The 72,089-nt window shown below is 36.2% G+C and overlaps 1 protein-coding gene across 2 annotated transcripts; it reads left to right on the forward strand.

Moving 5' to 3' along the window:
• Window positions 1-26,762: 26,762 nt before the first annotated feature.
• On the forward strand, window positions 26,763-54,074 carry LOC126968470 (cytochrome P450 4V2-like). Of its 2 annotated transcripts, none has more exons than XM_050813532.1 (10): window positions 26,763-26,970; window positions 35,997-36,086; window positions 38,591-38,704; window positions 41,541-41,726; window positions 48,746-48,933; window positions 49,008-49,071; window positions 49,775-49,955; window positions 50,821-50,972; window positions 51,640-51,819; window positions 53,765-54,074. In XM_050813532.1, the coding sequence occupies exons 1-10, from the start codon at window positions 26,826-26,828 to the stop codon at window positions 53,926-53,928; spliced, it is 1,464 nt and encodes a 487-aa protein (XP_050669489.1). In that variant the 5' UTR covers window positions 26,763-26,825; the 3' UTR covers window positions 53,929-54,074. The 2 variants fall into 2 exon arrangements, with proteins under 2 accessions (XP_050669489.1, XP_050669490.1); XM_050813533.1 differs by lacking the exon at window positions 26,763-26,970 and adding an exon at window positions 27,295-27,464 and having other exon boundaries at window positions 53,765-54,064.
• Window positions 54,075-72,089: the final 18,015 nt, after the last annotated feature.

The following is a 72,089-nucleotide window of genomic DNA, read 5'->3' on the forward strand; positions in this document are numbered from 1 at the left end:
CAGATGGTGGGATATCCTAATTTGTGGCGTGTCGTGCGAAGGTTGAATTCGGCGGTCGTAATCAGGTGAAACAGCTCTTCAGCACACTCCCGGTGGTAAATGCGGTAGAAGACATCCAATAAAGTGACGTCTCTACTCAACGCCAAGTGATCCAGCCGTACACAGAACACTCGACAATTCGAGCTGCTCTGCGTTGCTTGCGGTCAAATGGATCAAGCTGATACTGGATTGCGCCAGACCAGAGATGACAGCAATACTCCATATGTCGCTGGACCTGCGCTTTGTAGAGCGACAGAATGTGAGCCATCTTGAAGTATTGCCGTGCTCTATTTATGACGCCCAGCTTCTTCGAAGCCAATTTGGATTGGCCCTCCAGATGACCGTGGAATTGGCAATCGCACCAAGTTTTGAAGTGTAGTCAAAGAGCGGAGATATGACAAATAGGGTTTTAGTTAGGATTAAATTGGACAAGGTTCAATTCACCCGATTTTGCGACATTCTCAAAAGAGGACTCGATCGAAGACACTAGTTTATTCCGGCACTGGTCGACGAGTTCCAGAGAATCACCTGCCAACCGACCCTGGCGAAAGCCATACTGACGGTCATTGATCAATTAGTGACCTTCTAGGTATGCCAAGAGCTTGCGGTTAATTATGCTCTCCATGATTTTGGGGAGCAGGGAGGTAATAGCTGTGGGGCTGTAGTTTATCGGATCTGAACTTTCTTCTTTTTTTTTTGGATTGGATGGACAAGGGCTGACTTCCATGAGTCAGGGAATACGCCTTTTGTATACGAGTGACCGAATAAACGCTTATATTATATTATATTATATTATATTATATTATATTATATTATATTATATTATATTATATTATATTATATTATATTATATTATATTATATTATATTATATTATATTATATTATATTATATTATATTATATTATATTATATTATATTATATTATATTATATTATATTATATTATATTATATTATATTATATTATATTATATTATATTATATTATATTATATTATATTATATTATATTATATTATATTATATTATATTATATTATATTATATTATTTGATTTTTTCACGACTGTGTCGGTTACTTATCTAATCATCCCGTCCCAAGACCCTCAGGAAAAAGGATATCTAGAGTTATGATCCTGTTCTATCCCCCCATTTAAAATATTGTGTGATCGAACGGTCGATCCTTGGAGTTGAGTGTCAGATGTGGATGAATGGTATGAAGACGTTGACTGTGTGTTTGAGTTTGCTGTGTGTTGTTGATGTGCCTGCGATGATTGTGAAACGAAAACGGTATCTCCAAGCACCTTACTAATTATGGTGGAAGAATGAAGTGCTGCTTGTTTTTGTAGTATGTGTATGTTAATATTTGCATCTAATTTGTCACAATACCGCTTAAGGCTCTTCGTTACTGCACCCGTGGCTCCTACTACAATCGGAATAATTGAGACGGTGGTGTTCCATAGCCTGGAGAGTTCCACTTTTAGCGGGTGATATTTGCTAATTTTTTCTATTTCCTTAGCTCCAATGTTATAGTCCGATGGTACCGAGATATCTATAAGGTAAGTATGGTTGTTTTGTTTATCTATGTGAATAAGATCTGGTCTATTGTGAGTAATTGTAATGTCAGTTTGGACAGGGATTTCCCACATTAGTTTGGCTATACTATTTTCTTTTAACATCGGTTGCTTCAGTTCTTCCTGCCACCATAACTTGTTTACATCGATTTCGTTCTTCTTAGCCAAGCACCAAAATACATATTGAACTAAATTATTGTGTCTTTTTACAAAATATGTTCCAGCGAGTTTTTCGCATCCTGCTAAAATATGTTGTACGGTTTCGTCTTTATTTGCACACAAGCGGCATTTGCATCTGTATTTCTTTTCAATATATCGCGTTCGTGCTGTCGCGTTAGCACTGCCTGATCTTGTATAGCAAATAGAGACGACTCCAATGTTGGCGAAATAGGTTGTTTCTTCAGCCATTTAAATGTAAGCTCTTTGTCCACATTGGCAAGGTCGAGGACCTTTTTAGGGAATTGCCCATGCAGGCTCTTGTTTCTCCAGGCTTCATTCTGTTTCTTTATTATGCTATTTTTAATTTCAATTTTGGTGTGATCTTTGCCCGTTGTTAGCTTCAGTTCTTTTTCTATTTCATACGAGTCCTTATAAATTGAATGTGTTTCTCTGTTCTTATCGTGTTGTGTTATTGCTTCTATGAGTTTATCATTTTTCTGTTCTAAATATTGTTTATATTTCAAAATATGAGCTTTGTATAAGTTTTCTAAATTAATCAATCCTCTGCCACCCATTGCTATGGGTAAATAAATTCTATCCACATCTGCCTTTTGCTGGTGAGCCTTCTTGATCGCTAACAACTTACGCGTCTTCATATCGATCCGTTTTAAGTCGCTATTTTTATAATTTATGACTCCAAATGAGTACATCAGAACAGGTACAGCGTATGTATTAATCCCTTTTATTAGATTTCGCGCATTTAAATAAGAATTTGTAATCTTTTTAACTCTCCTAAAATATTCTTTCGTTAGTTGGTCCCTTATGTCGCTATGATTTATTTTCCCAGATTCGTTAATTCCTAAATATTTGTATGTTTGGTCTAATTTTAATTGCTTAAAGGTATTTCCGTTCAGTAGTATATGTTCATTGCCATCAGTATGGTTTCTATAGCCAGCGGTTATATGAAGTATATTACATTTATCCAGGCCGAACGACATGCCTATATCTGTAGTGAAAATTTCGACACTATCTAGTAAAATTTTTAGGTTAGTTTTATTGTTTGCATAAACTTTAAGGTCGTCCATATATATTAAGTGATTAATCCATACGCTGTCCTTAAGATGATATCCTTTGTTTTGATATTTCTCTAGAATAGTAGAAATCGGATTAATTGCTAAGCAGAATAACAATGGAGATAACGAATCTCCCTGAAAGATACCCCGCCTAACATAAATCGGCTCAGTAGTGTAAGAGTCTGCAGAGCCCTTTGCCGTCATTATAACCTTCCATTTGGGCATTGCCCTTTCAAGGAAACTTTTAATTACCGGCGGGCATCTATAAATGTCCAAGACGCGGAGCAACCACTCATGCGATACACTATCAAACGCCTTCTGATAGTCTATCCATCCCATGCTTAAGTTCTTTTGAGCCTCATGTGCATCCTCCAATATTGCCTTGTTTAGCATCAAATGATCTTTACATCCCCGAGCCCCGCGCCGACATCCTCTTTGCTCTGGGGCCATGATATTGTTTGTCAGGCAGTGAGTATACAATTGGTCGGATAATAGCGAAGTTAGGAGTTTGTACATGCTCGGTAAACATGCGATTGGGCGCCAGTTCTTTGGATTTTCGGTATCCTTATTCTTCGGTATTAAAATTACTTTGCCTGTTGTTAGCCAATCTTCTAATAATTCTTCCCCTTTCAGAACTCTCGTATATAGCATGGCGAGGCGGTCGTGCGTCTTGGTAAAATATTTAAGGTAGTAGTTCTGAACTTTATCCTGCCCTGGTGCCTTCCAATTTAACATTTTACTTAAAGAGTGTTTAATCTGTTCAGAAGTTATTACATCAGCTGAGCTCGTGATAATATTGTTATTAGATTGTTCCATGTCTAAAATCCATTTTGCTTGATGATTGTACTCAACCGGTTGTGATAAAATGTTTGTCCAAAACTCCTCGGTGATGTGTTTACTCGGTATCATAACATCTATATTTTCGTTATTACTGTCTAAACTTCTATATAACCTATGTTCGTCTTCTGTAAACATTTTATTTTGTCGTTTTCTGCTATTTATTTCTTCATAACGCTTTATTCTGCCTGCCAGAGCTTTTATTCTTTGTTTCATTATTTCTTCTGTACTTTTTAGTTCTATTTCATTCTTTATCTTATATTTTGCGTATAGTTTATCCCTGATCTTTATCATTTTCCTTGAATTAACTCCTCTTGAAATTTCCACCATCTGTCCTAATTCTTTCCTCAAACGTTCTATCTTTATCTTTATCCTATTTTTCCATGGTGGGTCTCTATGCGGTTTTATTGTGCTGCTAGGCGAGTAAGGGTGTTGGTTGTTGTTGACTATTAAAGTTCTCGCGGCGGAATAAATAATGTCATTAGTACCTCGGAGAGTGCAATTACTTGCTAAAATTGTTGGTTAATAGTTATCGATTATGGTTAAATTTTGCAAAAATTGTCTATTGATTTTAGCTTTCGGCAGGTAATCGCGCTCTTCGATAGGTATTTCTTTTGTTTCAGCTAAACATTGTAGGAATTTGATAACAAGAGGGTTCTGCTCTTCCTCATTATCACACGTTACGGGACATTGTGCTATCTCTGAATCAAATCTGTTTCTACTCTGAATATCTAAAGTGTCTTGTTCATTGGTTTCTTCTGTGGTATTATCTAAGACTAAAGTTGACGTTGTGTTTGTGTGTGTGTCTATATCGATGGGATGAGACTGGTGCATTTCGTTTTCAGCGTTGTGTTTGATTTGGTTCAGTAGTTCTTGCGAAATAAGGTTATGTTTTAAAATTCGACGTGCTTGATTAGATAACGTATTTCCATTGAATCGGTGTATTTTTGGATTGTCTGGGTTTCTCTGTTTAAATAATTGCTCTAGTTCACTGATATACTCCATTGCCTCATTTTTTGCTTTAAAATAACAAAACATTAGTTCCTCTTTCTCTTGTTGCGTCCATCTTCTTCTCCTATCACCGTAAAATATTTCAGTGTTGTGTGATGTGAGTACTTCATTGTTTTCTGTGATAGATGTTATAGAATTATGTGTTTGAAGTGGTTCATTTTCTATTGTTTTTTGTATTGTGTCTAGGGTGTTTTTCGGTAATACATTCTGTTTAATTATCCTACGTGCCTGATTCGAAAGTGTGTTGCCATTAAATTTATGGATTTTAGGATTATCTGGGTTTCTATTGCAAAAAAGTTGTAGAAGTCTCGCTATGTATCCTGGTCCTTCTAATTTGGCTTTAAAATAACAGTATATTAACTCCTCCATCTCCTCTGATGACCACTTTCTTTTCTTATCCTCGTTTATATTCGTGGTCGTTACAGATGAGCCGGCAGAGTGTTGTGTGGGAGTGAATTCCCCTCTCTGCAAAGCATCACCCGTTTCCCCCCCTCCCCGTTGTTCGGCTGTAATACGTTCAGGTTCCCCGACTTCTGCCCGCCTGCTCAGCAGAGAGTCACTGACGGTCCGTATGCTGTCACGCCCAGCGTCAGCTCCAGACGTGCCCCGGCGATCGATATTATATTATATTATATTATTTGATTTTTTGATTTTTTCACGACTGTGTCGGTAACTTATCTAAATATCCCGTCCCAAGACCCTCAGGAAAAAGGATATCTAGAGTTATGATCCTGTTCTATCCCCCCATTTAAAATATTGTGTGATCGAACGGTCGATCCTTGGAGTTGAATGTCAGATGTGGATGTATGATATGAAGACGTTGACTGTGTGTTTGAGTGTGCAGTGTGTTGTTGATGTGTCTGCGATGATTGTGAAACGAAAACGGTATCTCCAAGCACCTTACTAATTATGGTGGAAGAATGAAGTGCTGCTTGTTTTTGTAGTATGTGTATGTTAATGTTTGCATCTAATTTGTCACAATACCGCTTAAGGCTCTTCGTCACTGCACCCGTGGCTCCTACTACAATCGGAATAATTGAGACGGTGGTGTTCCATAGCCTGGAGAGTTCCACTTTTGCTAATTTTTTCTATTTCCTTAGCTCCAATGTTATAGTCCGATGGTACCGAGATATCTATAAGCTAAGTATGGTTATTTTGTTTATCTATGTGAATAAGATCTGGTCTATTGTGAGTAATTGTAATGTCAGTTTGGACAGGGATTTCCCACATTAGTTTGGCTATACTATTTTCTTTTAACATCGGTTGCTTCAGTTCTTCCTGCCACCATAACTTGTTTACATCGATTTCGTTCTTCTTAGCCAAGCACCAAAATACATATTGAACTAAATTATTGTGTCTTTTTACAAAATATGTTCCAGCGAGTTTTTCGCATCCTGCTAAAAGATGTTGTACGGTTTCGTCTTTATTTGCACACAAGCGGCATTTGCCATCTGTATTTCTTTTCAATATATCGCGTTCGTGCTGTCGCGTTAGCACTGCCTGATCTTGTATAGCAAATAGAGACGACTCCAATGTTGGCGAAATAGGTTGTTTCTTCAGCCATTTAAATGTTAGCTCTTTGTCCACATTGGCAAGGTCGAGGACCTTTTTAGGGAATTGCCTATGCAGGCTCTTGTTTCTCCAGGCTTCATTCTGTTTCTTTATTATGCTATTTTTAATTTCAATTTTGGTGTGATCTTTGCCCGTTGTTAGCTTCAGTTCTTTTTCTATTTCATACAAATCTTTAGAAATTGAATGTGTTTCTCTGTTCTTATCGTGTTGTGTTATTGCTTCTATGGGTTTATCATTTTTCTGTTCTAAATATTGTTTATATTTCAAAATATGAGCTTTGTATAAGTTTTCTAAATTAATCAATCCTCTGCCACCCATTGCTATGGGTAAATAAATTCTATCCACATCTGCCTTTTGCTGGTGAGCCTTCTTGATCGCTAACAACTTACGCGTCTTCATATCGATCCGTTTTAAGTCGCTATTTTTATAATTTATGACTCCAAATGAGTACATCAGAACAGGTACAGCGTATGTATTAATCCCTTTTATTAGATTTCGCGCATTTAAATAAGAATTTGTAATCTTTTTAACTCTCCTAAAATATTCTTTCGTTAGTTGGTCCCTTATGTCGCTATGATTTATTTTCCCAGATTCGTTGATTCCTAAATATTTGTATGTTTGGTCTAATTTTAATTGCTTAAAGGTATTTCCGTTCAGTAGTATATGTTCATTGCCATCAGTATGGTTTCTATAGCCAGCGGTTATATGAAGTATATTACATTTATCCAGGCCGAACGACATGCCTATATCTGCAGTGAAAATTTCGACACTATCTAGTAAAATCTTTAGGTTAGTTTTATTGTTTGCATAAACTTTAAGGTCGTCCATATATATTAAGTGATTAATCCATACGCTGTCCTTAAGATGATATCCTTTGTTTTGATATTTCTCTAGAATAGTAGAAATCGGATTAATTGCTAAGCAGAATAACAATGGAGATAACGAATCTCCCTGAAAGATACCCCGCCTAACATAAATCGGCTCAGTAGTGTAAAAGTCTGTAGAGCCCTTTGCCGTCATTATAACCTTCCATTTGGGCATTGCCCTTTCAAGGAAACTTTTAATTACCGGCGGGCATCTATAAATGTCCAAGACGCGGAGCAACCACTTATGCGATACACTATCAAACGCCTTCTGATAAAGTAAACATTGTAGGAATTGGATAACAAGAGGGTTCTGCTCTTCCTCATTATCACACGTTACGGGACATTGTGCTATCTCTGAATCAAATCTGTTTCTACTCTGAATATCTAAAGTGTCTTGTTCATTGGTTTCTTCTGCGGTATTATCTAAGACTAAAGTTGACGTTGTGTTTGTGTGTGTGTCTATATCGATGGGATGAGACTGGTGCATTTCGTTTTCAGCGTTGTGTTTGATTTGGTTCAGTAGTTTTTGCGAAATAAGGTTATGTTTTAAAATTTGACGTGCTTGATTATATAACGTATTTCCATTGAATCGGTGTATTTTTGGATTGTCTGGGTTTCTCTGTTTAAATAATTGCTCTAGTTCACTGATATACTCCATTGCCTCATTTTTTGCTTTAAAATAACAAAACATTAGTTCCTCTTTCTCTTGTTGCGTTCATCTTCTTCTCCTATCACCGTAAAATATTTCAGTCTTGTGTGATGTGAGTACTTCATTGTTTTCTGTGATAGGTGTTATAGAATTATGTGTTTGAAGTGGTTAATTTTCTATTGTTTTTTGTATTGTGTCTAGTGTGTTCTAGTCTAGTGTGTATAATACATTCTGTTTAATTATCCTACGTGCCTGATTCGAAAGTGTGTTGCCATTAAATTTATGAATTTTAGGGTTATCTGGGTTTCTATTGAAAAAAAGTTGTTGAAGTCTCGCTATGTATCCTGGTCCTCCTAATTTGGCTTTAAAATAACAGTATATTAACTCCTCCATCTCCTCTGTTGACCACTTTCTTTTCTTATTCTCGTTTATATTCGTGGTCGTAACAGATGAGCCGGCAGAGTGTTGTGTTGGAGTGAATTCCCCTCTCTGCAAAGCATCACCCGTTTCCCTCCCTCCCCGTTGTTCGGCTGTAATACGTTCAGGTTCCCCGACTTCTGCCCGCCTGCTCAGCAGAGAGTCACTGACGGTCCGTAAGCTGTCACGCCCAGCGTCAGCTCCAGACGTGCCCCGGCGATCACCCCCGGGAAGCGACCCATTACGTGTATTTCTTAATTGTCTCTTCATATTTCCTTTTAAAGGCTGCTTGCTATAGCTCCGTTCGCCATCGATTAAGTTACCGTCTGACACACAAACTTCGATGTTCCACCCCTCACGTGGCAAAGGTGTTGTAGTCGGATGTGGAGTTAGGCTTTGAGGGGCATATTATATTATATTATATTATATTATATTATATTATATTATATTATATTATATTATATTATATTATATTATATTATATTATATTATATTATATTATATTATATTATATTATATTATATTATATTATATTATATTATATTATATTATATTATATTATATTATATTATATTATATTATATTATATTATATTATATTATATTATATTATATTATATTATATTATATTATATTATATTATATTATATTATATTATATTATATTATATTATATTATATTATATTATATTATTTGATTTTTTCACGACTGTGTCGGTTACTTATCTAAATATCCCGTCCCAAGACCCTCAGGAAAAAGGATATCTAGAGTTATGATCCTGTTCTATCCCCCCATTTAAAATATTGTGTGATCGAACGGTCGATCCTTGGAGTTGAGTATCAGATGTGGATGAATGGTATGAAGACGTTGACTGTTTGTTTGAGTGTGCTGTGTGTTGTTGATGTGTCTGCGATGATTGTGAAACGAAAACGGTATTTCCAAGCACCTTACTAATTATGGTGGAAGAATGTAGTGTTGCTTGTTTTTGTAGTACGTGTATGTTAATGGTTGCATCTAATTTGTCACAATATATATATATATATTTGCACATTTAATTTTGATTTTGCTTACAATGTTATTGTTTTCTTAAATAATTATGCAATCTAAAATATTTCTTAAATTTAGTTTTCCGAAGTCTACACCAACATTACTTATTATTGGGTATTTTGGCTGGCGAACCAAAATCAGGGGCACTTCCTACCAACTCATTAAATAGGCATTGGGCTTGAGAAGCCCTGAAAATTTGATCTGATATTTTAAGAGAGTTTATAACATCCTCAGCCTCATATAGCTGGGTTTTTAGTTTTACCACCAGATCTTAGGTTCCCTCGTATTCTCCTCTATACTGCTCAAACCCATTGATCATTGCACGGAAGTTTTTGTATTCCTCTAATAACTTCGAGTTTTCTATGTGCAATTGACACAGATCAGTTTTTAAACTTTTATTTTTATTTATAATGCTTATTATATGATGCTGCTTTCTTTAAGAAGCTGTTCGTATTGTCCCTTGTTCTTTCTTAGCTCCACGAGGGTTAGTTGGAGCTGCTCCTCAGTTTGGCGGGCTTTTTTTCCTCGGGTCATCATTTTTAACAGGTTGTTTATATATTATATACTGAGTTTTTAATAGCATACTTTACTTAAATTGAACAAATTTTATGAAATTAAATGATTTAACAATTAAATTTAATAAAATTAATTGGGAAAAGTTCAATTTCGAACTATGCCTTAGGGTTGCCACAGCTAAAAAAAATCATAAAGATAACATGTTCCATATTGTATTCCAATTCTTCAATTACAGTCTCCCGCCAGGTTTAGTTTAGATAGTTGGATTTTCCTTGAGAGTTAAAATCTTAGTCTTGCATCGGTATATTGTTGATACTGCTTTGGAGAATGTGACCTATCCAGCTCCATCTGGATTATATTTATATACAACCTAAATGATATTGATTATTTGATATAATTAACGATTTGGTCAATTGAACATTATTTACTATCCCGATGTTTAGCTGATTAGGGTTAATTATGTAAGTAAGTATGTAATGAATTGGCGTGGTCAAGGGCGACTACGCTGTCCATTGTATTTAAATGTGATACATATTTACATATATCATGTTTCAATCTAATATATACGAGTATCTAAATTGTTGTATTACATTGTTGTTCTCTAATGGCATGTTTTGCTTTGTGTTCTGTAATAATTTCAATTACAACTACAATGAAGTTAAGAATATCGAGAGAGATTACAAATTTCAATAAAATCATTTTTGTGAGGTAATTTATAAACACATTTTATTTATTTTATTTATTTATTTATTGCTTTCTTTCCTTACATCTATACATTAAGATATTTACTTATAAATTTTATTTGTTAGTATGTGTTACTATTCACTATTTTGAATAAAAATATAAATTTTGTTATTATAATTAGTTATTAATGTCGACATAAGGACCGCCTTTAGCGGTAAAAGCCTCCTCCATTGATTTCCACTTGTTCCTGTCTCTTGCAATTCTTGTCCACATCTTTCCTGCTGTTTCTACTATGTCATCGCTCCATCTCTTATTAGGCCTGCCTCGATTTCGTTTCCTATTTGTAGGGTACCAATTCGTTACTACTTTGGACCATCTTTCGTCTTTTGTTCTTTGTATATGTCTACTTTTTTGATTTTGTTTTATTTCTTATTGTGACATTTTTAATTTTGTCTCTTATTCTTAGCCCCATATAACATCTCTCATTTCCTCTCTGACAAACTTTAATTTTTTCTAAGTTTCTATAGGTTAGAGGCCATGTCTGACAAACGTAAGTGAGGCATGGCATTAAACAGGTCTCCATAGCTTTTGTTTTAAGCTTCGTTGGCAAATTTGATTTGAAAATTTCCTTCATCGACCAGTATTTATTCCAAGTGCTTTTAGTTCTACGTTCTATTTCTTTCTCATTGCAGGATTTGAAGGATATTACATGCCATAGGTAAATGTAATCGTCAGCATATTCAATAAATTTGCATTAAGACTTATAGGTACCTGTTCTCTGTTAGTCATTATTTTTGTCTTGTCTTGATTTATTTCGAGGCCCACTTTCTTACTTTCTTGGCAGAGTGAGTTTATCATAAATTGCATTTCTATTGCATCTTCTGAGAATAATACAATATCATCTGCAAACCTGAGGTGTGAGAGAACTTTGCCGTGAAGTTGGAGCCCTTTATCTTCCCAGTTTAGTGCTCTGAAGACTTCCTTTAAAACAGATGTTAAAAGCTTCGGTGATAGCGGGTCTCCTTGTTTTACGAGGAGTAAAACAAGGAGACCCATTCCTATTTTGAATGATGGTCCTGGAGTATCTAATTTAATTTTGGAAGTACTTTTTTCATATATCTCTTTGACTATGTCAATGTAATTTGTATTATTGTAATTTGTATGCCTTGCATGGACAGAGCTTTCCAAATTGAGTTATGAGAGATTGAGTCAAAAGCTTTGCTGTAATCTATGAAGCATATGTATAGTGGTATATTGTATTCACAGTATTTCTCTATGATAATTTTCACTGTGTTGATATGGTCTAATGTCGAAAAACTTTGTAGAAATCCCGCCTGCTCCACTGACTGATTTTCGTCCAATATTTTAGTTAATCGTCTTAATATTGTTTTCGAGAATAATTTGTATATACACGAACTGAGGCTGATGGGTCTATAATTGGAGATGTCTTTTGAATCGCCTTTTTTGAATAGTAGTACTATATCCGTGCTTGTCCATTGTTTTGGTATCTTTTTCGTTATTAAAATAAGATTAAATAGCTTAGTTAATGGCCTAATCAGTGTATCTTTTCCAGCAGTGATCATCTCGTTAGTAATTCCATCTGGTCCGGGGCTTTTATCCAGTTTTAACGTTTTTATTGACATTTCTACTTCACTTTCGAGGAACAATGGAATTTCTTCGCATACATTTTGCTTCAATTCGAAATATTCCTCAGGAGATTCTGTCAGCATGTATAGTTTTTTGAAGAAATTTGTCGCAACTTGTACTAATTCTTTCCTATTTGTGACTACTGCTCCTGTTTCTGCCCGTAATTGATTCATCAGTTGTTTGTTATTACTTAAATGCTTGTTTGCCTTCTTGACTGCTCCTGTTTTTTTCAAATAATTTTCTATAATGCCACATCTATATTTTTTTCTATTTCTCTCTATTTTCTTTTTAATTCTTCTATGTATTTTACTTAGTTCATGTTTTTCTTCTTTTGTTTTGTTTTCTTTTTCCCTTAACATATGTTTTCGTTCATATAGTTCCATTACCTCTTGTGTCATTATTTCCTCCCTTCTATTTCGCACTTTCTGTGGGCGTGAAGTAATTTTTTTCACACTCTCTAGAATCATTTTTTAATATTGTCGTAGTAAGTTTGTACTGAAGTACTCTCTGTGTCTTAGAATTTAGAAAGATGTAAGCTGTAGTTTTTGCAGTCAAAGTTGTTTGAAAGTTTAGTATTGAATTTACATCTTGATTGCTTTCTAACATCTATGTTGGTAGTAATCCTTACTAAGCGGTGGTCACTTGGATGTTTTAAGTTACTGATGACATTGCAGTTTAGTATAATTTGCGGCTTGTTTGTAGCAATGAAATCTATCTCATTTTTAACTGTATTATCAGGTGATCTCCATGTCCATCGTAGCTTATGTGGTTTCTTAAACATTGTGTTCGCTATTTTCAGGTTGTTTTGAAGACAAAATTGGACAAACCTTTCACCTCTTTTGTTTCGCTTGCCATATCCGTATTCACCCATTATGTTCACTTCTCCATCTCTACATGATCCGATTTTTCATTCATATCACCTAAAAGTATTAGGTTTCTTTTGCTGTTTTCAATAATTGTTATTAGATCTTTATAAAATATTTCTATTTCTTGTTCGGTTGAGCTAGAGGTGGGTGCGTATACTTGTGCTATCGAATATACCTTTCCATGAATATCTACCTGAATTATTGCCGTTCTTTCGGATATTCCAATGAAGTTTACAACCTGAATATTGGTTCTCTTTTTAACCATAAATCCTACTCCGTTTTTGCCTTTTGTTTCTCCATAGCAATACAGTTGGTATTCTTTTCGATCTTCAATCGTATAACCTTGTCGTTTTGTTTCACAGATACCTATTATGCCCCATTTAATATTTTCTACTGCGTGTTCTAATTCTATTATTCGTATCTCGTTCACAAGTGACCTTACGTTAAAAGTAGCGATATACAGATTGTTGTGGCTTTTATAATATTTGTTGGTTAGATTGTCTTTATTGATGGAGGGTTTTGGTCTACTGACCCGCGGTGACCAGCCGTATTGGGGTCGCCTGTTTACATAAATTAGTTTCTGTCTGTTGTATGGAGGGGGCTTCTGACCTTCATGCTTCCTTAGTATTTGTTATGTATGAAAACATAGAGTTTTTGGTCGTTTTGTGTTTTTTCGGTGCTTGTTTTTTTGTCCCTCCCGTTTTGGGGTTGATCATTTTGTGGAGTGTCATTGTTTACTGTAGTTTTTTGCAAAGGAGATTCTGATAATTGTCTTTTTTTGAAGTTATTTTCTTTCTTGTTTTCTTTTATTACAATTTTATCGTATTGTATGTATGCCTTATTTCCTTTTTCTATTTCTTTTTGTAATTGTATCTTCAGCTCTTTTCTAACCTCCAAGATTTTGGGAGGGAATTCTTGCTTAATATAGATATTTGTTCCTTCCAGCATTTTTTTATTTTGTAAAATAGTTATTTTCCTTTTAAGAGTAGTGAATGCAACGGAAATCGGTCTTGGGTTAATTCCTTTCTTTCCTAATCTATAAACACATACATATCTTTTAATATACTAGTTTTATTACACAACTTCGTCCTCGTTAAAATCTTATCACGCTTCTTCGGGAACTCTTAAAAAAATTCCCAGCAACGGATCTATGCAATTTAAACAAAGAGGACATTGACAAGCCTTTTATGTTACGCGCTCTCTAATTGTTGAAAATCGCCCATTTACCCGCGCGAATTGAACGCGCGCGCGGGCGCACGCATCTATGCGTATTATTTTGCTTGTAGCAAAATAATGCATATAGTTGCGGGGATTTTACTGAATTTATCTGAAAGCTAGTGAAACACTGTATTGTAACAAATAAAATGGAAATTATTTGATTTGTAGCTTTATTTTATTTTACACAGACCTTTGTTTCGACAAATGTTGATAAACAGTTATATTTTGGAATAAACGAAGATTTTCAAGGAAAACAATTGGTTTTGTTTATAAGTTTTTATGGTTGTATAATCAACTTAATTTGTTCTTCTTAAAAGTGGTGATAGACAAGATATCAAAAACTATAGACATATATCAAAACTTTCTACTATTCCTAAATTGTTTGAGAAAATATTCTCCAGCTGTAAGAAATATTTTATCAATAAATCAACACGGTTTTCTTAACAAAAGATCTACTGAGACCAATCTTTGCGAATTAGTGGATATAGTAATTAGAGCTATGGACGATGGACATCAGGTTAATGCCATTTATACCGATTACTCAAAAGCTATTGATAAAATATCTCATTTTATATTAATTAAGAAAATAGCTGGCATCGGTTTTCATGGCCTTCTAAGAGATGGCTAGAAAGTTACCTTACACATAGAACCCATGCATTTACGATTAAATGCTTCCAACTTTGTCCCCATTTCTTCTGGCGTTCCCTAAGTATCTCATGTTGGCCCTTTATTATTCAATATTCAATATTTTCATCAACGATATAGACAATATATTTCGGAATACAAGCTCTCTTCTATATGCTGTTGATAATAAAATATTAACAAAAATTTAGAATTCAGATGATAGCGTCCTCCTCCAGCCTGACTTGAATAACCTTGGTAATTACTGCGTCAAAAATGGTCTCACTATAAATGTCGAAAAATGTAAAGTGTTGTTTTTAAGAAAATCTAATCCAATACTGTATAATTATCAAATATATGACACAAAATTAAAAAAAGTTCAAGAGGTTAGAGATTTGGGGGTAATCCTGGATAGTGAACTCAAATTTAGAACCCACTATGATCGTATCACTAATAAATAAAAGTAATAGTAATAAAAAGGCAGGGAAGTGAGTTTAAGAAATCGCATACATATTTATGCAACGCTTTTGTCAGGTCACATCTTGAGTATGCGTCATTGGTTTGGAACCCCTGCTATAATATTCATATAAACTGCTTGGAACGTATTCAAAATAAATTCATCAAGCATTTAGAATTCTGCAAACATTTAGATCCCACGTTTAATTTTCACTCCAACGATTTAAGTTCTTTGAAAGACCATCGCACCCATAGAGACAATATTTTTATATAAATTATTACATAATATAGCTGATTCTCCATGTCTAAGTAAAATAGGCCAAAGGCCTACATCCCGATGTAAAGATGTGTTATAGTAGTATAATTACTGTTTTTTTTAACCCCATTCTTATATTTTTTATTTGTATCCTTAACTCATTGTAACTATTTCATTATAGTATTGTATAATAGGCGTGTATAGTATTGTGTAACTTATAAAGCTTGTGATTAGTTGTTAATTTGTATAACTTTTGTTTTGTGATTTTTACCTTACCGTTGGTTACCTTTTAACTAAAAAGTGTCGTATAAATTGTTGAAAACCTCACTGGTGAAAGTGTGAGTTTTAAGATTTGTTAACATTTATCATAATACTGTTTGTTTCATAAACATGAATAAATAAATAAATATTATTCAAAGTTGTACATTTTTTTTAAATCACAATCGGAATTCAATATTTATTATTAGTTAATAAGTTATTATAAGCTTGATTTTGAATAATTATATTATTAGTAATACACATATTTATTACTTATTCATTATTTATAAAAGTATTAAATATAATATTAATTTTTAAACAGGCATCCGTAATTATTCGGGTATTTACAATTAAGATGTATATTATGTAATGTATTATAGATATCTATGTTTTTAGTTTTCACAATAACAAATAAGTTACAAATTGGTCCATATACTATTAGAGCAATAGCCCGGGAAACCCAGAACTTCGTTATTTTATAAAAGCTAAAAGTTTGTCAGCGCATGCTCCCAACACAGGTGAGAACGATGGACCATAGTGGAGTTTGTGTTAACCTGGCTTTGGCAAATAATAAAGTGTGATCTTCAGAATATTATTCAAAATCACTTCACCCCTTGCCAGATATCCCTTATTTTATGTTTTGGTTTTTCTATTAATCCTACCTTAGTATGTGGGCGCCGACATTCTTTGACTCCCGTACTATAGCCGCCACGAGGTGAGCGTGTGTGTCAAAAGCCGTGCTCAAAACCTTCCGTCACCTTCTTCCCACAAGCCACAGTTCAAGTCTCCTTAAGAGAAGGCCCGCGACTGTTGTTGCGGAGTATTTGCATGGCCTTTAGTGCTGACAGCATTGAGGTGGATTTTAGTCGGCAGGGAGAGCCCTACATATGGGCCCCGTTTCGGGGTCTTCAATACGTTAATGTACTTTCCTCCTCTCCAGAAAAAAACGGTCCGTTATGTATAATGTTAAGTACCTACGCTGTTCAAGACCCTCGCCACCAGACGCTAAATTGTAAAATAAGATAAAAATGCCAAACAACAATAGTAATGACCATAAGACATTCATTATCATGTAAAGCAATTATATTTTACAATATAAATAATAATTCTTATATTATAAGCTGAGCACAATAATTAATCGTTGTTGACAGAGATATTTATTACTTTACAAATGTATTATGTAATTTGCGTACATTATAAACATACGTTATCTATACTTCTAATAAAACTGTATAGATTGAATTTCTGTACAATGAAAAATAGAGAGAAATAGAACAATACCAGATTTTTTATTTTTTATTTTTGTTTCTCTGTTTGTACGGGTTAATCTCTGAAACTGTTTGACCCATTTAATTGAAATTTTGCGTGATGTTACCTTGCATCCCCATTCAACATCTTTTTTTTTCATCCCGATAAATCTAGGAGTGCCCGTGGAATAGCTAAAAAATTATAGCAACTTATATAACTTCGTACACAACAATTTATGCGCCTAATTTAGTAAAATTTGGCATGTAGATACCCTATGTTTCCGGTCAATATCTGAGATACTTTTCATCCCGGTAAATTAAATAGTTACCGTATTATAGGTTAAAAGATATAAAAACTTATATGGCTTAGTGCAGAACAACTTATGCATCTAATTTAGTAAATTTTAGCATGTTGATACCTTGTATTGCCGGTCATCATCTGAGATACTTTTCATCTCAGAAAATTAGAGAGTTCCCGCGGGTCAGTTAAAAACTATAGTAGCTTATACAGCTTAGTACACACCAACTTATACACCTAATTTAGTTGTCATGTTGAAACCTTAAATTGCCGATATAACAATGTGTTTTATAAAATTTACAAATCCCATAGAAGAAAAACATAGTCCAGCATAGCATCATTCATATTAAATCAATTGTGTGTGACGGACGTCATTTCCACGTGAGGCAAAGTGTGAGAACGACAAGTCTTTCAGGTCATACATAATAAATAGGTACATCGATACATTCTAAACTTAGTCTTACAGCCACATCTTAGACCAGCCTGTGAAAATCTCAACCCTACCTTCTGGCTCAAAAAAAAATTCAAATTCCAAATTTCTATATTTGATAGTAAAATATATATACAAAATTACTTATAATCTACTTATTAAAGCAATTTACAATTAAGCCTTTTATATGTAGGTATCAGAAAACATATTTCTACAACCCTATCTACGTGTTGGGGGATAAAACTTTATTATGCTTAAAAACTAATACATAAGGTTTAAAAAAAAAATGGGGGAAATCCAGGAAACTGGGAAAACCTGGCTATTTGCTATCAGTACCTTCTGGCTTTACAAAGTAATATATTATATATGTGTTAAGTGTTGGCATAGTTTTCAATTTCAAATAATATTATTCAAAGTAGGATTTTAGATTAATTATGAACGTCAAAAACTACCACACATTCGAAAATTTATGCGTCAGATCAGGGGGTCTACTCTCTTTCTCCGAAATGAAACTTCGTAAACGAACGAAATTTGAACGAAGTTTCGGTAGTGACCCTACTCTATTTTGTATTCGGACTCATTGACGAAGTTTGGAACCATTGACAATATTCGTGAACGAATGGTAAACGATTGAAATGAACATTATTTTTATCTGATTAATTTGAAGAGTTTTATTTCATGCCAACGTTGGGAAGTAACTAATGACAACCAAAGCTCAGCGGGCTTTTTTCTATCTTTTTCAAAAAAAATATCATTTAAATAACGTGAGGGCGGTCGCTTCATTCCCAATCTATGATCATTAAGAAAGTTATTTATGTTAGAGTAGCCTTTACCACATAAAAGTCTTCTTAACAGTTATTTTGTACTTCGTAACACATTAGTTTTCTATATTTTCTGGGACCATGTAAAAGCATATACATCCCATCAAAGGACTCATAGACTCAACGTAATGCTATATTAAACTATTAAGTTATAATCGAAAATTACTTATGTAAACCTACTTCAGACACCAGCTCCCAACGAATACCAGCTGTCATATCTGTAACACTCATATATCTAGTGTATTACTGTAGATCTGTTGTGGAGAGAATAGACATACTATTATTATTATTACTAAAGAATAAATAAAATAATGAAAGACACGCTGACCAATGGGTCAAATTTATTACAATAGTAATTGGCCATTGCCAATTTCAATACCAATGGGCCGATCATATAGTGCGACAGATAACTTAATAAGAGATGAGCGATACTTACATAAATTAGAGCTATGATAAAGAAAATGTAACCAATCATTCGTTAAAACTTCTTAAATAATATCTAATTTTTTCGTCAATAGCGGCAAATATAAACTTCATATTGGTGTTTGAATAATCAAATTTTATAAATAATTTTGGCAGTTATGGCCTTCCAAGAAAAAAACCTTTGAGAAATAATATTTCCATATATTTTTAATTTAACTATCCATATACATTTTCTATACTTACATATAATAAAATCATTAAAATGAAAAAACTGTACATTAAATATTTGAAGCCAAAAAAGTATATAGAATGTACGCGGACGACGTCGCGGGCAGCAGCTAATAAGCAATATTTATATAGTCGTCGAATACCACCAGACGCAGACAAATAATTAAGTAATTTGAAAGTTTAAAGAAGGTTACTAAGCTATTATACTTATATAAGTATAGTAATAATATAGTAGTAAATAGTGCATATAATAAATATACCTATATTCTGCACCATACTTTAGGATATATTGAAAACTAGTCGCTGCCCGACACGTTGTTAGGTATTTATTACGAATTTGTTAGTTATGGAAATGAAAATATGTATAATATGAATTTATTGTTAACAATAATTTATCTGTCTTATATTTATATCTACATTCTTCTTCTCAATCGGTCACTCTTGTCAGAGCTGTCGTGGTCGCTAAGATGATGCAACATTATATTAGCGGCACGCTATGATGGCCGTTTTGACATATTATAATAGTGATGTGACATGTCAAGTGTTTATTCTCGAAAGAAATATAATCAAATCTATTAGTTCTTGTTGCAAGTAGTACCTGATTAGAAAGGTTTAATAAAACAAAAATATAAATGTTTACTTTGTTCTATCTTTAGCGAATAGAGGAGTGTAAATTAAATTAAATTTGACCTTTTGATGATCAACTGGATTCGATACTTCAATTATAGCAGTAGATAATAACACCTGATTTGTATTGTGATTAGAATAGTTAACGATAATTTCATTTTCATCTTGTTCATCAATGAGAGCGAGGTGGCTTGAGGAGGATGATGGGCGATGGAGCAGACTATTGTGACGCTCGGTGCAGCCGAGTTCACGACATGGACCCATGCGACATTCGCTTTCAGGATGACCTTGTCTCAAACAATTAACACACAATTCATACTTCGTCACATCTATCATTCGCTCGTCAACTCCCTTCGCTTTAAACGTTGGACAATCATATATCCTATGACGCTCATTGCAAATAATACACATAAATGTAGTATTTCGTTTCTTGCTATAATTATTGCTGGTGCTTGCAAACGATTTTATGACATTGTTTTGATTTTGAATATAATTATTATTAGCTATAGAACGCACAGGGGCACTGGTCACCGTTGACACGCTAGTAACGTCAGATTAATTATTACGATTCAATGACTCGAGCACATCAGCACGGTTTATCATAAATTTATAAAATTGTTCGAGGGTAGGTACGTCGCCTTCCAAATTGTTGCGATATTCCTCCCATTTTAACAACGTATTGATATCTAACTTAGATGATAACATAAATATTATTAGTACATCCCATTTGTCAGTGGGTTGTCCTAGGCTTGTTAAGGCGCGCAAATTTTTGGTCACGTGGTCAAATAAAAATCGTAGTGATCGCTCTGATTCTCGTGGAAGCTGTTTAATATTAAATAATGATGTTAAATGATGATTAATCAATATTCTTTTGCTTTTGTATCTATTGCAAATCATCTTCCACACTTCAGCATAATTGTTGGTTGACACTTCTAAATTTTAAATGATCCTGGCCGCGTCGCCTTGCAAATAAGATACTAGGTAATGGAATTTATGGATGTCTGATATGCGATTATTCTTATGTATCAGATTTTCAAAAGTATCCCGAAACTCCAACCAACGGAAATATGCGCCATCGAATTTGGCTATTTGAATTTGAGAGAGTTTCAACCCTATTTCGTGGGGGTGATTAGGATCATCTACGCAACATGACGCGTTGTGACCCGAATTGCGCCTTTTTTCGCATTCTAATTTTTTGGAAAATTTTTCAACTAAAGTTTTGGCCTTTGCTTTATTCATAATTATATCTTGCTCAATTTTATCGCGTTCCTCAATTTCAGCCGAAATATTTTCATAATTTAAAACCTCTATTTCACTCTGCAAATCATCAACTAACTCCGTTAATTGAGCGTTGTTTAGTTCCATTAAACAGGCAATGCTATTTAAATAATTTTAAATTTTGTAATTTGTCCCTTGGCAGACGTTCTTCTAGTGATTAAATAAAAACGTAAACTTTGTTAATTCATTTCTTCTGTCATTAAATATAACACTTTCGAACAAACAACAACAAAACAATATAATTTAAAATTTTCTTTTTTGTCAGTTAACTAAATATTGATTATCTTTATTTAAATAACAATGCAATTCCTCCGTAATTCAATTAAAATGGCTCACGTTGCTCGTTCTGGTGGTACTTGCCGCTCAGGGAACCCGGCTGCGCACGCTCAAGAGTTCGCTCCCGGCTGGTGCAGGAGCCGCGGCCGGCCAATGTAATCCAACAGGATAAGTATGTTCTTGCAAACGGCGCAAGGCGATGAATAATTAACCTGGAATAATCGGCAAATTCGCCAAATATTGTATGCATAAACAATACGAAACAAGAAAACCTAAAATACGAAACGTTACTTCGTAAAATAATTTAACTTTATATCAATTGAGTGACCTTTAATTGCTTAATATACTTCCAAAGACCTATTTTACGGAATAGTGAACATACAATTGAATGATTTATGTATTAATTTAGATAATATTGCGATAAATAGCTAAAAGTTAAGTCCTTTGTTCACTTTTTTATACATGTGGGTAGGTAAAAAAGATGATGAAATTTTGCACTAAATAACAAATTTACGTGTATAAAACGCTGTAAAACTTGTCTAAAAACACTTAATTTACACAAATGACGAACGATTTTGAATATTATTTTGTTAGTTATTAGGTGTTTTAGGAATTAGTTAAGGAAGGACAATTATCTTAGCGGACGAACTCGTAACTGCTCGATGTGAAACTTTAGGTGATTCACTGCTCAAATCTTCTTTGTTTTTCTGCTTTCCAATACAGCCCGTGATTTTAGAAATATCCACTGCAAGGCTCCATCCACAGGAATGATTTGATGTGATGTTGAAGATCGTTAGGTCGCCGCGCTAACCGGTGTCTTGTCGTATTTACGTATTAATTGTGATTATTTCGCGGATTCTTCTTTGTTCCCCTCATGGGCCACCATGTTCTATCTTTAGCGAATAGAATGGTGTAAATTAAATGCCAGGCCCAGATACTTAATAAATTAATGTAATTCAAAAAAGGATGTGAATTGTACAATGATGGTAGGTCAAGTGACATGAGTAATTGAGTACAGATTGAGAGTGACAGATTACATGACAGATGAATGAAGAATTTTCAAGCCCCTGATGCGGGTGCTTTGGCGTAATATTTGTGCAGGCGTTAAGTCTGAACAACTTAATATATTTGAACGATCTGAATATTGGAATGAAAATGAATATACATCTTTAGATGCACATAAGAACCATATGAATACAAAAAGAGACCAAAAAAAGGTGTAGGCAAAAGGCCAGATTTAATCAGATTCGTCCATACTGCTATTTTCACTGTCGTCACTGCTATCTATATTAATTATAAGTTCGTTTTCTAAAATATTATCTATTTTCACATCTCTTACATTATTAATTTAACAGTTCTATTCACAACCTTTTCCCAGTCTCTATTAGTCACATGTTCACAAGCTTCTTCTAATATTTTTAACATTTTTGTTGTGGTAAATTAGGGTTCTGTATTGCGTCTTGCAGCATATCTCTTAATTTGAGCCCACATCAACTCAATTGCTTTATATTCACAATGGTAAGGCGGTCACCGTATAACACTCCGTTGGATAATCCTTCTATATATAGTAGCCGTAAACATGTCTTCAGATGGCATCGGCATCAAAGCTATCGATGCCTACGACTGGTTTTGCTCGTTTTTTCGGTGTGCGAAGATTATTTTCTTCTGTGCCAGTCTCGCCATATTTTTCTTTAGTTATTCGTCTAACAGTTCGTTGTTCAATATTAAGCGCATCAGCTACGCGTTCAACCACTGACGTTATAGGTAAAATTGGCCCTCCATCTTGAGATTTATCGAAATAGTTACAAAGGCGTATAACGAACTCACGTGTCTGACTGTTTAGAACAGTTCTCTGCGTACGTTCGGCCATATAGACGAAATCTACAACAAAAGGCGTAAATAGAGTCCAATTTAACGAGCAAGGGTCAACAGTAAGGCAGTATCAATATCCAAAATCCAAAGCCAGGTCAAAACTTTATCACAATCGCAGTGCACTCACAATTTGTACTTTTCGAAGCAACGTCAAGTTGAAACTGCTTTGTTTTGCATTGAGCATTGACGCGAGTTTGCCGGAAGTTGTAGTTGTGCTGGCCAGCGATCCTATGTGACGATCGTATTAGATTTCATTTTTAAAAATTTTGAATTACGAAAAAAAAATGCCGTGTTTTGTGGTAAATAAATACACAAAAAATTAGAATCTTATAAAAATAAAAAATAAATGTTCGCGGGACCCTATTTTTTTTATGGAATAGGAGGACAAACGAGCGTACGGGTCACCTGTTGTTAAGTGATCACCGCCGCCTACAATCTCTTGCAACACCAGAGGAATCACAGGAGCGTTGCCGGCCTTTAAAAAAGACCCTAATAAAGTTTAGAAATCAATGTAATAAATAAATTTTGTGTCCTAAAATTATACATTCGATAAATTTTTATGACTTACTGCACGTCACTATTGACAATAAAGAACAGTAATTTGCTCCTTCAATGTTTAATACGAAACTTCATGAGTGGACAAACGTCAAAACGGCTATCATAGCGTGCCGCTAGTATAGTCGCCGTTGGTCTCTTTATTTTTGGGTCGCACTGCCTCCCGCGTGATACTCCTCCGATTTTGGCGGTTTGTAACATTGCGGGAGTCCTCCAGATGTCTGGGTCACTGCTTAGATAAGAACTGTCCATCGCGTGGGTTAGCGTCCTCTCACTCTTTTCCCTTCTGCCTAGCCCTGTACTATCCCAATCGATCCTTCATTTCTGGAGATGTGGCCAAATAACTTTTTAACTTTTTAGTTTCACAGTCGACGATAGCTTTTCTTTTATCTTCAGTCCTTTTAAGATGGAATTGTTGATTCGGTAAGCCGTCCAAGGTATCTTTAGGAGTCGTCTGCAACACCACATCTCTAAGGCATCAATTGTGCGGCGGCGGCAATTCTTGCAGTCTAGGGGACCAGTTTTCAGCCCCGTAGATGAAGATTGGAAACACAAGGCATCTCATTTGTCGACCCTTGGTCGTTTTGGTGATCCTTGTTTTTACCTGTGTGTGAAAGATTTAGAAAAAGTTGGTTACTCATTTACTACTTAAATATTAAAATGTGTTAAAAAATTGTTTTACAAAGTAAGTGCCTCGCAATCTATGGTTTATTCATCATTATTTTTTACTCGTCTTATATTTTATTTTCTTATAAATAGTTGTAGCAAGTCGAATAAACTATGTTTTTTTATTAATGATCTTTTGTCCTACGATCAATTTTCATGACATTGCGCTTGATTTTAAATGAAAAGATAATATAAGTTTAGGTATTCACAAACATTATTTGTAAATAAACCACGTCTCGTAACTCAGTTCCTCTACCGTATAAAGTTGTGAGATCCATGTGATACCAAGTTGGTCAATTTATTCAATCCCTACTTAAGGGTTAACCTATCAATATCCTACAGTATTCATATCAATATTAAAAATCTTTAATTTTCCTGCATTTATACACTAAACACTGTTGTAAATTTGAAAAATATATGTCTGCTAGAAGTGCCTTAGACTTCTGATGATCGGTCAGTCAGTCAGTGAATGACAAAATTAAGCAACTTTTCTAGTATAATACTTAAACTACTGGTTCAAATTGAATAAAATTTTAAATATACTGTGTTTATACAATGGCTGCGTGGTTACAGATAAGAAAAAACTTAGACTTATCTAGTTTTATCCACAGGGGTCGTAAGTGGCCTGAACTGCTTCAAGAACAGGATGGTACGGCCGAGCTGCTTGTTTTTCTTGCTTGGCAGGGGCTAGCGTGCCCCCAGAAACGTAGTTAAAGAAGGCTGAATAGTTGTGAGTTCAAGTTAGCCTAGCGATTAATGAATACATTTTGAGTCGTATTAAAGTATGTCAATTACGGCTGTTCACGAAAATGAAAAAAGGTGAGGTACCCAAGAAGCAGGCTACGTTGCCTCTTCAATTTCCAAACTTATTTAGTGGTAAAGATGCGTTCCAAAACTTGGTCACTTTCCATATTTATAAGTGGCTAACACTAATTGTGGGTCCCAGCTGATGGAAGAAATATGTGTCCATCATGTGTAACTATTTTGACACACATATTCTAGCTGATTAGTTTAGTCGGTACTAAGCGTGTTATTAAATATCTATAGGTACAATGAAAAGTCTTGAATTTAATAAATAAATATGTTAAATCTTTAATGAATGTATAATAACAAAAAATGTCAGAAACTAATTTGTTCATGATTTATATTATCATAGCAATTAATCATTTTTCTCTAAAAATTAGATTTTATTTTATTTACAATCCATACTATCCAAACATGCGGCTTCTCATATCATGTAGTTTTGAAGTACCCTAGTCAATTCCAACAGAGTAGTAATAGAAAAGTACAAAGACAGTAACTACGACATTTCCGGAAATTTAAAACGTAGATGGGCAACGTAGATGACAGGAGGGCAACATTCATCGGAAAGCGTATTTCCTGCTCAAAAATACTGGCAACAAAGGCAAACCAACGGTAAAAGTTCATGAAAGAACAAACTCGTAATGTCAGTAGTAAAGAGTGTGCGGCCCTGTATCAGTCCTCATTAGTCATCTTCCCTGTTAGTGTTGCAGATGGAGGCTAACATTTTTATAGAGTACCTTGCTCAGACTTTACTTAAGCAAAACTTACTTACTTTCTAAGAATTAAACACACACACGCACACACATACATACATTTAATTTTACTCATTATAATTATGTTTAGGTTTAAATAACTTTATTCTCATTAAGACCTATTGTCACTAACATGAGAAATTAACATTTTAATAATTAAAGTAGGTACTTACAAACAATGATTTTGGTAGGTACAGAATGTAATACAATGTTAGGTTAATAGATAAGACATAAAACAACCCACATATTATGTTATTGAAACGTTTCATAATTATTGAGTATATGCCTTTGGAGGCTCGCTTTAAAAGAAGTCAATGTTTTGGCATTTCTTATTTCGGAGAGCAGGTTGCTATACATCTGTTTCCTGTGTCGTTGTCATTTGTCGAGGAATCACTTGACCGCGAAGATACAGTTCTAACACAGTAGACATAATTTACTGTGATTTTAACTAATCTTGAGGTGAGAAGTCCACCCCTTTTGATTTCACTACAAAACCGGTTTTGAATTTTATTACAATTAACAACAATATCATATCGTAATTTAAGTTATTTGCAGTGAGTGTAAAGAAATGAAAACGTTATATTATTATTATTATAAATGTACAGACATAATAACCCTAAATTATTATTATAATGTTTGACCATGTGTGGTTCCAGTATTAAAGCAAGAGCACTTAATAATTTATCCAATCGTAAGATTATTAAGCTTTTGTGATGATTGTTCAATAAATTGTGATCTTCGTTGAGTATCAATTATTAGTTATTTTAAAATTCAATAGCGACAACACGATGATTGCGTTAATTTTATTCGTTTTGATAACGTTTCTGTTGTACTGTTACATTACTATTTATTACGATCCGGGTGATTTGCCGACTTATGATGGAAAGTTGCCGATCATTGGTCACCTACATAAACTACCAAGGAATGCTTTAGGTTTGTGGATTACATTTAACCTTAGCTCACATGTATAGATTATATAATGATTTTATTTTAGTTTTTGCACTTGTTACAAATAGCTAACCCTAGCGAACCGCCGCATAAGTATAGTCCCATAAACGTTGCAAACGGCACTTGAGGCACGAGGCGCAGGCGCAGCAGAAACGTGAATTAGGTGACATCATTTACGGCGTTTACCCGATCGTGGAAAATATAATTGTATTTTACATTACTTGATCTAGCATCGATCAATAGATATTAAGATAATTAATTGTAATTAGTTATAACTATCTTTTAATAAATAAGTTTAAGTAAATTTGCATTTTTTTGCATCTCCTGGCTGCAACCAACGTAATTGGCGCGGTCAGTAGGATAGTCTAAAATAATAGAGTCAGTGAATCGATCACCGATAAGGGCTATTAGAACCTACTTGAGTTGCGGCGAGGCAGTGTATCCGAAAATCGGTACAGCAGAGAAATGCAGATAATTTGGTAAGTACCTAGATCTTACTAGAGTTGCTCACCATTTTAATTGTAATTTTCCTGTGATTTTTTTCTCTTTCCTTTTGTTTTCCAGTGTAATTTCCTCCGTGTACCTATTTATTTTAAAAAACAATCCATCCACGGAAGTCGAGGACCACTAGATCAATTAGTATTAGTAGAATCTCGCAAATTGATGGAGGTAGGAATTTAGAGGATATAATATTAGAAAATAGTGATAGCATAGAATTTTCTGGTTTATTTAATTTGCATTATAATAGTAATTCAAAAATGAGTGTAGATTTAGTAGACGAAGTTTACGAGGCCTTACGCTTGTTACCCGAGTTCGATGGAAATCCGAACGTTCTTACGCGTGTGTTTGTGTGATCAACTAGTAGCCCAATTTATTAGAGGGGAGCCAGGATATGAATTCAGTAACCTTTCGTTATTAAATGGTATCCTTAATAAAATTACCGGACATGCTGCGCGCACAATTAATTCAAATGGCATCCCCGAAAATTGGAAGGGTATTAGAAATGCCTTAATTAATAATTTTGCTGACCTGCGAGATGAGACCGCTTTGAACAATGACTTAGCACTTTTAACCCAGAAAAATTGATCACCTCAAGAATTGTATGAAAAATGTCAGAGTCTGTTTAGTACAATAATGACGTACGTTACACTTCATGAAACGATAACCACTACCGTAGAAGCAAAGCGTACATTATATAAGAAGTTAACCCTACAAGCGTTTGTACGAGATCTGAAAGACCCATTAGGTTCACGTATTCGGTGCATGCGACCGGATACAATAGAGACGGCATTGGAGTTCGTTCAAGAAGAAATCAACACCTTATATTTACAGCAGCGCAATGACCAATTACCAGGTGAACGCATAGTATATTCTACGTCTTCATATGACTCAACAAATAAATGTAATATTAAGCCTTTTAATTTGCCACCCTCGCGGCCTTTTACATTTAATTCAGTTAATGTTTTACCAGGAACTCCAAAGCCACCAGGACCATTGCAAGTCTGGCAACCCCAAGCACCGCCTAACAGGGTTTTCAAACTTCAACTTCAAAATTCAAATGGATAAGTCAGACTTCTTAAAGTTAGAAACCTCATATTTAGGACACGTAATAAGTACAGATGGTATAAAGGCTAATCCCGATAATATCACTGCCATCCAGAATTTCCCCGTTCCAAAGACTGCTTCCGAGATAAAGCGTTTCCTCGGCTTGACTAATGACGATGCTAACGCAGTTAAAGAATATATTAACCCAGAAGTAATAACAGAATAACAGGTATAATAATCCATCCCCCTCTCGCTATATATAAGATTATTCCTATTATACAAGATAACTTTAAAGGCTCTTCGATGAATCTCATTTTGACAAAAATCGAATAAGAAAATGTGGAGGAATATTTGCGACAACAGGACATAATAAAAAATATCACGAGGGTAAAACAAACCATCGTGGTATAACTGAATGTTACAAGTGGACTTATCATCTAAATACTATTGGCCTAAGATGAAAGAATAGGTATATAAATAAATGTAGCATTTGTGGACAGGCTAAATATGACCGAAATCCAATTAAACAGAGATTTTTAATAGTTCCCCCCTCCTTCAAAACCGTCTCAGATAATTCATCTTGATCTTTTTACAGCTCAAAACGAAAAATTTTTAACAATTGTAGATGCGTTTTCTACATGCGCGCAAGCTTACCACTTAAGAGATAGCACTGCTCTGAGTGTCGTACAAGCATTCTTAATATTTTGCACGCATCACGGTGACTCATTGACAGTGGTGACAGATGGTGGACCTGAGTTTACAAATCAGTTATTTGCAGAATTCATCATCCATAAGATGCAACATCATAAAATACTAGCACATTCACCAAACGACAATGGGATAGTAGAACGATTTCATTCCACTATCCTTGAACATCTCAGGATACTGAAACTTGAAAAACGGAACGAACCAGCTGTTAATCTCATGCCTTATGCCATCTAAGCATACGATAGCTCCATCCATAGTTTCGCAAGGTGTAGGCCTTTGGACTTGATAACAGGACATTTTGACCCGCGTGACCCAATTGACATTGACTTAACTGAATATCTACTTCAGCAGTATTTACAAGACCAAGAAACGAATGAGTCAAGTATATGATATAATCAATATGACTTCTTTACACGGATGCACCCAACTGACTGAAAATCGTTACAAGGATAGGGAACCGGAGATAGACTATACCTCAGACCAGCAAGTATTTATAAAAAATCCTTTGGGATTCCGACAAAAATAAGCCCCTCGCTTTACGCAGGATACTGTACTTGCAGACCTTCCAATCCACATTTACAAAAAGAAAAAACGCGGTCCAGTTGCCAAATCTCGCCTTAAGCGAAGCCCTAAAAACCGCACCTTATTGCAGGATATTTGTATGGCTGACAGTACTACGCACGACCCTAGGACAAGAAGTAACGTTTCACTCAATTGACGACGGAATTAAATAATAAAACTGTTTTCTTTTTTGATCCACACATAGAACATCTCAGTAGTAAAATTGCATCAATTACAAAAAAACTCAATATATTTCAATCATTACGAAATCAAAGAGGTCTCATCGACGATCTCAGTTCCGTCATAAAAAGCATTTCTGGTAATTTGGATTACACAGACGCTTAAAGAACGATCGCGCTATTAAGATCTTGCAATAATGAAAAGAAATTAGAAGTATAATTAAACAATCATGTCAGCTTAAATAAGAAATTTGTTTCCGGGAGCACTCAAATAATAAGTAGTATTGTTTGAAATCAAGATAAAATGAACAAAGCATTAAATGTAATATTACAATGCGACGCCAGAAAAGACACTGACTTAATAAAGTACGCACATCTGGCACAACACTTACTGATCTTAGGAGATAATGTAGAAGATTTGTGTGAAGAGTTACAGAACTTAGAAAATACGTTAACATTTATTCGTGCATCGAGCACTCCATACTCTATATTTAGTGTTAGTGATGTTTAGGATATGTTAAGTAAGCTAAGGATTTTATATTCTAATAAGGAAGTCCTTGAAATTGAATTTAAAAACTGTATGAAGTTATTAAATTAGGTTATTTTTTTCTAGATAAACAAATAGTAATAGTTATTAAGGTACCGATTGTGGATCGTTCACTATACGACTTCTATAAGCTTTCCTTTGTTCCTAACAGAAACCATAAGACCTTAATCCCACCTTTACCATTCGTAGCAATCTCTAGCAAAGGTTCTCGGTACATAGAAACAGAATGTCCGCAGTTAAACTCACTATTTCTCTGCGAATCGAAATCCAACCTACAGATTCAGGAAAAGTCCGATTGTGTCCAGCCACTTATTACTTATCATGAACTCCCACCATCCTGTGAATTAATATCAGTTACTGTGAACAACGAAGTCCTGGAAGCACTTGACGACAAACATTACACCATGAGCTTCCCTACTCCAACAAAAGTAAAAATATCCTGCGGACAAGAACAGTATCGAACTTTACGTGGCAGCTACTTAGCAATTATCCCACTGACTTGCAACTTGAAAGCACCTACCTTCACGATCTCCAATTCAAACGATCATATCAAAGGACATGTCGTAAGAATAATTGAAATGCCTCAGGATATCGAACCAGAGCTCAAATCTTTACAAAAATTTATTCTCAATTCACCAAGTCTACACAAGCTCCATACTTTTAAAAATGATATAGCAAATCAATCATTGATACATCAAGAAAGCTTCACCGATCCAGTAATCTATCACACGACAATACCCATGTACCTTATAATATAGGGTACATGTGCACTCATTGGAACTTTACTATATCTCCAATTACATAGAAGAAACGATACCAACGGAATCACGAAGACCTGCAGCGGCACCCCTGATGCAACATATGCTGTTCCGGCACCCCGGAAAATCAACCCTAACCAAATAAAAGTTGACCATGGATGCCTACCAGCGACCATCTCGGAGAAGTCCTGCAATAGTCGCTGTTCTACGGGGGGAGGTGTTACGCATGCCTATCCCTAGCGAACCGCCGCATAAGCATAGTCCCATAAACATTGCACACGGCACTTGAGGCACGAGGCGCAGGCGCAGCAGAAACGTGACTTAGGTGACATCATTGACGGCGTTTACACGATCGTGGAAAATATAATTGTATTAATTACTTGATTTAGCATCGATCAGTAGACATTAAGATAATTAATTGTAATTAGTTATAACTTTCTTTTAATAAATAAGTTTAAGTAAATTTGCATTTTTTTACATCTCCTGGCTGCAGCCAACGTAATTCACTTCTATATAGTTGGTTACTTTTATTGAGTTAGTACTTTTTTTTTAGTCTTTTATTGTTTTCGTTTCATTGCATGGCAAACAATGATAATTAATGTAAACATGATTTGTGATCACAAACATAAACTTAAACTTTAACTGACACAGTCGCGTGATAAATCTAAAATTATATCACTCGTTGTCACGGACAGAGATACACTGCGGTTTATTGTATCCAAATTAATCACGTGTAAGTTTCGTTTTATTTGTTTCATTATTTCATTGTTTTTTAAAGTGAAAACTTCTTTAGCTGCATTGAGCACTTTTCAAGGGATGGGTATAAAATGTTAAACTCGCGTCATGACACGTGTCCTGATCGAAAATTCGTAATACATAATATAGTTTTATACAGTGTTTTGGTACCGGACAATCAGTTAATAAAGAGATTGCCATACACAAGGCAATCTCTTTATGCAATTCTTGATGCGAGTATAGAAGATGGACACTAGATTCGCTGTCAGCCTATGTAAATGAGATAGCAATAGTCTGTGACGTGTGTTATGTGTTCATGTTTCGTTCTGGATAATTTGTACAACGTAATAGACAACAAGGTCTCATAATTTAATAATAACTGAAATCACCATGGCAATCATTGTTTGTTGGGAGCCGATGAACTGGGTCCGAACAAAGATATCGCTTTCGCGAAAGGGATAGCAGATATTGTAGTGTACCTCGCCTACTCTCAATATCAATCTTATTTATATATCTGTGTCATATTATTATTGATATTTTAGTGGCACATCTATTTTTCATCTTCTATCTACGCTTTATACATTCTGACATCATTCGCACGATGTAATTACTGCATAGATACCAGGAGAACATAAACATGGTAGCGGTGAAGTTAAACCTTAAATATAAATTGTCATTTATTGTGTACGATAGCGAAATAAATGAATATTGTATTTGATAACATAAATGCTAGAACTATTATTCTAATAAATAAGGCGATTCTTGTGTAATTATTCCGTAATCATTCGAAAATATTCAAAAATGCACAACGTTAATGTTCAAGTTTCTACTTCTGCCGGCACTTTCGGAGTGCAACCCGTATTATTTTTATTAATTTATACTTACAAATTAAAATTAGTCATTATTTTATATCATCCTTAAGACGACGTCTCCAAATGGCCCCACGGAAGACCAGCGCTGATTCTCAAACTAGCAAACATGCTGAATTGAGACCACTTTGTGACGTATAGAAAATAATATTTCTTAATTTTGATTCTGTTTATTTTTTAATTTTGAAGTCTTATGTTTTTACATGTAGGTAACATACGTAACACATAAACATTTATCTTTCTTATATAATATAGAATGACTTATCACAATCCGGAGTGTGTTGGAGTCGTGCCCTCGGTTTTCAGAAGTTCACGAACATTCTATATAATATTATTCTCTAATGAACAGCATACATCGTGCGGCGTCTCGCAAGTGCTCGAACGGGAACGACGCGTCTCAGGCCCGGTATCCACTAAAGAGGAGAGGACGTATTTTGATACCCAAACAGTATTTCCACATCTCCTCTCCGCTCTGGTGGAAATAACCTTATCTCCTCTCGTCTCCTCACCATATACGTATACCAGGCATCACAGTGTCCGTGAAGTTTTGAAACCGTGTCTCGAACCGGACATGACATGCAGCCCTACAATACAATCTAGCATAATTCATCCTTTAACATTTAAATAACAATGGCGAAATAATTGTTGAGTTAAATATTTAGCGTATTAAAACGTCACTATTACGAATTTACATATTATAAATTCATAAGATTTTTCAGACTTCTATTTAATCCTGGTTAAGCCAGGGAAAAAACTCAATTAAAAAAAGGATCTCAAATGTCTTTTTCTTAAGAAGCAGCCATTTGACCACAGAATACTATTACTCTAATGAGCATTTGACTGTAATTGAAATGTCAGTATTTATCGATTTTGGCTTGGACTTATGTCTTTAGACCAAGTAGAGTTACTTATTATATCTATCCTGTTACTTACTTAAAATTACTTTGTCTGTCTTGCATACTAATGCTTTGATTTCCTATATGATAAGCCTTCAAAAATACAATAAAAATTGCACGAACGCATATAAACTACCACTCACTATGCTGGAGACCACCAAGAAAAATAATATTATCTCTTAATGTCTTGTCACTGTCATGTCATTTGTGTTTGTTAGTTCATAGTTGGTGCGCGTTCTTTTGTGTATTTCCTGGTTATTTTCCGTGTTACTTTTTTGACATGATGTCATTATGAATAATTTATTTTATCATGAGAATTCTGCTCTAAGGTTGCATTTAAGAAATGGTGACGATTTTATATTAGATAGGAGATTCAGAGATAGTATCAGTTTATTAGAAAAGTATGGCTATAGAGCATTTATGCCAGAATCACTGTTATAAGGTGAACACCAGTTGACATCAGCTCAAGCCAATCAGTCGTTGTGTTACCATTTGCAGATGGGTGGTGGCACTTCCACCACCCAATGCAATGGATATTTCAAAAGAGATTACAAAATACTAAGACAAGAATATTTCAATATATCATTCCTCACATGATTTATTAAATAGGTTTTGGTGTTCCAAATCGCCTGGTGGCTTCCATAAACTCTATAGATTATTATACATGTAAAAATACTGTGTATATTTTGTTTTATTTCATAAGATGCTATTTGGTCAGTGCTAACCTCAAAAACTTCAAACTGAAATATATTTATTTGTAGACTTACTACAGTCCTATTCTTAGCGTCAATCAACTCAGCAATACAAGCTCTATATTATTACATATTTTTCATACTAATACGCTCAAGAAGAAGTTAACAAAAATTTGTATGGAGGTTCGCCATTGTTCTTTATCAAACATACAGATTCTTGATTGAATGCTAAACTCGTCACAATTGTCCAAGTGATATTGACAAAATCTGGGCCAAAATTGTTGTCTTTTGTTAATAGACAAGGAGTATAATTATAATTCATTATAATTCTGAGAACATTACTCGTTTATAATATTGACTTCAGAGATATATTTTTACGTAACACAAACTACCTGCAACTTAGTCCCCCTGCATATAGTCTTGAGATTTCAAGTTTTGCTCATCCGTATTCTCCTAGGCCTTATAGCAGCCCTGTGATTTCGGAGATAAGCTAAAAAAATTGGTTTATAGGAAAAACAAGCGTGAACGTCAACTAATATTAAGTCTCTAATCTCTAATGTCTAATATTATCTCCGCCGCTCACACTCTATTGCTCGTGCTCGCGCTTGTGGTCTTATGTTTTTTAGGTCAGTAGCACAGCGCAAAGACCAATGGTCTAGTTTTATTGAATTTTAACAGGTTATTGATCAATTGATCTATGATCTTTATTAAATTATACCTTCCAGACCGCTAGAGTAAGTGCGTCAATGGAAAAGTAATGCTAAGCGAAACGAAGAAGCGAATACAGCAAATTATAAAAAGGTATATTCTCAACCTTAACATATCCTTTGGCCTACAGTCGCACTTTGTGACAGAGTGTTCTAGTTGCCTGTCTCACTACATAAGTTCTATTTCAGTTTGGTTTTTTTACCGTGGGGAGCTAGCTAATTGACGAGCTACTTGAATTTCAGGCCTCTTAGTGACTTTGATAATACTTTAAACTACATTCGGAATTATTCCATTCGGACACTGGGATACCGCACAGCAGTTCATCGGCAGTGCTAGTGATTTGTTTGTTTTTGTTGGTGTCATCTAAATAAAGTAATGAAAAAAATCGGTCGTCCAGAGCCGTTTGCATAGCTAAGGTTGATTAAATATAAAGGTCGGCTGGAATCTAGTCCGTTAGTGACTTAGCGCACTCTCAGCCACGTATCTCTTGGCACACTTCAGATGAGATTTTCGATAAGATGTTTTGGTTACTCCTACATCACCTTGTACCGTGGTACACAGCTGCAAACGACGGGTGCGAGCCTGCGGTAAACCATGGTTTACAGAAGCAGATGAGTTGACCGTCTAGACTAGGAACTAGACCAATGGCACATGGAACCACCCGAAGGATAACCACTCTGGCAGGATTTGATTTAGTACTTGCCAAGGATCTCCTACGTTGATATGACATAGAACTATTCGTGCCCCAAGGTAGGGGTGCAAACTTCGTAATTATTTTGTACTTTTGTAATGTGTGCCAATTTTTTGTTTCAGATGTATGGGATGGGATCATAAACCTGGCTAATGGCTGTACAAAATTAGGAGGCGTTGCAGTTGGTTATTTTGGATTTATCCCTGTGTATGGTAATTATTACACTTATTATGTAATGCCGGTTAAACGCGTGCAATTTACCCGGTGGTCGAATAGTAGATATTATACATGTTTGCCTACTAAGCAACGTTCATATCATTTTTAAATATGATTTAAATTGTTCAAACTTCTGTATGTATCCCACTGCTATACATGGGGCACACTAAAAGAAATTTTGCACTTCTAGCTAATCGGAACTATTTGAATTTCGAATGTTATATATTTTGAAACGTTGCAACCTTCTTAGTTAAAAAATTGGCGAGAAATCATTTGTCAATTGTTTTTTTATCATACATCAAAGTTGTACAAACGCAACGAAAATGGAATTAAGTCAAAAAGATTTTAGAGCGATGATTTTTTATGATTTTAAATATTCTCTCTCTCCGCAAGACTGTGTCGCTCGTCTTCGAAATGCTTTTGGGAGAGAAGCACCTTGCTTGAGGCGATGGTTTGCTGAATTTGGGAGAGGTTGGTTACGGTTTTCGGAGACTCTTTACATGACAAATTTCGTGAAGGGCGTCCATCAACTGCAGTCAACGAAAATAATGTAGCTACTGTTAAGCGGTTAATTGAAGAAAACCCGTGGATTATCTTTGAGACAATTCGAAGACTATTGGGGAAATCCCAAATTTTCTGAATTTGGAAAATTTTACACGAAGAATTGAAAGTTCGGAAACTTTGTTGTCGTTGGATCCCTCATGACATAACAGCGGAGCATAAGCGGGCTCGCGTGGAATGGTGCTCACAGATGCTAATTAAGTACGACCACGGACATTCTAACGCTGTTTATGACATTGTCACAGGAGACGACACGTGGATTTATTGCTTATAACCCGAAAAAAAAAAACAGCAATCTTGTGAATGGTTGTCTAAAAATGAGAACAGGCCAACAAAAGTGGGGCAAGCGAAAAACATTGGTAAAAAATGATCGCATTTTTTTTGCACTTGAAGATCAAAAAAGTGTTAATGCCGAGTGGTATTATATTGTTATTATATATTATTATATTCCGCATGTGAAATTTGATTTGATTATTATCACTTGTAAGATATTTTTCACTGGTTCCTTTTTAAATTAAATCAAATTTTAAAGACAATAAAAATTAAGAGTCAAAATTTTAACGATCTAAATTTAAAATACTTGGACATTCTCGAAAGTTAGACAGCGTCGCTATGTGCTGATTTTAATTTATTAGAAAAAAATCACCACAAGCATTATATTATTATATAGCATATTCAGATTTTTATTAAATTCACGTAAAATAGAGTAACAAATATCTAAAAGCTGTATTGATAATATTAACCAATTAATAAAATAGTAATTATAAACATATTTCATTATTAATAATTATACTGATCGATTTATCTATGGCTTGGATGAAACCAGACAAACTAAAGCTTACGCTTAAATATGTTTTTATTTAATTTTTTTTTTATGGAATAGGAGGACAAACGAGCGTACGGGTCACCTGGTGTTAAGTGATCACCGCCGCCCACATTCTCTTGCAACACCAGAGGAATCACAAGAGCGTTGCTGGCCTTTAAGGAAGGTGTACGCGCTTTTTTTGAAGGTACCTATGTCGTATCGTCCCGGAAACACCGCACAAGGAAGCTCATTCCACAGCTTTGTAGTACGAAGGAGAAAGCTTCTTGAAAACCGCACTGTGGAAGACCGCCACACATCCAGATGGTGGGGATGATATCCTAACTTGAGGCGTGTCGTGCGAAGGTGAAATTCGGCGGCAGGAGTCAGGTTAAACAGCTCTTCGGAACACTCCCCGTGATAAATGCGGTAGAAGACACACAATGAAGCGACGTCTCTACGCAACGCCAAGTGATCCAGCCGTTCACAGAGCACTGAGTCCCCGACAATTCGAGCTGCTCTACGTTGCACGTGGTCAAATGGATCGAGCAGATACTGGGGTGCACCAGACCAGAGATGACAGCAATACTCCATGTGTGGCCGGACCTGCGCTTTGTAGAGCGCTAGAATGTGGGCCAGCTTGAAGTATTGCCGTGCTCTATTGATGACGCCCAGCTTCTTCAAAGCCAATTTGGCTTTGCCCTCCAGATGGCCACGGAATTGGCATTTATATATTAAACATATAATAATATGTATCCTAAGGGACCGCTTGCTCTCAACTATTTGTACAGGTCTTATAGTAATGAATTATTTTATCTTGCTACTCTGAGAACTTATCTGGCTATTCATTTGATTTACTCACATTATTTTATAAGAGAAATTTGTATTCTTATATCAACATCTTTTTTTGTTTTTTGACATCTTTTCTAAGACATAACACAAGCTGTACCTACATATAGATACATATAGATACTTATTACTATCATCCATATTCTGCTATTCTTATTTTATCTCTATTTTAGGTACATATTATTTTAGCTCAATATAATTTTTTAAATAGATTGTAAGTGTTTATAAAATTAATTAATTAATGAAATCCATTGCAAACATTATTTCTCTTTAATTTTTTATTTGCAGTCGTAACAGACCCCGACGATGTTTTCAAAGTGTCGAGTGCTGAAATTCATAAACCAAAATTTTTGAAAAAATACTCACAAAAAATTATAGGAAATGGATTAATCTTTGGCTCTGGTAAGATAAAATTTTCTTATACTAATTTGATATTTATTTTATAGCAATAAATTAAGCTGTGTAAAACTTAAACAAAACCCATTGCGTGATGGTTGAGGGTCATTTACGCGTATAGCTATTTTTTTAAAGTTGACAATGTAATTTAGATATTGACTTATAGACTTTGAAACTGATAAAAAGTGAAACAAAATAATAGTAGGATGAAACCCATTCAAATAAATTACAGTGTATTTGGGACATAAAAAGGTAACTTTTTCAATATTTCGTGAAAGATTTTTTTTTTTTGTAAAAGAGAAAATGAAAAACCAAAAACTTGGTTTTGTGAATTTTTCGCCTAAATTTTGAGGTTATGTGAAAAAAGGGTAATAACAAAAGTTGTAGATGTCTTTATTACCTACAACTTTGCCGATTAACTTTTTGCCATAGGACTTGTAGTTATGCCGGAAATCGAGATAAACTGTTCTTACCCTAAAACACCCCCCTTTTCCACTTCCCGACCTCAGATCGCCCGCAATTTATTTTTTACTTAATTTTTGTTATATTCTCGTCCTTTACCAATGGGTTTCATCCTACTGTAATTTTTTTTTAGTTCCAAAAATTATCGACCCTGGTCTATTAGCTTCACAGTAATTATCGTTTCTCAAAATATGTTTAGAAAATAGCACAAATCAGATGTGCCTCATGACTTTACTAATTACAGGCCTTATAATCTATCTTTATTTGCATCGCATTCACACCTCTACTAGTTTCTGATTTGTGAAATGCTTTTGATAGAGTCCATCGTTAAGTCATTGGTCTGTAAGTTGAAGTATATCAGTTCGCATTGTTGTCTTTTATATAAGATGGAACTTGATACTGTAGTCAATGGTGGCTTTCAAAATTCTGCTCAGCATCTTGTTTCATTAATGCTTAATTTTAACTGACTTCAAAAAAGGAGGAGGTTCTTTTTTTATTTGAAAGTTGGTGCTTTCCGTGTGGTCCCAATTCGATTTGGTCTAATTTTGACAATGGCATCCAGAGAAAACTATATAAATCTGAAATTTACATTTAGTATATGCACGATAAATGGCCGAATAACTCACGCCAACCGATTTCAATGATACTTTTTTTATTGGAAAGGATAAGGGATACTTGATACTTCAAGGGTAGTTTGGTTAGGTTATGATTAATTGGGATTCATGACAAAGTAGAGGAACTATTCAAATCTTAGGAACAAATAAACGGTACAAGGCTAGCTCTTTTAGGATGCTATCCGGATATTTGAGTCGGTGTCAGCCAAGGTAGGTTTGTAGTTATAGGTGAAATGTGCTTGTGTCGCACGCGCTACGTGAGGAGGCGAGAGCGGCCGCGGCGGGAGGACATCGATTACAAAATCAAAAATAATTGTAACTACATTATATCGTCGTAATAATTTTATTGAGTCTTAGGTTTTCTAATATTTTTCATTTTATTTTACTTTGAAGAACTCTAAAAATAATTGATTATTAACTTGTAGAAAAATACGCAATTTTTTTTTCTCTTTAGTGCATATTATATTGTTTTGGAAGCGGTTTTTTAAGTCGGTTGTTACGTTTTTTATATATTAATGAACTGATACCTTTTTAGGAAGACAAATAATAATGATAAGTGATCATCGCCATCCACATTCTCCTGCAGCACTAGATAAAACACAGGAACGTTGCCGGTCCTTTAGTAAAGTGACGCAAGTGAATATTGAATGATCTTGGAAACAAAACAAAACAAGAAAGTTCATTCCATACTTTGGTTGTACGTGGAAGAAAATTTCATGAAAACTACATTGTAGCAGAACGCCAGACATACAGATAGTGGGGACGATATCCCCACTAGGGGTGTTGGTGGGGTGTTGTACGAAAATGGAGTACGGCGAATCAACAGCACTTCGAACCACTCTACGTCATAAAAGCGGTGGAAGAAGTGCAATGAAACCGTTCACAGGGCACGGGTTCCCTACAATTCGATGTTTGAATTATAGCTTATAGTATCAGTGATGGGGCTTGCGCCTTGCCTTCCACATGACTGCGGATTCAGCGAATACTCGCAATGTAGTATTCTAATACTAGGTGAGGCATTTAGGTAAATTTTGTCGAAGTGCTGTGACAAAATATAGGGTTTTGTATAGTGGTTAACGCGAAAACTTGTGTCTTTGGGGGTTATATTAGACTAGGTTCATTTAATACTATTCCGGGTCCTTCTCAAGAGAGGACTCTGTAGAAGTCACACGTTTCTTCCAGCACTGGTCGATGATTATTTTTATGGTACGGTACTGTCATCGGCATAGTAATTCATGTCTGATGTGTTCGAAATATCATTGATGTGCATTGAAACATGTCCACGGCTCTAATGATATCAACATAACATAACGAGAAAAATAACTAGCTTTAACAAATAAAAATTATTACAATTAATTAGGCTTTGCGCTGTTAAATTGTAATAAGAATTTACTTTTCAACAGTCAAATATCTATACGGATCATTTTTTCTTTTCATTATATATTTTTTTTTCTTTTTTTTATTGTACTCTACATAGTTTCTGGGGTGTGAAGTTAATAATTAAATATGCTTACATAAAGTTGATGTCTGTATATCTCTAATCTCCTATTAAATTTCGTACACTCCCACGTGATTCTTCACGATTTTACTTCTCTTCTTTTGCAGTTACTACTTCAGCGCCGTTCTTGTTAAATTGGAACTCAATTTTTAGATCGCTCCTTATCCTGGTAACATTAATGATACTAATCAGATAAATGTTCCACTCCTAATCTGGTGAACAGCTATTTTCTTCAAATTCACTAAAACCAAATATATTTTTTTTACAGTACCAAGTTGGCAAAATCATCGCAAACAATTAAATCCGAGTTTTAATCAGCAAGTGTTAGATGAATATATGACTGTGTTTAATAGACAGAGCAGAATACTTATGAAAGACTTGGAGTGTATGGTAGGAAAGCCGCCGTTTGATCATAAACTACTTATAGAAAGAGGGGCACTACGAACAATTTGTGGTAAGTTCTTAAGTGAAACGTATCATATATTTATCATTATTGTTGCAATTTCTCTGAGGAATAATATAGTAAGTACTGAAAATGATTATCAGTAAAAGTAGATGCTTAAGCCACTGTTGATACTACTACAATAATCATTTTACGATAATATCTGAATATAATATGTTAAACAATCTATATATTTTCTCACCGCCAGTTGCAGGAAAGATATTCAAAGGTTATGTTTCATTATATCACATTAATTATCTTTAACTGTCAAAATGAAAAAGAAAGTGACGGTATTATATTTAATGAAACATTAACTTTAAGGATGTTTTCTGCAACTGGCTGTTTAATAAACAAATTTATAAATAAATAATAGTCTAAAAAACTAAAAAACACGCTTTATACATATAAAATTTATTTTCTATTTTTTAGTTGAATTTTATATAAAGCATGTTTTTTTATTTACTTTTTAGTTAACTTTTTTAGATTGAATGAAGGGATTTTAATATTTGCGAATAAAAATATTTTAGTTATATTCAATATGGGAATATGGGAAATGGGCCGTGAACAATGAGCAAAAAGCTCAAATATTTGCCGATCACCTTGAACAGATTTTTCGCCCAAATGAGTGTGATCCTAACGAGACGTTTACACCAGACAATATAGATTATTTTAATCTCCAAACAGGACAGGAGGATATTAAGCTCCGTTCACTTTAGGAAGTTTTGAGAGAAATAAAATATTATATAAGTAAAAAAAAGCTCCTGGATATGATTTGATATCCGGGGAAATTCTTCATCAACTCCCAAAAACAGGTCACGTTAAATTAACGATTCTTAATAATTATTGTGCAATTAGATTACGACATGTACCAGATCTGTGGAAAGTTGCTGAAGTCATCATGATTGCAAAACCAGGAAAACCATCGAACCAAACAGCATCATACAGGCCAATTTCCCTGCTTCCTGTAATGTCCAAGCTTTTTGAGAAGTTGCTACTTAAACGGCTAAAGCTTATAATAGAGATTAAGAATCTGATTCCAGAGCACCAGTTTGGTTTCCGCGAAAAACACTCAACCATAGATCAAGTGCATAGAATTACAAATATTATAGAAAAAGCCTTAGAAAACAAAGAAGTCTGCTCCACAATATTTCTGGATGTGGCGCAGGCTTTCTACAAAGCATGAAGGCTTTATTGACAAGCTAAGAATGGCTTTACCAAAATCATTTGCAGATATTCTTGAATCTTATATTACCAATAGATGTCTGACAAGAGGATGTCTGTTCACAAATTAAGGAAATAAAAGCTGGAGTGCCTCAAGGAAGTGTATTAGGCCCGGTCTTGTACCTACTATACACAAATGACATTCCTGAAATAGAAAATAACGCTATTGCGACCTTTGCTGATGATACTGCTCTAATGGGCGTTGGTTGTAACCATAAAGAGGCAGCAGAGAAAAATAGCGGTAAACATAGTAGTTAAGTGGACTTAAAAATGGAGAATTAAACTTGATGAAAGTAAATCTGTTCATGTAAACTTTAGTAATTAGAAACCAGATTATGAGCCAGTTTACATAAATAAGGAAATAGTACCATACGATAATACAGCTAAATATCTAGGTATGACTCTTGATGCAAAGCTCCGCTGGAATGCTCGCGTCAAGAAAAAAGAGAACAATTAAAACTTCGTCAATACAAAATAAAGTTTTATATATATTGTACAAGCAAGTCCTTATGCCTGTATGGACTTATGGGATCCAGCTGTGGGGCTGCACAAAGCAAACAAATATTTAAATCAAATCATACAAACCTTCTACTGAACAGATCTTGATTCGAATAATAGGGACAGACTGACGAACGTAAAACTTATAGCAACCCTCTTTTTCGTCTAGGTTTAAAAAAATAACTAACTGCTACGCCATTGACGTTACTGTCCAAATCGGGTTCTAAATTCAAAACACGCAGCTGAAACTGAAATAGTGTTTACAATGTTGCCTATTGACATATAAAATTTAAAATAACTGGAGTAAACGCAGAAATGTATAGACATAGCAGTCGAATGTTATTATGATGTCATTTGTGGCTTGTGCCATATTTCGGCTTTGATTTTGTAGGAAAACGTATTTGCTGTAAGCCGCAAAACATGAAATGTTCACCAGAGCCAAAAAACTTTTTTGAAATTAGAAAAAAAATCGTTACTCAAAAACTATACATCGTAGCAACACGATTTTAAATACATATTTTTATTTTTTCTCGTGTTATATGTTGGCTATAAAAATATTCTTCTAACTCAATTATTATCAGTGTTTTTGTGGCTTACAACAAACTAGTTATTTTTTACAGATCTATATAACGCTGTAACCTTAGGGAATTTTCTATGGCAACAAAATATTTATATTATGTTTAGAGCTATAAAATGTTGTAAATGGCATACATGCATGGCATTTTTAAGTATATTTATAAAGACGTAAGCCATAGTGAAGAATTATCTTGCATTGATGTTATTGATTTAACTGAATGGAGTGGGAAAGTGTTTTACGAATGAAAGAGAGTAAGTTAGCTGTATTTATTTAATGTAAACTTTCAAAACGTAATTATAATAAACACAGCTCAAACCTTATTATTGTAATGACTAATGAGTCAACAAAATCAAATTATAAGTTGAATTTTACTTAGTAAAGAAACTAGTACTCAGTATAAGTTGAAATCAACAAAATTATTAATAAAAAACATACTTGGGTGTTTAGTCAAGAAATAAAAAGCTTTTTAACAAAAAAAAAACAACCGACTTCCAAAAAAACACTACAAAGCATAAAATAACTTCACTTTCAGAAGTCGGTGTCGGTTCGGTTTTTATTCCCTTTTAACTTCCGAAACATCCTTTCGACTTCCGAAAGAGAAGTTATTTTATGCTTTGTAGTGTTTTTATTTTTCACTTTTTAGTTGTATACATAGACAATATATCAAAAGCAGATCAAGTAATCGGGGAACATACATAAAAAAAAGATTCCGACGAATTGAGAACCTCCTCCTTTTTTGAAGTTGGTTAAAAATCAAATCAATAAAATAAAGATACAAAGAAAAAATCACAAAATTAAACATTTTCAATCCTCTTCATCAGTATCTGGCAAGCGGTCTACTGTCTTATTATTATGCTCTAAGTCCAGAAATTCTTTTGCATAGTTAGGTGGAATAATTTTTTTTACAACAAGGTTTTTCAGATCCTTATATTTTTGGCAAGAAATCGGTAATTTCGCTCTATATAAATTTTCCTTCGGTTTGGTGTTACCCATATCTCCCAGTGGAATTTCAGAACATTCAGCATCAGCTGCCATAGATCTTTTAATAAGCATCACGTTTGGCTTTTTCTTTTTGAAAACTACAACACTTATCCTAGAAATAAGCAGATTTAGATTCTTTTTAAATGATTTATTTACGATGCCATTAAAACCCATGAAAAAATTTCCATCTCGTACATGAACTTCATAGGGAAACGGGTTTTTTCTAGCAATTTCTATGATAGTCTGCCACTGAGAAGGTGCCCACACAGTTGATTTTCTAACCGCACGTTCTACAATTGCATGCATACTATCCACTGGCATGTACGTATGACCTGGGGTTAGGTAATTTATTTGAATTACTTCTAAGTTTTCGCATTGAGACAGTGCATAGCGGAGCATGGCTAGTTCGATTTTGTTCTTATTTTGGCAAAAGCAAGAGTCGCAATAGAGTAATAATGTCCTTATGTTGCCTCTTTTGTCAATGTTATCTGTAATATAATTAAATAAACAAGTTGATATCTCGTTTGCTCCTCTGTGAGCATCGGTTTCTGTCCAAACGTGTGTTTTTCGATGTCGCGAAGGCATTCGACAAGGTATGGCATAACGGCTTAATCTTGAAGCTGTATGAACTGGGTATGCCAGACGGGCTCGTGCGCATCATACGAGCCTACCTTACTGATCGAAGCTTCCGCTATCGAGTAGAAAGCACGTTATCCACGCCCCGACCCATCAGGTTGGGAGTGCCTCAGGGCTCAGTTCTGTCCCCGACCCTCTTCTCACTCTTCACGAGTGACCTCCCGAAGCCTCAGAAAGTGCAAATTGCACAATATGCGGACGACACGGCTCTTTATTATGGCGCCACTCGGGGCGCCTCGCGACTCATATAAGAGTGCTTCAGGCCGCCGTTAATGAACTAGGAGACTGGTTCAGAAAATGACGGATTGAAGTCAATCCCTCAAAGAGTGCAGCGGTACTCTTTGGAAATACTAACCCCTATTCTGTGGGCCTAACATTATAAATATTTAGGTGTTACGTTTAACAGTAACATGAACTTCGCAAAACATATCAGCACGGTTTGCAATAGAGCCCGGTTTGTCCTTAGCCGCCTGTATCCACTTGTGTGCAAGCGAAGCAAACTACCGCTCAGACACAAGGTGACATTGTACAAGACCATCGTACGTCCCATCATGTCGTACTCAAGCATCGTATTTGCCCACGCGCCGCCAAGCGGCGTTTGCAAGTGGTTCAGAATAGATTCACGCGCACGGCCACCGGAGCGCCGTGGTTCGTTCGTAACGTAGATCTCCATCGCGATCTAGAGCTGCCGACCATCGCTCAACATTTCAAGGAGATATCGCGACGCTACTTTGATAAGGTGGCCGAGCACCCAAATATCTTGGTGACGGAGGCATGTGCTTACACCCCTATAGACCACAGTCTGAACAAACAGAGTCGACCTGGACGACTATATTACGATCGCGAACGCGACATCAACACCATTACCAACACCGACACCAAACCAACCACACCGCCCTCGAAGACGTAGGCGCGGCCGTGTACATCAAACCGCTGCCACTAGTCACTTTGACGATTTTTAGCGGCCACAACCTAATATAATACGATTCACACACTTTGATAGAAGCCCGATGAGATAGTTGTCGTCCTGTAATCGTTTAACAACAATCACACTCACATCACAAATCACACACCTACAATAACACTACACACAAATAGTCACTCACTTACATACACTCACACATACTTACATACATATATCACTGCGCTCGCCGGCGAGTGCGAAATCTCTTCAAACCTAGAGTCCACTGGACTAACAGATATATTAGATCGTTAGTGATCTTCTCTCCATCCAGCCTAGTGAGCAGGCGGTCCGAGGTTCGAGTCTCCTTCCGAGACGCCCCGCGCCTGTGAGCTACATTTTCGGCCTCCAAGGCCGCCCGGCTTCGCTGTAAAAGCCTTCAGGGCTATCAGCACAGAGGAGGTTTTTAGTCGGTAGGGGATGTTTACACCCGAGCCCGACATATGGGCCTCGTTTCGGGGTCTTCAATACGTAAATGTATTTTACTCCTCTCGAAAAAAAAATGAAGGAGTCAGTTACAAACATACATACAAACATGCAAGTGAAGCTAATATAAAGCGTGTAAATAGCCTAGCTGTCTACAATGACTTAATCAGGTATCAGCTTTTTACTGACTTATTTCGACAAGCTACGTCTTACTTTCGCGATTTGTATGTCACTGTGTGTTAGTGTGCGTGCATTGCTCAAAATAGAGGTTAAGCCTTTTTCGACGCTTTTCACAGCTGCCACAGTCTAGACGTATATAAATGTAAGTAGATCAAAGATCTATACAATCACATAATACCTCTAATATTATGAAAATCATTATATGTATTATGTACGAATTGTATTTTTGTTTGTTTGGATGCTTTAATTTATCAATGAAGTAGCATTTTCATAGCCGAGTTTGTTTTAAAAATAGAAGAAGAATTCTGTTCAATTGATTACTTTTCAGGGTCGTTACAGAAGTTGATTGAACAAATTAAGAAAATGTCTTAGTTTCAATTTATTCTCATTAGTATTAAATAATATTGCATCTCTTTATTAACTTAAAATGTATGCTATTATTATTAATATTATTACTAAAACCATCTATAATTATTTTATGATTTTCAATTATTTTCATTACAAATAGGTACTTTTGAATTATAATTAATTTGCTCGCATTTTTCTATGTACTATTTAATTGTGGAAACTTTTATTGGTGAGTGATTTATATTTTAAGTTTTTTTTTAAGTGTATTAAGTTGTACTGTTTGTTTCCCGAAAAAAATAAAATAAAATAAAGAAAACAATAAGATTTTAACTAAGCGAATGCCAACCAAGGCAGCACATTGCTATTAAAAAGTCTGGTTTGTTTTTTTTTCCATCTTCAAATATCATATTATTAAATTAGTAAGTTAGAGTCTACCGCCAGATAGTAGACATATACCACTGTTAATATCCGCGCGTGATCAACAATGCAAGCTTGCATTGTGGCTTATAGACTTTTACTCTTTTATGATTATTATGAAATCCTTGTCATTGCATGAGTATTTCTATTTTAAAAGATTTTATTTAATTTGTATTATTTTTATGTTTGTTCCCGTCAAATTCAGCCACTGTATATTTGATCTGTTATCGGCATGCTATTCAGCAAAATTTTTAGATGAGATTACATATTTATGGCAGGCAAGGCCTACATTAATTTACAGGTCCTGCTAAGTAAAAGGTGAGTATCTTGGGTGGTTGGTGGGTCAACAATAATGGAATTTAGTGTACGTTTTTTAATTGTATTTGTTAGCACGCCTTCATTGCAATGCAACTGTTAGCCGAACATAAATTTTTAGGTAATTTTCAAGATATGCGTACAAAATGAAGAAGATTGCGACAGATTGATCACAAAAATACAATTTAAATACATGCTAAGTTCACAAAAGTCTATACATATTGTATATATTTTAAAAATAAAAACTAGTAAACTAACACAAGGTTAAACCATAAAATTAATAAAATTAATAACTATAATATATAAATATAATACTATTTAATACCATATTTTAAAATTGTATCGAGCTCCTCTTATGTATTGTACGTTTACGATCGAATTTTGATATTATTTTGTTGTAGATATATTATATATACGATACATTATAAATTCTATTATGTCTGCTTAAAAATAATTGTATATTTGTTGCAGGTTCAGTGTTTGGTGTTAATATTGATCATGATGTTGAAGATTTTCTTAAATCATACCAAAATTTATTTGATCTGGTAACATTAAGAGTTCTCAATCCCCTTAGATTTTTCGATTTCATTAATGAAAGAACAAAATTATATAGAGATATGTCTGGTTACTCTGATAAGGTACTCAAATTTAGTGAAGAGGTAAGTTATATTTTTAGATTTATATATTTTTCCAACTCTAGTTTTTATTAGCAGACCTTTTAATATGTTCAAAGGTGCTTGAAAAAAGAATAGAAGAAATGAAGAAAATGTCACCAGATGAACTTACAAAACTCTCAGGTATGTTAAACTGAATAGATTAAAATTCTCACACAGATCACTTATTCAATATTGTGGTAATTATAGAAACACTAGACAAAAACGAGCTTAACATCTGAGCATTAATATATAATAATAATAACCCAAGAACCACAATCTATACAAAGATATGCATAAGAAGTGATTAAAAGTTAAATTACCGCATGTAAGAAATTTCGACTTTTTTATAAATCATTTCCGATTTTTTTAGAACTACCATATCGCCGCCTGTGGTTCGACCATGTTAAGTAGAAAGATAACCGCATGTTTTCTTGAGGATATATTTCTCTTGCATTTAACTTTAACCTATAAATTATTCCTAATAACAAAATAACATATTGTTCCATAATCAAACGTAATATTTTTGTTGTTGAAGACACAAGCTATTTTACTGTCTTTAATTTGTTAGTTTCGTTCAACTTCGTATGATAAGTAAAACTATGGATGTAACGTTAATTACATAAGATATGAACTTAAATGTTACTTAAAAAGGATATAGGATTGAGACGCATGTAATAACTATATCTTGGCGTTCATTATTTGGTAAAATTAATATAATATATAATAGTTAGCAGGGGCAACTGATAATGAATATACACGTTTATAAAAGTACACGGAAATCAAGCGTCCTTTGTGCTTGATTCAAAAAACTATTTATTTATAACTAGTATTATTTTAATTTCAGAGTTAAAGTTTAAGCCATTCATCGATCTACTTTTACAAAACAAAACATTTAGTCATCAACAAATCATTGATGAAATGACAACTATGATAGTGGCCGGTTTTGAAACAATATCAACGCTATTATTTTTCATGCTAGTAATCTTGGGGACCTATTCCGATGTTCAAGAAAAAATATTCAATGAGTAAGTATAGCGAGAGACATATCAGACTTCATATGACAACCACCAAATGGCGCTATCAATAATTGACGAACGCAACGCCAATATAGTGGTCGCTTTGTGGTACAGAAAACCACACCACGCGGTACAGCAGTATCGCAGCAGTACAGCAGCGCATGAGTTAAGATGAAAAACAACCCTTGATTCAACAAACCTTGAACAAAACACGGCACAGTGTGGACAAAGCCAATGGCTACGCCAATATTTTTTTTGTGGCTAGCAAATAATCCTACAATTGCTCAGATTCATCTTCTCACATATCAACCACATTCCACACTTTAGAATGCGCATATCGAGCTCACTGTTTGGAAGGAAACCGGTCCTTTTGCGATCTGACACTAAATTAGTTTCTTTTTTTCGTAAGTTCAATTTACCAACTCAAACAATCGGCAGCAAAGAATTAACGGATATCTGCATATTGCGTAGATTGAATTGTGTTGCCGATAGAGTTTCTAGGATAGAAGAAGCATGACCCGCATAAAAACCAGCAAATATATAATGACGTGTTCCCTAAAGTGATCACTCGTGCGTACACAATGCTGTACACCTAAGGCTGGGTTGTTGGTTCTTGTTGGTTGCTAATAATCTTCGCTGAAGTCAACTGGAAAGCCTAAACGTAAGTTGACGCATTTATACAAACTGCAGAGGCCAGCGCATTCCTACATAGAGAAACAAATATAAGTAACCAGAGGCTGAAACCCCAACCGTCAATCAATTCACAACTAACCTATGCACTCCATAGCATTATAAAATGTTTTGTTTGATTTAGTAATCCGCAGATGTATCTTCCATTTCATTTATTTTAAGTTAACATAAAAATTAATTTTAGAATACAAGAAGTATTTGGTGATTCTGATTTGGATGTTACCAAGGACGATTTACAAAAATTAAAATATACTGATGCTGTAATAAAAGAATCACTACGATTCTCCCCTATCGTGCCTTTAATTGCCCGATATCTCACGAAAGACATTCAGCTAAGTAAGTATGTACTATTAAAATTAAATTCGATCAAAATAATATTTCAAAACTAAATTTATTCGGAAGCCATCCATAAATAAATATTTACACAAGCTAGGAATTTTGGAGAACTAAAATTTTGAATTTTTACTTACTTTTCCTTGCTTTAATTTATCTACGTTGGTTATAGTCATCGGGAAACTGAAAGACAAGTAATGACACAACACTATTTACTTTGATATAAACTTATACTCGTATTGACTTAACCTACATACACAGTATTGCAAATTGCAAAAAAAACGGGCACCTAAGTAAATAACCTGTTTCACTGGCATCTTCAGATTATTTCATAATTGTAAGTAGCTGCTTGTATCATTATAATACTTTAAATATATAAGCAAAAAGTATTATCTGTCAATTTCGTCATTACATTTCGATGGAATTAATGAAAAATGATCCCAGAGTCTAAACAGCGAGTTGCGTATCTGTTCATTAAATAAAAAGGCAGGCTAAAAACTTAAGGTTTTTTTTATGACCAGTGTCAGTTATCTCATGTTTCAGAATTTGTTTCTTTATTGGACATTTTCGGAGGATACAAGAGTAAAATCGTACTCCCTTGTTGCGTTTTCTATTCCCGAAAATTATTGTCTTATAAAATTAGCTTTATTATCTATTATAATATTTTCAGAAAACCGCGTCCTAAAAAAAGGATTTGTTTGTATAATTTTATTATACGGTGCTTTGAGGCATCCAATGTGGGGTCCTGATTCTGAACAGTTCATTCCGGAGAGATGGATGGACCCTGATCGCCTTGCGAAGAGTCCACATGCATTTGCAGCATTTAGTTTTGGTAAAAGAAACTGCATAGGTAAGTGACATTTTCTTTTCAACATATTTCATATAAAATTGGTTTTGACAGTCTCACTATTCTAGAGGGGACAAATGAAAGGCGGAATAACTTTTTATAACGACAATGATTAGCAGGCGTTCGGACAATCTGACGGTTATCCCCGCGTTCTCTTGCAACATCAGAATAATCACGGAAAGACACATTTTGGTATTGTGTCGTTTCCAGCTATTTTTTCATTACAATTTATTTCTGTCGGAATATGTGAATCTAATTAAAACATTTAAAATTCAATGCTAGCTGTAAATAATGAGACATTTATGGACCTAATGCACTGTCAATATGAGTAACACAAAGTCGGAATACGCGTTTTGTAATCAGAGAATTTTTATGTCAAAGATGCACTTCGCTCAGGTGGACACCTGCTATGGATAAAATTGACGTCATTTTTGAAAAAGTGGAGCAAGATTAGCATTACAGTCGTTACGACATAGCCGGTGAACTATTTGGTATAAAGAAAATAAATAGCGTAAGGGCTCACTGGAGGAACGTCATGAACCGTATACCAATTCGCGATTATTTATTGTGACGTAATAAAACCGAACTGTTTTTGAAGAGTTTGATGAAAATTTTATCAAATACGATAAGGACTTTCTCTCAAAGAGAAATGAAATGGTCTCAAAGAGCTTTTATTGCCGGGCGGAACTGAATCGATTTGGATATGCAGTGCCAACTATGGTAGATTCAGTAATTTAAAAAAATATAGTGACGATTCAAAAGCGCTTAGCTTAAGCCTATTTAAATAAAGTTAATTTCACTTTAACTTTAACAACTGATAATATTAAAGCATGAAGTTGATAAAAGTGTGCAAGAACGGTATAATCTTTTATCACGATAAAGCTAGACCATAGATATATTTATCCACTCAGCAAAAATTAATAGAATTTGTCTGGAAGGTGATAATGTATCTTTTGATATAGCTCTGATCTTGTACCTTCAGATTTCTGTATGTTTCGATCTATTCAAAACTTTTACGAGTAGTTAACGTCAAGAGAGTCACATAAGAAGCTCCAAAATTTTTACAGCATTTTGTCACTACTTACAAGATGCCAAAAAGTCATCGAGCAAAATTGGACATTAAATACTGTCTTCCATGGGTACCTGCGAGGAGCTGAAGGCGGTATTCGTACCTGACGATTGCATCGTATCTATCAGTGGTCTGAGCAAGATGCCTCCTTGAGACACATGCCAGCCCAAGATGAAGTCCTGTTTGTGATTTTCGTTTGTGTCGGCAGCTATCAGCAGTTCCAGGCCCCGAATATCGGATAATCTCACACATTATGCATTGTTCATAGATAACCATAATATTAATTGTCCCTGCAGAGGTATCGTAGACAGCCTCCGTCTTCACCGTCTATCTTGTCGTCATGGCATCTCGCTACCGCAGGTCTAATGGTATAGCGTTGATTCCTTGAAGTCATGAAAGGGTACTTGTGTGTCTACACGACTTGAAATAAAAAATATATCCATTGGTGTTGGATTCATATGTCCTCCCTTTGAAATAGAGATGGTGAGGTATTAGAGTTAATCAGCACGGAAATAATCAAAGAGTTGTCAGTTGTTGTTCAATCTTTGTTTTCAGGAGATCAGAGAACACGCCCGAACTTTGGTTAGAGTAAAAATTTGGCAATTAATTGAAGTACATAACGTTGTTAGCTTCTTGCGTAGCTTACGACCTAAGTTTTATTGTTTTATTCTTAGACATTTGGTTAATGGTTTATTTTAGCTGAATTGTGTGATGTATTTAGATAAATTATATAATTAACTAAATAATTTGTAATTAGATTTACTCACATACGGATGTTGTAATAACGCAGTTCATTCAAACTTGTAGTTAGTAGTAAGAGAAAATATTATAATAAATATTTATTTATTTACTCTCTAAGTTCAACAATATTCTTTTCAGGTAAAACATATTCATTCATGGCAATAAAAGTACAATTGGTACATTTCTTTCGACGGTACAAGGTTCAAGCGGATTACTCGAAATTAAAAATGAAGATAAATATAATAGTCAAGCCGGAGTCTGGTCACAACATTAGCATACAATACAGACAGAAAATGAAATGAATACAATATACGGAGATTACTTCGAATAATAATAAAGGTATAGGCAACTTTCTTTTTGGCCGTTTTTCATTTTCTAAACATTTTCAGTGTTACCTCGGTATATTCTACTCAAGTGGTTCTTAAAACTGTTTTTATTATAATAAGGAATAAACGTGAAACCTCAGAACAGTGTTAAAAACTCCAGTAAAGCAAATGAAAACTTAGCTCTGCTATTCAGAACTTATCGGCAACAATTATTAATTGAATTAATGAGACTGTTTATGTCATCTTGCGACATTCGCTCCCAAGTTTGCTGAGTTTGTTGCGTCCGTTCTTCTCAGATCTGAGGCATTCATTTTGGAATGGGTGGTAGTTTTTGACTTTCAATAAGTGATGACTATCTATTGATATTTTGAATAAAAACATTTTAATATGAATGGAATTGTAGAAAATCCTTCAGCTGTTGGGTTGTTGTCACTCCGTCCAAGTCCTTCAAAACACGTCTCTGGAGCATGCAGAGATTTCGGTAAGTACTCTTTTACTTCCAAGTTCCTTAGCTCTATTTCCTGTCGTAAATTTTATTAGATTTGCCCTGTACTTTCTCCGGGGCGTAAAAAGAATAGGGGAGTCCCAGGCCATGGGTGTCGTAAGAGGCGACTAAGGGCTTTTTAGAAGTGGGAGAGTCACGCTGCCGTCTTATGACGTCAGCACAATCGGGCCAGACTCGTCCGGGTTAATTACCACACTCGCACAGAATACCGGCGTGAAGTAGCGGCCTAGTGCCGCTATGTTTCGCATAGGTTAGTGTCGAGGACCGGAGGCCATCCCTTCCCCCCCCCCCACACAAATTATGAGAGCGGTCCGTAAAAAGATATTACCCCAGGAGGGTACCAGCTCTACCAGAGCCGGAGAATCCCTCCCCGAGCACTCTCGCTCGGGCCGCCCTTCGTATTCTGGGGTGGGCACTGAACCGCGCATGACCGAGGACAAACGAGGCAGTAACACCACAACACCCCGCTCCACGCTCAACGTGGACTTATGCAATATCAGGGGAATTCACTCCAATTTAATCGCCGTCCACCACCACCTTGAGACGGCGCAGCCGGCCTTGTGTTTCCTTACGGAGACGCAGATAACTCGACCTAGCAATACGTCATATTTAACGTACCCCGGGTACAAAATTGAGCACAATTTTTTGCCTCATGCCGGGGTATGTGTGTACGTTAGGGAGGATATCTGCTGTCGCCGTCTCGGCAATTTTGAGGGTAGGGACCTGTCTACTCTCTGGCTCCGGGTAGATTTAGACGAGCGCGTCCGTATCTATGCGTGTGTCTGCAGGTCCCATAGTGGTAACGCAGAAACCGATCATCTCATGGGCTGCGTTCAAGCTGCAATTGACGTCGTGCTTGATCCCCTCCGCTGAAATAGTGGTCTTGGGTGATTTCAACGGGCACAATGCCGAATGGCTTGGATCACGTACCACAGACTACGCAGGGCGATCTGTGCATAATTTTGCATTGGCGTATGGTCTGTCCCAATTGGTTGAGTCGCCAACGCGGCTCCCGGATGTGGATAGCTGACTACACATCCCGATGGTTACCAGGTCTTTGTCGACGCCCCTCTTGGAACGTCCGACCATTGCCTGGTCAGGAGTGTAGTGCCTATCCGACGCCAACATCGCAGACCACCAGCGACCCGCCGCGTTTGGCACTACAAGTCAGCAGATTGGGATAGGATGCGTTCCTTTTTTGCATCCTCCCTTGGGGCAAGGTTTGTTTCTCTTCGGATGATCCTAGTGCCTGCGCCATTGCAGTAGGCGATGTGATACTGCAGGGCATGGATATTTTTATACCAAACTCTGTAGTACCGATCGGTGGCAGATCACAGCCCTGGTTCGATGCGTCAGTTAAAGCAGCATCTGACTGCAAAAAACAGGCGTATCGAACTTGGGTTGCGGCGCTGGGCACAAAGGATCCGAACTGCAAAGTTCTTAAGAGGAAATATAACCGTGCCTCCAGATTTTTTAAGCGGCAAATCGCCCGTGCGAAGTCTAAGCACGTCGTCAAAATCGGCGAGCAGCTTTCCAGTTACCCGACCGGAACACGTAAGTTCTGGTCGTTGTCGAAAGCTGCTCTTGGTAACTTCAACCAGCCGTCCATGCCGCCGTTGCACATGAGGAATGACACCCTGGCCCATACGGCAAAAGAGAAAGCCGAGCTCCTGTGCGCTCTTTTCGCCTCCAACTCGACTCTTGACGACAACGGAAAAACACCGCCGACCATCCCGCGGTGTCAGAGCTCTATGCCTGAAGTACAGTTCAGACAGAAAACTGTTAGGCGAGCTCTGTTTTCGTTGGACGTCAGGAAGTCGAGCGGGCCGGATGGCATTTCTCCAATCGTGCTTAGAACGTGTGCCCCTGAGTTGACGCCGGTGCTAACGCGTTTATTCCGGCACTCTTATTCCAAAGGCGTAGTCCCTGACTCATGGAAGTCAGCCCTTGTCCATCCGATCCAAAAAAAAGGAGACAGTTCGGATCCGGCGAACTACAGGCCTATTGCTATCACCTCCCTGCTCTCCAAAATCATGGAGAGCATAATTAGCCACCAGCTTTTGGTATACCTAGAGGGTCACCAGTTGATCAACGACCGACAGTACGGGTTTCGCCATGGACGGTCAGCAGGTGATCTTCTGGTATACCTAACACATAGATGGGCGGCGGCTATTGAAAGCAAGGGGGAAGGCCTGGCAGTTAGCCTGGATATAGCGAAGGCCTTTGATCGTGTATGGCACAAGGCGCTCCTCTCAAAACTTCCATCATTTGGGCTTCCCGAGAGCTTGTGCAAGTGGACCTCCAGCTTCCTCACTGGGCGTAGCATACAGGTCGTTGTCGACGGATATTGCTCGAACCCGAAGCCCGTGAATGCTGGAGTGCCCCAAGGCTGTGTGCTATCTCCTACGCTGTTTCTTCTGCATATCAATGATATGTTGGACACCTCCAACATGCATTGCTATGCAGATGACAGCACTGGTGATGCCGTATACACGGGCCATGCAGGTCTCTCTCGGGAAATCGTCGACCAGTGCCGGGAGAAACTTGTGTCTTCTATCGAGTCCTCTCTCGAGAAGGTCGCGGAATGGGGTAAATTGAACCTTGTCCAATTTAACCCCCAGAAGACTCAAGTTTGCGCGTTTACCACTAAAAAAACCCCATTTGTCGTATCACCGCTCTTCTAGAACACTTCTCTTAAAGCCGCGCCTAGTATCGGAATACTGGGTCTCGAAATCTCGAGCGATTGCCAATTCCGTGGCCATCTGGAGGGCAAAGCCAAATTGACTTCGAAGAAGCTGGGCGTCATCAATAGAGCACGGCAATACTTCAAGCCGGCCCACATTCTAGCGCTCTACAAAGCGCAGGTCCGGCCACACATGGAGTATTGCTGTCATCTCTGGTCTGGTGCACCCCAGTATCTGCTCGATCCATTTGACCGCGTGCAACGTAGAGCAGCTCGAATTGTCGGGGACTCAGTGCTCTGTGAACGGCTGGATCACTTGGCGTTGCGTAGAGACGTCGCTTCATTGTGTGTCTTCTACCGCATTTATCACGGGGAGTGTTCCGAAGAGCTGTTTAACCTGATTCCTGCCGCCGAATTTCACCATCGCACGACACGCCACAAGTTAGGATATCATCCCCACCATCTGGATGTGTGGCGGTCCTCCACAGTGCGGTTTTCAAGAAGCTTTCTCCCTCGTACTACAAAGCTGTGGAATGAGCTTCCTTGTGCGGTGTTTCGGGGACGATACGACATGGGTACCTTCAAAAAAAGCGCGTACACCTTCCTTAAAGGCCGGCAACGCTCTTGTGATTCCTCTGGTGTTGCAAGAGAATGTGGGCGGCGGTGATCACTTAATACCAGGTGACCCGTACGCTCGTTTGTCCTCCTATTCCATTAAAAAAAAAAAAAAAGATATTATTTTAAGCGTTACTTCAAATAATTTGAATTTTATATGACCATATATTTCATTGTGTGTTGTTGTTAGGCTAAAATCGCCACGGATTTCACACGGATATAGGATACTTCACAGAATTATTGCATTGTTAAGTAAGAATAGGGTACAGAGAAAGCTATAATGTCTCTTAAAGATTGCGATTGTGTTATTAGGACTATGGGTCATTTAATTCCGAGATATAACGGTAACCCCAAAACATTTAATTATTATATACGAGAAGTAGAGAGCGTTATTAGTTTAACAGAGCCGGGCTGGCAAGCGCACCCCGTGCTAATAAGTTTAATAAAGAGTAGGCTTAGTGGCGCAGCTATAGATGCTATAGCGTTGGAAAACTCACTGGAAACGTGGCCGGAGGTTAAACATGCGTTATAAAGACGTTTAGGAGAAACGAGAAACGAGATCCAAGTAATGCAGGTACGTGCTCGAATGCGTCTCCTTAAATCAAGGACGGACGCCGAAACATTTGGAAAACGACGTAGGGACATATTAGATACATTATTTACAGTCGGAATTCATACCGATAAAAGTTATTATGAAAATATAGTAATAGAATATTATATAAGTCAGTTATAATTTAATGTAGGAACAGGTGTTAGGATTATAAAACCCACGTCTTTAGAGCTTACGATTGTTGCGGCTAGACAGGAGGAAGCTAAATTAATTTATTATAGGCAAGCAAATCCTGGTAAAAATACTGCATCTACTTAACAAATAAGACAGAAAACAGATTATTCTAGATTATTCCCACAAAATAATTATTTGCGTTCTATTAATAATAACCCTCCACGGTTATTCAATCCTAATTTTATACCCCAACAAAATAATATGAATTCACAACAACGACAGCAGTGGATACAGTCCAGCCTGCCTTGGAAGAATTCTCACCAAGGTCACAATACTTTAGGTAATTAATGTACGTAATAATTTTGGACATCAACCTAATCTGCCTCAACAAAATATAAATCCGACTCAAAAATTATCAGATGTAAGTATGAGGTCCGTCAGTAAGCCAGAGAAGCCACAATTTGCTTTCGAAGAGTTGTTCTACACCCCGAAAGACTACTCTCAGGTAAAGATCATTTGCCCTATATCGAGATAACTGAATATAAAGGTAAGTTTTTAATAGATACAGGAGCCTCGCGAACGATGATATCACCCGACGCTATAACCGGTACAATTTTTGAACATTGTATAGATCATGAACCTCTTGAAGTTAAAACTGCGCATGGTGTTACTAGACATGATTTAGTAGCTCACCTTCCATTACCACCGGTTTTTAATACTAAATTATTCCACAAATATCTAATTTTTGACTTTGACCCTAAATATAAAGTTTTAATAGGGCTAGATTTGCTAAAGGTCTTATGCAGTAATATAGATAAAAAATTAAGTCCTATGTACGTCAAGCAACTATACCTATTAATTTCGATTACCCAAAAAAAAATATTAGTGTTGAACCAAGATGTCAAAAATTAATAAAGGTTAAGACAAATTTTGTAGACGGCCAATATTTGCACGAAGATTACTTTTGGGATAAAGGATTAATTTCTCCCGCTACAATTATTAAAGTAGAGAATGGTTATTCTCGGACGTCTGTACAAAATTTCAATACTGAAAAGGGGTTTATAAAATCATCAGCTCCGTTCGTGTTAGAGCCTTATTATAATAATAGTACGGAAAATTCATGTGAGCTTTACTCAATGATTAATAGATCAGAGATAGATAGAGAACTTTGCAAAAACTTACAAAAAATTTGAACAGATCACATGAACGAAGAGGAAAAGCCAGAGATATTACGTTTATGTTATCAGAAGAGGGAATTATTTCACTCTCTGTCTCTACATCGTTACAAGAACACATACATAAGTTAACACAGGTTTTTGAACGTTTTAATTTACATAACCTAAAAATACAGCTAGATAAGTCAGAGTTTCTTCAAAAACAAATGACATTTTTAGGCCATGAACTTAAAGATCAAGGGTTAAAGCCAAATAGGGATAAATTTAAAGTAGTGCTAGACTTTCCACTTCCAAAAACGCAGAAGGAAGTCCAATGTTTTCTAGGTATGGTTGGATACTATCGAAAATTTATAAAAGACTTTGCAAAACTCACGAAACCTATGGCCATATGTCTCAAGAAAAACCATTCAGTCATTCATTCACCTGAGTTAATCGATGCGTTTAACAAATGCAAACAAATATTAACAAATGCACCTCTATTACAATATCCAAATATTGAGGAACCGTTTATCCTTACGACAGATGCATCAGAAGTCGCGATTGGTGCAGTACTGTTCTAAGGACGTGTGGGTTCAGATAAAGCAGTCGCATACGCGTCTAGAACTCTGTCTGAAACTGAAAATAGATATTCGACCATAGAGAAAGAACTGTTAGCGATCATATGGGCAGTAAAATATTTTAGGCCATATTTGTATGGTAGGAAGTTTACCATATACACCGACCACCGTCTATTAACTTGGTTAATGTTCCTAAAAGATCCAAACTCAAAATTAATACGCTGGCACTTTAAGTTGGCAGAATATGATTATCAAGTAGTGTACAAAAAGGGTCGGCAAAACACTATCGCAGACGCATTGTCTAGGGCAAAAATTTTTCATAATACCATAGATTCGTTAGCAAATGCGTAATCCGCGCAAAACGGACCGCGCCAAGTACAGCAAATTGGTGAGGAATGAGCTTCAGTCCATCACCCTACCGTATGAATATAACGGCACGGCGGGTATTAACACACATATAACTGACTTATCTCATGCATTAATCAACAGCTATGAACAGACGTGCCCTCTTACTTCGACAAAGTCCATTTCAAGCAACAGATCTGCGTGGTGGGGTCCAGAGCTGGAAAGGCTGCGAGGCAAAGTAAGGAAGCTGTTCAACGGAGCCAAGAACACCCGGGCACCAGACGACTGGGACGCGTACAAGCAAGCCCAGTACCGTTTCAAGAAGCGTATCCGCGATAGGAAGAGGGAAGGATGGAGATGCTTCTGCACCAGTATAGAATCCACTAATCAAGCGGCTAAAGTTAAAAACATACTCTCACGCGACCCACAGCGAGACTTAGGTTGCCTGAAAAAATCTGACGGAACGCACACCAAATCCGACACCGAGACCTGCGAATTGCTCCTGAAAACTCACTTCCCTGGCTGCCGCCAGTCGTGGAATGAGGCTTCGCAGAGTAGCACGCCGGACCAGACGGATTGGACTACAGCTCACAGGGTGGTAGACACAAATAAGGTAATGTGGGCAATCAATAGCTTTCTTCCATTTAAAACAGGTGGCCTTGACGGTATTTTTCAGGGGCTGCTACAATGGGGAGACACCGGGGTGCTGGCCCTGCATCTCACAGCTATATACAGGGCCTGTCTAGCACACCGATATGTGCCACTCCAATGGAGGGAGGTGAAAGTAGTATTTATCCCTAAGCCCGGCATGAGTGACTACACGAATCCCAAAGCGTTCAGACCAATCAGTCTTACATCCTTTCTGATGACTTTAGAAAGACTTTGCGATAGGGATATTAGGGAAAATGCTCTCCTACACAAACCACTACACATCAACCAACATGCCTATAGTCAAGGCAAATTAACTGAATCTGCCCTTTACTGCGTAACATCACTTGTAGGTAAAGGTCTATCACGTAAACAATCAACTTTAGGTGCATTTATTGATATTGAAGGCGCCTTTGACAAAACCCCTTTTACTAGCATAGGCCGAGCGCTAGCTGAACACAATGTCGTTCCTACAATTGCCGGGTGGATAGACAACATGTTGAGGCACAGAGCGATACGTTTTACTGTGAACACCAGCACAAGATGTGTGGTGGCAACTGGATGCCCACAAGGAGGGGTACTCTCACCACTCCTTTGGAACCTTGTGGTGGACGAGCTCATCGCGGAGCTAAACAGAAAGAAACTATACACAGTAGGCTATGCGGACGATCTCGCCACTCTAATAACAGGTCCATTCGAGAATGTCCTATGTAATCTCATGAGATCTGCTTTTAAGATAATCGAAGAATGGTGCACACAACATAGACTAACCGCTAATCTATTAAAGACTGAGCTAATACTTTTCACTAACAAACGCAATTTAGGCAATCTTACATTACCTAAGTTGTTCAATACCGAGATAAGCCTTACTAAAGAAGTTAAATACCTGGGGGTCATACTGGACAGTAAGTTGCTTTGGAATAAACACATAGACCACAAGCTGGAAAAAGCATGTATAATATTTTGGCAGTGTAGAAGACTCGTAGGGAGAACCTGGGGTCTTGCTCCAAAGATATGTAAATGGCTATATACAGCAGTTATCAGACCAATTATCACCTACGGAGCAATAGCTTGGTGGCCCAGGACAGAGCTAACAACCGTACAAATCAAGCTGCAGCGATTCCAACGGCTGGCCTGCACAACCAAAACTGGTTGCATGCGCACTACGCCAACGTCTGCCCTAGAAACCATTCTAGGGCTCACACCGCTTGACATACATATCCAGCATGAGGCGACAATGTCGGTTCTCCACCTGAAGCTGATGGGTGTATGCAAGAATGATGACTGCCTCACAGGAAACCTCTGGAACAGAGTAAGGAAGGATTTCCCACTCTGTGAGGCACCCTGGGGGGTTGGGGAACGATGCAGCGGATGAACTTGCAAGGCGGGGGTCGGAAACGCAAGTGGCTGGCCCAGGGCCAGTCCTGCCGCTACCCTTCGGCCAAATGCGGTCATGGATACGCTCTCTCACCAACAACCTACATAGAACCCGATGGACAAATGTCTCAGGCTGCAGACAGTCGAAAGAGGCGATTCCTGCACTATCGCCCAAACTGACACGTCGACTTATTAGCCTAAACAGACATGACATCCGAATTATGGTCGGCACCCTGAACGAGTCACACATCACTGAACAAACACCTATTTACAATCGGCGTTACGGACAGTCCTAAGTGCAGGGGCTGTCTAACCGAAGATGAAACGGTCACTCACGTAATCCTGGAATGTGCTGGGGTGACCAACCAATGGGCACAAACCTTATTAAATACAAGGTCGCTCCAGGAAGTCTGCGAACACCCCAGGAGTGTTCTGAACTTCTGGAAGGAGCTGGGCTGGTTGGAATGACTGGCCAACACTGCACGCAAAATGGACCCAATTAAGCGGTCTAATTGCGGAAACAGGAGCCCTTTACCAATTCCAATACAAATAGATTCGTTAGCAGTCAACTTCGATCATAATGATGATGATGAAATAATAAATAGAATATTTGAACATGCACGTAGGAAACAGGTAGTCGAACTGCAAACGGACAATCTCGAAGTAAACGAAAACGTCACAACATCAATTGTAGTCACAGAAGCAGATAGTATAACGGTAGCAAATAACCCTGAACAAGTAGTATCCACTAATCATACACAGTCAGATAATGAGAACAGGGGTATACCTATAATATCTGACGCTATAGATAGACAACAAAAACAATTTCATATTAGGTCGACCCCAGGATCAACTTGCTGCGTAGAAAATAGATCAACAAGCTCTAAGCAAGTAATTAAAGATGTGTTTATCCCTGTAAGTAATACAGAAGTGAAAATAATTAAATTCTTAAAGGAACATACTGTAGCAGATAGAGTATTTCACTGTTGTTTTTTTCATAATGAAGAGTTATACCTTGCATTTTCACGTGTGTATACAACAGTATTTAACGACAGAGGTCCAAAATTATTTAAGTGTACATCACGAGTAACCTTAGTTGAAAATAAAACTGAACAGGAAGATTTAATAAAACAACATCATATAGGAAAAACAATTCATAGGGGAATCCAAGAGACATATAAACAACTCCGTAGAAAATATCATTGGCAAAATATGTTACTCAGCATTCAAAAATACATCAATGTGATGTTTTTTTGCGAGCTAAATATGAAAGAAGCTTTAGCTTTGGCTTTAACGGACACGCCAACAAAACCTATAGAGCATCTCTTCATGGACTTATACTCCACAGGTGGGGCAACTTTTTTAACAGTCATAGATAATTTCTCAAAATTTGCACAAACCATTAGCCTAACAGCATCAAGTAGCGTTCACATAGCAGGTGCACTATTACAATTTTTTTCTGTTTTCGATTTACCCAGGAAAATCACTACAGATTCAGATACAAATTTTGAAAATGATTTGATATAAGAGATCTTTACATTATATGATATTAATATACATTTCACAACTCCTTACAACCCTAACTCAAATTCTCCCACAGAGCGATTCCATTCCACCATTGCTGAAATAATTAGAATTCAGAGAATGACAAATAAAGACAATCCTATGCCTTTATTAATGAAATGCACTTATCGCCTATACTAATTCAATTCACTCCAGTACTGGGTATACACCACGTGAATTAATGTTTGGACATACAGCATCTAGGAATCTACTTGAACTGTATTACCCGAAAGAATTCTATCAAAATTATGTTCTAAAACATAAAAATAACGCAGAAGCTGTACAAGAGTGCGGTACAGCATACATGTCTAAAAATAAGGAGCAGATAATTAGCAAGAGGAACCAGGCAAAACAAGAAGGGGCATTCAAGGTAGGTCAAACTGTTTACAAATAGGTGGCAAGGACGGCGCGAGACGACAAAACGAAGTCTACTTAACCTAAGGTCCGTATTAAATAATTCACTTGCATCCTAATAAAATAGCCGAAATTATTGGTAGTCATCCGAATGCCAAATCGATAAGAATTCATTATAAGCTGCTCAGAAGGCCTCATCTTGATACAAGATCTTCATCTCAAGAGCCTTCGTGCTCTACGCAAGAGCCCTCGTGATCTACGCATCAGCTGACGTAATTATAGACTCAATAGATAATACAAATGGCATTGTACTTCTCAAAGAAGGGCAAGTATTTAAGCAGATCGATTCCTTCAGCCTTGTCTATGTACACAATATTACAGCACTTCAATCTTCGTCACTGAAATTACTTTCACTTTTTATGATAATAAAGTCTTTAGAAGTAAATACGGTATCTGGAGATTCGCATAAAACATACAAAGATCAGTTAAATTACTTTTACTTTGGTAGATAAGAAACTTAGCTAATTTAGATCTTATTGTAATAATTATAGAGTTAAGCGAGGATTAGTAAACGGGCTTGGCTCAATAGTCAAAGCAATAACTGGAAATTTGGATAAAAATGACGCAGAAAAAATAGAACTAGAAATTAGTTCCCTACAGAATACCGTTAATAATATTAAAAACAAGCAACAAAAATCAATTTTTTTGGCGGAAAATACTATTAAAGAATTTAGTAACTCAGAATTAGAAAAGATTAATAAGAATCAGAATAAACTAGCCTCGATAGTTAATAATGTTTCTAATTTAGTTTCTAATCAATTACATTTTCTAGATATATACGTCCAATTAAGTTTTAGTTAACAATTAATTTTAAATAAGCTAATGATATTAGAAAATGCAATTACGTTTGCCCGAATGGAAGTCATGCATCCTAGTAGAATTAATGCTCATAATTTAATTAATGAATTACTAAGTATTAAAGAAAACTATTTTCTCAACCCAATCTCGGAAATAGGTATACGTACAATAGATGATATAGAGAAATCTGTGGTGGTTAAAGCTTATAAAACAATGCATACACTAAATTTTATAATAGAAATCCCCTCGGTTGACCTTCAGATATATGACCTTATTCACCTGTACTCCATCCCCGATAAACAAAACCTTACGATAATCCCAAAATCCAAATAACTTGCACTTGGAAGTGATGAGTACGCTTACCTTGATGATGGATGGTGGCATATCTCCGAGACCACACTTCTATGTTGCCAACTCAATGAATTGTCTGCATCTAGATGAGACTGCATCATCGCACGGGTGCAACACAAACCTGCCAGATGCACACTAGCCAAAATGGTTTTGCGAAGGGGGAAAATTCAGAAGATCAAGGAGAACAGCCGGATTGTAATTCCTTAAAAGTAATGTGTGTGTCCTTCCAGGACTCACTACAAAAAAATAAAGGGACCCCAAATCATTACTATTACAGAAGGATGCGTAATTCAAATAATGAATAGCTCAAACATTTCAGGCTCATAGATTTTTTTTAAATATTAACAAAATTCTACCATTTTCACATCAACAAGACTACTTATATAAATCACCAGCTGATTTCACTTTGCACATCGAGGATATATCATTAGACAACATCCGTGGTGTTATTAACCAGGCACGAGAGGTGGAAGATCCAGATGAAGTTAATCTGTCCCTCACCATGGCGACTCCGAGTTGGACTACAGTAATATTATACTTCATAGGCCTCGTGATAATATCCAAAAAGATCTATCAATGGCTTAAGAACCAGCGGATGAAGCCTAACTCAAGAGCCAGTGAAGAAGCCAGCGAGGACGCTGGAGAAAGCTGTAAGTTGCACTTCCATCTTGAAGGGGGAGGCGTTACCAGGGCCCCGTCGGTACGAAAGAGCTGAGTTGCAGATTGCACAAGAGAATAGACGCTGACGCTGAACTTCGATTGTCTCTAATTTAATATTTTTATTGTTCACTTTCGCTCCAGTCTTGTATTAAGTAGCACATATTTTAATATTATTGTAATTAGTGATTTGAATAATAAATAATAATTTTTAAAAGACCTTTTATGATCGTCCGAACATAACTCGATTAATATTATTTTTTTACATTTATATTGTTTATTGTAGATGAAATTTGTGGTTGATGTTATGTCCTTAAATTTTTGTCTTGTCTCTTTCAATATTTTTGTTTTATTTAATAATATTTTAATATTAATTTGCTAAAACGTATGCAATGTTCTGTTTATATCAGTTTTGTTACCTGATCTCGATTTGCACGCATAATTGGGTTGTCACCTAATTAGATATATCTGTGTTAGTTATTAAGGAAGTTATTTGTATCGGTGCTCACCCTGTTGAAGCAATAAACAAAAATAAATAAATAAAAATAAAATTAATAAACTTATAACCGCTGTTCAAAATTAAGCATTGCCAGTAGGCAATTATATCCATAAGTGAATTTTATTTAGTTAGTTAGTTTTAGTTTATTTCTTATAGTAATAAGAAGGGGATAAAATTCAATAAGTACTATAATATATGTCGGAAATCTAAGGGTACTGCACTAACTTTTACTCAGCTAATGTAATCAATGAATAATCTAGGATATAAATTGAATTAGGGAGCTTAAATTAATTCTAATACAAGGTAAGCTAACCAGATATACAAATTATAGTTTTAGAAGCTTAATGTAAAAGTATCGAGCAGCTAGTTTAGCAAGATAATCAAATTATCATTTTGAGATAGTGAATTTAAAGCAAGGTCACAAAAATAATTACAGTTTTTAGTTAGAACCGACAAAGCTTCTACTTACAATGTTTTCTATCCAAAACCAAACCAAAGTGAGTTCCCGTCTCAAAGCCCTACCTTTTCCAAGCGCTTGCCCCACCACCGGACGCTAAGTCATGGAAAATTACCGGCGGTGGGAGCAAAGCCTGCAGTTGCACAAGTAATCATACAGATGGCGTTATAATTAATTCAACGTACATGAAACCTCTGATAGGTGGCGCTGATTCTAATAACAATAGACAAATCCATCGACTCCTAGTTAAAATGCAAACGATGATAAGTAATTTGAAATTAAATCGTAACACATAATATTAAACTTAAATGTTAGTTCTTGACGGAAGCTCGCGGCGACACGGCCATTCTGCAACGCGATGCGTGCCATGCATTGCTCCCGGATCCCTTCCAGGCGCCAATTCCTCGAGAACTTCGCGGCGACATGGCCGTTCCTTCTGTAGCGGGCATGCATGCACTAATACAACAGGACCGCTTCTATAATTGTGAAATTAATTATTTAAGGAGAGCTTAGATAATTTATATGGCTTGATAGAGTCCAGTTAGACACCCGCTAAACACAGGCAAGGAATATTAGTTTAGTGTACGTGACAAGCTACGTCTTACACTTGCAATTTGTATGATACTTTGTGTTAGTGTGCGTTAATTGCTCAAAATAGAGGTTAGTTGTAAACTCAATTTCTTTTTTCGACGTTATCACATACTCAGACTATCTAGACGTATAAATGATCCAAGGAGGAAAGCTAATTCCACAGAACATACAAGCTTGTACTGTTGTGGTGTCAGGAATATGCGTGTCTCATCTAGATAATGCGCTCCTTTTTTTATAATCAATGTTCTGTTCCTGCCTCAGTTGTAGTATTCTATTCATAATGTTATATACGAGGGTAAGGTCAGACAAACCAATCTTTCTTACGCTGAGATTTTATTGCAAGAGTTGCTATGGTAGCCCATGTATTTGACAATTCCTTATTATCGAGTGACAGACGTTTTTATCAGCAGGTTTAACTTCCTGTCTGCTCACGTTGCCATCTGGCATGAGACCACCGTGTAGTACGATGTTATGAAGTATGCGCACAAGACATTAATTATTGCTTGAAGACTAGAAACAGTCTAACGTAGTTTTAATAATTGAGAGTAAACTTACTCCTGGTCTAGTCTTAGTTTATTAAGAAGGGTGAGTGTTTTAAGTGAGAGTATTTAAAAAGATTTATTAACTTGTCTGTATCTATTCCGCTTGAAAATAGTAAGGGTAGAAGTCATTAATTTAACACAATAATGACCTCTTCACATGGCACAAATAAAATACTAGTTTTACTGCTCATTACACATGACAACAGTATTTACAGTTATAATAATTTATATAAGGGAAGGAAGGTCGATGATGGACGATGCTGTTTAAAATTTCAACGTTTCGTTTTATTGTTTAATAAGTTAATACACATTTTAAAAATAAAACTCAATTAGTTTCATTTAGTGGGACTTCATGAAACGGAATCCGACATTATCTATTTCTAACACACATTGTTTTGGTGACAAGCGCCACCCACCTGTTCCAAAATTTATTATGAACTAAAATGTATGTTACTTTTACTTTAAGTTCAGTTCCGAGCGCGCTCGGTAGCGTACATGCTCACTGAACTTACGAATATAATTTATATTCGCGATCTGCTTGGCAACCGCCGCTGCACGCTATTATGACTATGAGTTCCGAAAAACTCATAGCCAATGAATTGCTGGCATTCCTTCAGCACGCAATCGATACTATGGACGAGATCAGGATCAACCAGATATGTGCATCAAATTTCAAGAGTGAGGAGATCATTAACGCCAAGACGCTCCTGTACGAGGTTTTGATAAAATCAGACCAGATGCCGTCCCACAGGAGGGATGAAAGGGGAGAGAGAAGTCTTCAGGATATGATAAATGTCCTGAAAGTGACTGATCCTGACGACGTGCCGTATTTCGTGGCAAGGAACTAGTTACCACCCGTCACCTTCGACCATGTCGACGTCATCAGGTTGCTGAAGGACATCACAAATCTCAAGGCAGGCCTGGCAGAAGTAGTGTTAAAATTAAAGGCATTTCAAAACACCATCAGGGCTACAAGCTGAAGTAACGACGTTGCGCAACAATACTGTTGTAAGTAGGACATTAGAGGCCAATAACATCAACACACGACGTGGGTCTTGCATTACTTCGCCAGCGAGTTTTGAATCAGCGAAATTCGACTCGACACCGGCCGCTGTCCCCGCATGTGTAAGCGGTAATGTTCTTGCCACCCGTCCCTCACCTCCTCCCCTCTCGGAAGTGTCGCCTACGGTCGTTACGTGAACACCTCAACGTGACTATGCTGTTGCCATCCGCCAGCGACCCAGAAAGCGGACAGTGCTGAGGGCAGAAAGTGGAAGTGGGCACGCCCGCAAGGAACCCGCTTGTAGAACTGTGTCGAAGGGTCAGACCGACAAGGATGGCTTCATTAAGGTGGAGCGGAAGAAGAGGAGGCCTCCTAGTCATAATCAATGTGGCACAGCACCGATAGGACAGAACCAGCTCCTGCGTCCCGTAGTCCCAGCGACGCGTCCCGCTTTCACCACACCACCAAGGCCTCCGACATTGTTCAGTACTTGGTGGAGAAGACAAGGTTCCGGTCTGGGGTCGAAAAGTTGGTGACGCGTGACGCAGTAGACTTTAACTCTTTTGTTATTCGCGTCCCGACAGAACATATATCGACCTTGGATATATGGACGTGAAGCTGTGGCCAAAGGGGGTCGTGTTCCGCAAGTATCGCGGACGTCGCCGACCGCCGGAAGTTACCGAACCCGCGCCTCACATCGCCGCGAAAATGTGACGTAGATTTAAGTTTAAAAAATATGTATGTTAGATTATAGGGTATTTATTTTATGGGCCTTGTAGCCTGAAATAAAATGATTTATTATTATTATTAACCCGGCGACCATGAGGGGAAAAAATTACATACCCATAATTTGATGTATCGTGATATAGAACTTATTATTTATCTCTTAATTTTGTTGATCTTTTTATTCAAATAATGAAAGAAGTTTTAAATTATGATATATGTTTTAATTATTAATGTTTTTCTTACACTAAGTAATTATAGAAACTAAAATTTTGAAGTTCACAAAAATCAGCACTAAAATATAATATTATTTTTTGGATGTTCTGTTCGATGTAAATCGTTAAATATTTTTTTTACTGGACATATGATTAATTACTACTGTCCAGATCAGCACAATTTTTGCAATAAATTTTGCATGCTCCATGCAAATGGGCTTGGCAAAAGCATTGCAGGAATGCTTGATTTTGTATTTGTATTTACAATCCTGGCCCGTATATATATATAATAATATTTCGTCCTGGCACATTCTCATGTCCAAGTGATGATGCACTTAGCTGTTTCTCAATTTGATGTCGGAGTTATGTGGAATTTTTGTTTGATTTCTTGATTGCTCGTGTTCATAAATAAGTTTAAGCCAAATTATTTTTTTCTCTTCTTTATTCTGAATTGGTGGTCGTAATGTTATATTTGCTCGATAAGTAAAACAAGCAATTATAGCTGCCTTGTTCGAGAGACCATAGAAAAGAGTCATAGGCCATCGCTTACTGTAGCGAGAAACGTTGTAATTTGGTATTCAACTCATCAACAACATCAACGCCAGCTTTGGTACAATAATAATTTGCTTCGTGCTCGCTGAGTTTCATCTTCTGAACTAGACTCATCAGAATAATCACTTGATTCCTCCTCTACCAAGGCAGGAATTCACTCTTTTTGTCTTTCAATATACATTTTGATCAAAAACTGTAAAAAATAATAAAAACTCAACTAAAGAAACGAAAGACAACCAATATAGTAAATCATCAAAAAACTACAATGGTTTATTAATATAAAAAACTAATAAAAGTTAAAATTCATCAATGGAAAAATTACATAAAAAATACGTTCAAACTGAGGCAGGGTATATTATACCCGTAAGAGGTTTGCGCCATAATATGCCGGCTGGCGTCCCACGCACCACTGCAATCACGTCACTATCATCTCCCTCATGCCCATGCCTCCAGCTACTGAGCGAGCGAGGGTTGCCAGACAAAGATTTAAAAAAATACACTACTTTAAAATCTTACCAGGGTATGAGATACCCTGGCTCATGCTCGTCGGGTTAAAGCGTCTGTCTATATCTAAGTATAATACCTATTTAAATCAATCTAAAATATAGTCATTTAATTTTGATAAAGATTGTTCTGAAAACATTTCTTAATTTAATTTTAATATTAATTAATGAAATTTATTATTATCCTTCCTTGTTTTTTTTAATGTATAAAAGAGATTATAATTAATTATACCTATATAACAACAACAACAATAAAAATCTGTCCATTATCTATCGGAATATCAATCATTTTTATACATGATTTACTTGATCCTCCCAAAATTACAGTACATGAGTTGTTTGCAATCTACTTCATTTATTTTTTTATAATAATTTCAATGTTACACTAACATTACAGAAAGAACCTAATGCGCTAGTGTAGTTGTCCATAAAAATAATTGTATAATATAATATGTCAAATTAATAGTTACAATTTAAAAAAAAATTGTCATATAGATTACAGGTACTAGTTACACAATGCCAAATGTCAAAACCAGATGAATTATAACAGAACTTTAACTTGCAAGAGATCTGAAACAGACCTGCTTAGTGGAATACCGTTTTGTTAATTTTAGATCTTTGTGACAGGCGTCGCGCTGCA

The sequence above is a fragment of the Leptidea sinapis genome, chromosome 15 (genome assembly GCF_905404315.1).
Source record: "Leptidea sinapis chromosome 15, ilLepSina1.1, whole genome shotgun sequence".
NCBI lineage: Eukaryota > Metazoa > Arthropoda > Insecta > Lepidoptera > Pieridae > Leptidea > Leptidea sinapis.

What these genes read in the sequence shown, in the direction of transcription:
- LOC126968470 (XM_050813532.1), top strand. Translation starts at nt 26,826, where the DNA reads ATGATTGCGTTAATTTTATTCGTTTTGATAACGTTTCTGTTGTACTGT. An exon ending in TGGATTTATCCCTGTGTATG is followed by an intron (nt 36,087 to 38,590) that starts GTAATTATTACA and finishes TTTTATTTGCAG; the next exon opens with TCGTAACAGACCCCGACGAT. An exon ending in TGGTAAAAGAAACTGCATAG is followed by an intron (nt 51,820 to 53,764) that starts GTAAGTGACATT and finishes TATTCTTTTCAG; the next exon opens with GTAAAACATATTCATTCATG.